Source organism: Chenopodium quinoa, unplaced genomic scaffold, assembly GCF_001683475.1.
Source record: "Chenopodium quinoa cultivar QQ74 unplaced genomic scaffold, ASM168347v1, whole genome shotgun sequence".
Lineage (NCBI taxonomy): Eukaryota > Viridiplantae > Streptophyta > Magnoliopsida > Caryophyllales > Amaranthaceae > Chenopodium > Chenopodium quinoa.
In genome coordinates this window covers 4,381,905-4,433,973 of record NW_018743850.1, presented here as the reverse complement: position 1 = coordinate 4,433,973, position 52,069 = coordinate 4,381,905, and the positions used below count along the sequence as shown (strand labels likewise).

The 52,069-nt window shown below is 35.7% G+C and overlaps 2 protein-coding genes, 2 long non-coding RNA genes and 1 pseudogene across 4 annotated transcripts in view; 2 read left to right on the top strand and 3 right to left on the bottom strand.

Annotated features, from left to right (window-relative positions):
- Positions 1 to 4,137: 4,137 nt before the first annotated feature.
- Positions 4,138 to 5,927, top strand: LOC110685634 (annotated as a pseudogene).
- A 10,315-nt stretch (positions 5,928 to 16,242) lies between these two features.
- LOC110686020 lies at positions 16,243 to 19,527 on the top strand. The gene is made up of 2 exons (XR_002504138.1): positions 16,243 to 17,964; positions 18,819 to 19,527. It is a non-coding gene; the product is annotated as an uncharacterized LOC110686020 (long non-coding RNA).
- A 3,086-nt stretch (positions 19,528 to 22,613) lies between these two features.
- Positions 22,614 to 24,614, bottom strand: LOC110686019. Its single transcript, XR_002504137.1, has 2 exons — positions 24,066 to 24,614; positions 22,614 to 23,795 (listed from the first exon to the last, which is right to left on the bottom strand). It is a non-coding gene; the product is annotated as an uncharacterized LOC110686019 (long non-coding RNA).
- Positions 24,615 to 24,829: 215 nt separating this feature from the next.
- Positions 24,830 to 32,655, bottom strand: LOC110686018 (cytochrome P450 CYP736A12-like). Its single transcript, XM_021862590.1, has 3 exons — positions 32,453 to 32,655; positions 26,243 to 26,558; positions 24,830 to 25,671 (listed from the first exon to the last, which is right to left on the bottom strand). The coding sequence occupies exons 1-3, from the start codon at positions 32,518 to 32,520 to the stop codon at positions 24,856 to 24,858; spliced, it is 1,200 nt and encodes a 399-aa protein (XP_021718282.1). The 5' UTR covers positions 32,521 to 32,655; the 3' UTR covers positions 24,830 to 24,855.
- Positions 32,656 to 50,037: 17,382 nt separating this feature from the next.
- LOC110685685 overlaps positions 50,038 to 52,069 on the bottom strand; it is a 3,207-nt gene continuing 1,175 nt past the window's right edge. The window contains exons 2-5 of the mRNA XM_021862212.1: positions 51,843 to 52,069; positions 51,570 to 51,725; positions 50,455 to 51,046; positions 50,038 to 50,347 (exon numbers count right to left, since the gene is read on the bottom strand). The exon at positions 51,843 to 52,069 is cut by the window's right edge and continues 9 nt beyond it. Coding sequence (XP_021717904.1) covers positions 50,038 to 50,347; positions 50,455 to 51,046; positions 51,570 to 51,725; positions 51,843 to 52,069 — 1,285 coding nt within the window. The remainder of the gene's footprint in view (positions 50,348 to 50,454; positions 51,047 to 51,569; positions 51,726 to 51,842) is intronic.

Sequence of the window (52,069 nt, the reverse complement as noted above, 5' to 3'; positions counted from 1 at the left end):
TCTCCACCTCCGGCTGGCGACGCTAGCCTCCACCACCTCCGGCCGGTGACGCATCGCACCTCCTTTCCTTCCCATTTCCCATTTCCCCCACCGCTGCCCACCCCGCACCTCCTCTCTTTCCCATTTCCCCCACCGCCGCCCACCGGGCCCTAATCGCACCCCAAACCACCACCAAAACCAGCGCCCTTCCCCGACGAACCCCCTCCTCTATGAGCCGACCACGGAAACCCTAAAACCCACCCAAAACCACCAGAAAACCAAAACCCGTTTCATGGGTTTGGTTTCGAAACCCTAAACGGGTTTGGGTATTTTCTGGTATTTTGGGGTGGATTTAAGGGTGTTTGGGTTGGCGAACTAGGGAAGGGGGTCGACAAGGAGGTACGCCGGTTTTCGGGGTGGTTTGGGGTGGGGTCGAGGTCGGTAGTGGGGCGGTGAGGGAAATGGGCGGTGGTGGGGGTTCGAGATTGGGAGAAAGAGAGGAGGTGGAGGTAGGGGATCGAAGGCCGGCGCACCGGCGAAGGTGGAGCTGGGCGCTGGCGTCGGTGGGGGTGGGGGAGAGGTGGTTGGTGGACGCCGGAAGGGGAGGGGCTGCTAGGGCTGGGTTGGTGGTGGCTGAATTTTGGGTTTTTTTTTTCTTTCTTTTTTTTCAAAGGTTAACCATTTTAACTATAAAGGTTAGCCATAAACCTAAAAAAGGTCATTATGGTCAATTATTCTAAATCTTGGTGCCACTAAAGAGAGTCTAAAAAAAGTTCGTCTTCCATGTAGAATTTTTAAAACCACAAGGCCACCAAATAGAATATCCCATTATTTATTATATCATTCATTTGAATAACAAAATAATTGAATTGAAATTTTGTTGATGCTTTTGGTTGTTCATTGTTGTGTCGAATTGAATTTTATTTGGTTTGGTAGTGTTGGTTATTTGGTTATTGTTTGATACTTTGATTTGTTTCAGATTTAATTGCTACTTGATTGTATTAATGTGCTCAATTGAATTGTTGCATTTGCATGAATGTGTTCAATTGAATTGCTGATTTTTTTGTTATTTCTTAAAAAATTCAGAATGAAGCGAAAACGTACTCCAAATAAAATGCAGAATATCGCTAGTTTCTTCACTAAAAGTTATCCTCCAAGTCAACAAAATTCTTCTCCAAATGAACAAATTTCCCCTCTACATCATGCTAGTCAACAACATTCCTCTCCCACACACAATTCACCTAAAAATTCCCCTCTTAGCTCACCTCAAAATTCCACTCGTAACTCCCCTGAAAATGAAGTGGAACAATCTTGTCCTCTTAATGCTAGGTCTGTTCACGGATCGGATATCCGATTCATCGGATATCTAAAATTAATATTCGAATTCGATCCGAAATTTTCAAATATCCGAAATCATTCGGATCGAATATTTCGGATATCCATTATCCAATAATTTTGAAAACTCAAAATTGATTATGCCTATCTTATAAATCTCATTAATTTTATCGATTTATTATCGTTTCGCCTGTAGTCCTGTACAATATATTTGAGCATTGTAGTAGTCTTCTTTTGCAAATTAAATTATCAAAAGACCATTAAATATTAATTGACATACAACTCCTCAAATATGAAACAGTAGCATTAGTGTCTTAGTGCATTACAATACAACTCCTCAAATTAAAAATACAAAGCTTAATAGAGTCTCAATATTACAAAGTTTAATAAAGTCTCAATATTACAAAGTTTACTAAAAAAAAAAAAAAACCAGTAGCAATAAAAAAAAACAGTAGCAATAAAGATTCAATATTCAACAACGGAAACCTGCTCAAATGTAGTCATTAACAACGGAAACCTGCTCAACCAAGTGGACAATTCTACACCAAAAAAAAAAAAAAAAAAAAAAAAATCAGTTAATAGTTATCATTTAACTCAAGGCTAAAATAAAGAAAATAAATAATACTTGAAATCATATAAAGAAAAAATATATTACCTTCTTCAATCTTCTGAAGATCTTCAATACGCTCTTCCACCACAAGTGGTTCATTTGTCATTCGCAACCAATCTTGTGCACATATTAAAGCTTCTACCATTGTTGGTGAAAGAGAACTACGAAATGGATCAAGTACGCGACCACAGGTGCTAAATGCAGATTCGGAAGCTACGGTGGACACGGGAATGGCCAATACATCTTTAGCCATAAGAGAGACTATGGGATAGCTTTCCTCACGTTTTTTCCACCACTCTAAAGCATTAAAACTCTTTCCAATGACATATGGTTCTCTCTCATCTTCTAAGTACTTGTCTAAATCACTTTTTTTTTTTACCAACATTTTGTGCACCAACATCTCTCTCAAAATCAAAATATGCCATATCATGCTCATCATAATTTTCCAACTCCTGTGAAGACAAATCAACTAACTCAGAAGGGTTGGACTCATTTTCAGATTGTTGTGTGGCATAATGCTCAAATAAAAGAAGTCAAAGTTTCCTTAATCCTACCATACAACTCCGTAGCTTAATCCTACCATATGAGAATTATGAGCATTATGCCACACAACAATCTGAAAATGGTACAACAATATGGTTAGTTGATTTGTTTTCACAGGATTTGGAAAATTATGCCACACAACAGTTTGAAAATGAGTCCAACCCTTCTGTCTTCACAGGATTTGGAAAATTATGATGAGCATGATATAGCAGATTTTGATTTTGAGAGAGATGTTGGTGCACAAAATGTTGTTCAAAAGAAGAGTGATTTAGACATTTACTTAGAAGATGAGAGAGAACCATGTCATTGGAAAGAGTTTTAATGCATTAGAGTGGTGGAAAAAACGCGAGGAAAGCTATCCCATAGTCTCTCTTATGGCTAAAGATGTATTGGCCATTCCCGTGTCCACCGTAGCTTCCGAATTTGCATTTAGCACCGGTGGTCGCGTACTTGATCCATTTCGTAGTTCTCTTTCACCAACAATGGTAGAAGCTATAATATGTGCACAAGATTGGTTGCGAATGAAAAATGAACCACTTGTGGTGGAAGAGGGTATTGAAGATCTTGAGAAGATTGAAGAAGGTAATATATTTATTTAGTAAACTTTGTGATATTGAGACTTTATTAAACTTTGTAATATTGAGACTTTATTAAGCTTTGTATTTTTAGTTTGAGGAGTTGTATTGTAATGCCCTATGACACTAATGCTACTGTTTCATATTTAAGGAGTTGTATGTCAATTAATATTTAATGGTCTTTTGATGATTTAATTTGCAAAAAAAGACTACTACAATGCTCAAATATATTGTACAGGCCTACAGGCTAAACGATAATAAATCGATAAAATTAATGAGATTTATAAGATAGGCATAATCAATTTTGAGTTTTCAATAATATTGGATAATGGACATCCGAAATATCCGATCCGAATGATTTCGGATATCGGATATTCGAAAATTTCGGATCGGATTCGGATATCAATTTTAGATATCCGATCCGTAAACAAGCTTAGTGTCAAGTGGTTTGAAACTTGGAGTTCTTGGCTTGAATATAGTGTGGAAAAGGATGCTGCCTATTGTTTCATTTGTTACTTATTCAAGGATGAAAATGCATTTGGAGGTGATGCATTGTCACCGATGGTTTTCGATCTTGGAATAGATTAGACATAATAAAAAAATCACGTTGGTAAGCACATGAGTGCTCACAACAATGCCGTGTTAGCTATGGATTTGTTCAAGAAACAAAAGTCAAGCATCACTACACATACTGCATTATCAAAACAAAGAGTATTTTATGGTATGACGATCGTGAAAGATAAATTTTGTAATAACATGGGAGATCAAATGTTGAATGATTGATTACTTTTTCAGAAACTAATTTGTTTTCTAATGTTAAAATGAATGACATTATAGATTGATATCAAAACATGAAAACTCGCCGTGAACAATTGTAATAGTTTTATAGTACTATGTGTTTGTAATATGTTATTTGTAGTAATTTCGGCTCATTATGACTGTAAGTTTCCAAGATTATTAACAACTGCTAGGAAACACCAATTCGTGGTTCAATCTTTATTCTAAACCATATATTAAAGCAGAGTATGCATCCAAATATGAGCATGCAAACAAATATGCTGACTTTTGGTGTGACATAAGCATAAGAATGTACGTACATGCTTTCTTCCGTTTTATATATAGCTCTGTAACATATTAACATAATCTAAGCAACATAATCCCTAGCTTAATAGTAAAATAAAAATGGTTGTTGCTGAAGAACCACAAAGGCTTCATGTAGTCTTCTTTCCTCTTATGGCGGCTGGCCATATGATCCCAATCTTAGACATGGCGAAAATTTTCGCAACACATCATGTCAAAACTACCATAGTCACAACACCTCTGAATGCACCAACCTTCACTAAACCACTAGAAAGTTACAAAAATGTCGGTCCTTCAATCGACATTGAAATCATCCCATTTGATTCTAAAGAAGCTGGCCTTCCCGAGGGAGTCGAAAATTTTGAGCAATTCACTTCAGATGAAATGGCTATGAGGTTGGTGAAAGCCACTGAGATGCTACAAGAATCACTAGAGAAAGTCATAGAGAAACACTAGCCTAATTGCCTAGTTGCTGGTATGCTCTTGCCTTTTGCTACTGATGTTGCAGCCAAATTTAATATACCGAGGTTAGTATTCCATGGTACTAGTTGCTTCGCACAATGTTTGATGCAAGCACTTAGGTAAGTATGAGCCTTACAAACAAGTTTCATCCGATAAGGAGGAATTCGTTGTCCCTCACTTTCCTCATGAAATAAAACTTACAACATCTCAATTACCTACATTTTTGAAAGGGATAGGAGAAAAACAGATCAATGATGAATGGATGAAAATATTCGGTCATGCTACGGAGGCTGAGGAGAGGAGCTACGGCGTTATTATAAATAGCTTTTATGAGCTAGAGCCTGATTACGCCGAGTATTATAAAAAGGTAATGGGTAGGAGGGCATGGCATATAGGTCCTGTTTCACTATGCAACCACGGAAAAGAAACTAAGTTTCAAAGGGGAAGGATTCCTCTATTAATGAGTTTGAGTGCCTCGAGTGGCTCAATTCAAAGAAGCCTAGCTCAGTTGTTTAGATTAGCTTTGGTAGCTTAGCAGAAGTCTCAACCTTGCAACTCCAAGAGATTGCAATGGGCCTAGAAGCTTCCAATCAAGGTTTTATCTGGGTGGTGAGGAGAAACAATAATGTAAATGGTGGTGAGGAGGAGAAAAATGAGTGGTTACCACATGAATTTGGAAAGAGGATGGAAGGAAAAGGACTAATTATAAGGGGTTGGGCACCGCAAGTGTTAATTTTGGACCACGAAGCTATAGGAGCATTTGTGATACATTGTGGATGGAACTCAACTTTAGAAGGTGTGTCATGTGGAGTTCCTATGGTAACTTGGCCAGTATTTGCCGAACAATTTTTTAATGAAAAATTGGTGATAGAGATATTAAAGATCGGGGTTAGTGTGGGAGCTAAGGAATGTAACAGAGTGGTGGAGCGGATCGTGAAACGTGAAGATATAAAGGAGGCTATAAGAAAAGTTATGGTGGGAGAAGGGGCTTTGGAGATAAGAAATAGAGCAAAGAAGATAAAAGAATTGGCAACAATGGCTTTTGAAGTCGATGGGTCATCATATTGTAACATGCAATCCTTAATACATGAATTGATCTCCTATAATGCCTAAGTATATTCACTCGCACTAAAGATAAGTCACTACGATCTATATATTTTCGCTTTTGCTATGCATTCAAAATCTTAACAACTTTGTTGTTTAAAACAGCTACAAATCTTTGTAAGATGTTAATTTATTGTGGGTTGGATATGATATTGTGACATAGTACTAATTTGAATCTTGGTGGCTTGCCTATTTTTTTTACTAATTTCTAATACTTCAAAGTTTTGTCATGCTTTTTATCGTTTAAGTATAATCTTTTCAAATAACACATGTAAATGTTTCACATTGATAAAAGATGAGAAAGTTATACACTTTATGAGAAATTATTCCTACAATTTTCCTTATGTTTTGGGATGGAAGCTTCTAAGATTTGTGAAATAGACTCTATCTTATTAACGAATGCATGAAATTTACATTGTACATCAGGGTGTACCATGCTAATGGTAAACCTGGATGAAAATTGTCATTCAAAAAAAAAAAAAAGTCAGCTTCCTAAATTTATCCTACTTAATTGAAGGATTTTTGTTATTTCCTTTCCATAATTTTAGCTTCTCATATCCATAATTGTTCATTATCAGTTTTTGAAAAAATAGAGAATTTTTGGAGAGAAAATAAAATTTCAAGAGAAAGAATTAATTTTTTTAGAGAGAAAATGATGGCTCATGGTGAATTTCGTCACAATCTATGATTGTCGAATTGCACTTGATGAAAGAAAGAAATAATTTTTTTTATTATTATTTTAGGTTTTTTTTAATTTTTTTTTTATTTATAAATTTGTGTTATTTTCGGAGGTTGAAGATGAAGTTCTTTTGGATTAAGATAAATGTCCTTTTATCAGTATTTTTGATCCATATTTAGAGGAATGAATATGTTCATTGAGTTTAATTAATATGCTCTTTGGGTCTAAACTATATGTTCTTTATAGTCACAAACTATGTTCCTTTGGATTTGAACTATATATGTGTTCTTTACGTTACAAACTATGTTCATCTAATTGCGTATTTTTTTCAAAAAAAAAAAAAAAAAAAAAAACCACTAATTGTATATATGTATATTTTTTGAAATCAGGAACATAAAGGTTGATGAAAACGACATGCTTTTTTTTTTTTTTTTTTTTTTTTGAGGAAAGACTACTTTTGGGACCCCTTCTATGGATGATTGATTTTCCGATAGATTCTAAAGAACATTCTCTATATTAATAAAGAATATGATAATATTATTTAAAAAATATTATTTACCCAACATGTTAAAACATAATTCAAAAAAAAATTTCACAATAAATAATGAACATCGTGTGACAATAAAGATACATTAAAATTACAATCAAATAATATAGACATTTAAAAATCATATAATGAACATCATAATAGATACACATGACCAAGATGAATATTATAACAAAATATAAAAATATATAATTGGTTATTTATTTAGACAATTTTTTTAAAAAAAGAAAGAGAACGGAATAAAAAAAATTGGAATTTCAAATTTTAAAATTTGATATTTAAGAATGAAATCTTGTTACAAAAAATTAATTTTAGAGAGAGAAATTATAGAAAATTGAATATTTTGAAATGATTTGACATCTTTTACCTTTTTTAAAAGTTGTTTTACCAAAATTATCACATTCTTTATATTTCGATGTTGTGTTCTTTTATAAAGTCATGATGTTCATTACAAATATAAGTTATGTTCTTTCTGCTTTTTTTTTTAAAACTAGTTTTGATCTGGGTGTACCATGCGTATGGTACACTTGGGTGTACCAACCAACGATTATGGATGGAGCCCAAGTCCAAATAAGCTTTTTTTCTTTGTACAAAAGTCACATATTTTGGTTCAAAAATTTTTTAGCCAATAATCACTTATTTTGGTACAAATTATTTGATTTTGATACAAATATGTGCTTACTGTGATAGTTAGGCGTCAACATACAGTTCCCCACCATGTACTCCAGTTTCACGAGTTGTGTCATCAAGAAAAGGCTCGAGCTATGTACTATTTGAAAGTGATTGAATGCTTGCCTTTTCATTCATTAAACGTGGAGTATATAAACAATGTAAAGGAGGGTCAATAGCCTAAGATTAAGGAACTAATTTAATTAACTAGCTATAATTATGCAAAAGATACATAACTAATTTAAGATATAGGAAAATTTGTTAGAGAGGTCCTTTTACGTAGACCATTTTGTGGTAAAGGTCCTTTTATAAAAAAAAAAAGGTGGCACCAAAGGTCCATTTATCACACTTAGGTTGTGATAAAGGTCTTTTGACCGAATTTCGACCATTGATTTTTTTTTTTTCGGCCAAAAAAAATCACGTGAATTGCATGTGACTAATTAAAATCGTTTCCCCCCACCCCCTTTCCAGCAAATAGCTCCGGCCAAAATCTCCTTCATGGGTCCACGGAGTTCTCTTGGCAACTGGAATCCCACAATACTCCTCTTCATCAGTGTGTGTTGGGATGACATGCTACAATAAAAATGAAACAATTTAAATCCCAAAATTGAAATCTCGGAAAATGGAAATGCAATAAAACCAACAATAACAAATAAATTCATATAATTAACAAAGGGGTTTTAACTTGATGACTTGGTTCGAATTGCCTTTAATTGCCTTCAATTTTGATGGGAGGGACAAGAATCGAAGTTTGATGAATTTTAGAGAGAAATAGGGTTTGAATAGAGGGGTTGAAAAAAAAGAAATTAGGGGAAATTAGGGCTTAATAAAGAAAAAGTGAAAAAAATGATTTTAAGTAGTCACGTACAACTCACGTGACTTTTTTTGCCCTAAAAAAAGGTTAATGGCCGGAATTCGATCAAAGGACCCTCGCTACAACCTAAATATGATAAAAGGACCTTTGTTGTCATCTTTACCACAAAGTGGCCTATACTTAAAAGGACTTTTTTGACAAATTTTCCTAAAATATGTACAATAAAAACATAATATATTTGCTATACATAATCTAACAGTATTAAATCTAACTTATGTTACATGTAACATACAACGAATAAAGACTTCTAGTGCTTGTTATGCCAAAATTATCACTACAGGTTCAAATATCTGCAGGTTGCTAGATTGCAGGTTATAGGTTGCTATGAAGTCAACGACCTGGTTACCAGGTGTCAAGGGAAATTAAATGAAGATCTTTCCAATGAATATTCTAAAATAATCCAAGTTTCAATAAGTCAAGATACGTGCCATAAGAATAGGAACCATAAACTACAACTAAATAATGGCAAAGAACAAGTCAAACCATAACAGATAAGTAAAAGAAGAGTATGGCATGAATCTCGGAGCTAAACCTGGCAACTAACCCCGATTTTCAAGTGATCAACAAAGGAGCCATTGCAAAGCTTCAAAAGGCTTTTCTATTATAAATATAAGGAAAACATTGAAAAAAGACTTGATATGAGCCCTAAGCCTTACATTCCATAGAATTAGAAATTAGCAACTATATTATTACAGATTCATTCTTGATAAAATTACAACCTACACTGTACTTGTATTTCATTCTCAAGTAGATTGGTGGGCTTAACGCCACCCGTAGTTTTTACCCTTATTATTGGGGTTTTCTACGTCATCATATCGTCTCTCTCTCCTCCTTTCCCTTTCTTCTTTTCCTTTAAATCATTTATCTTTATTCCTTGAACATGTATCAGCATTTGCATATTTATTAATCTAGTTGTTGTCCTACAGAACCTGATCTAATAAAAAACCTAAACAGTTTGGCGCCGTCTGTGGGGATACAGTTAGATTACCACTCATTTCGATTTATCATTCTCGTTTCTATTTTCATTTCCATTCTCATTCGCTATACCACTCATTTCGATTTATCATTCTCGTTTCTATTTTTATTTCCATTCTCATTCGCTATGGCTGGTTCATCCCAAGATCCTACCATGGATGAGATCCTCGAGCAATTACAGGAGACCAGAGATGAGTTGAATGCTACCCGAGAGCAGAACCAAAAGCTCCCGAATGAATCCCAGTCCCGCCAAGAAACTTTGGAAAAATTGAACAGGGAACTTGAATCTGTCAAGAGCACCAGGAGAAGAAGGGTCAAAACCGATGACACCCCCCCCCCCATTTCTCCCTAGTCTCATCCAACGAATCTGATGAAGAGGGGGAAAAGTATAAAAAAAACCTAAGAAGAAGACTAATGAAGAAGACGCTGACCCATAGCCAAAAAGGTGGTTGTAATTGAGGCCTCGAACCAGAAAGATGAAGCTCTTGACTCGGCTACCAAGTGCGCCGAAACCTTTGGCCTATGAATCTCCTGATGGATTTAATGAGTCTCCCTTCATGGAGGAGATTGCGCGAGTTCGGATTCCCAAAAAGCTGAATATTCTAGTATTCCCAAGCTGTACGATGGGACCACTGACCCTCAAGTTCATGTGGCCCAATACAAGCAAAGGATGTGGCAGCTATCAATTCCGTGGGAGCTTATTGAGCCTACCATCTACAAGTCCTTTGGTGCTACTCTATCTGGACCTACACTCCAATGGCTAATCAATCTGAAGCCAGGATCTATGAACAGCTTCTCTAGCTTAGCGAATAAGTTCTATCAACAGTTTGCAACCAGCAGGGAGTTGGAGAAGAATAGCAACGACATGTACCGCGTTGTCCAGAAGTAGAATGAGACAACCAAAGAATATTGGTGCAGGTTCAACAGAGAGATGGTCAACATCAAGAACTGCGATCATTCAACTGCCACAGTAGCATTCCGCCAAGGTCTCAATTGTCAATCCAGATTGTATTATGAGTTGGCCAGATATCCTTGTGCCACTTTTGAAGAAGTCAGGACCAGAGCAATGGCCGAAGTTCGTGCTGAGGAAGCTGAATCCATTTAAGTGCTCATTTGGAGTATTCGCTGGTAAGCTTGGGGCAACTTGGGAAGGTCCATACCAGATTGACAAGGTAATTGGCAAAAGAGCCTACAGGTGAATAACGCCAGAAGGTAATCTAGTACTTAATTAGAAGATGGAATGCAGCACACCTGAAAGCTTACCATTTCTTAGAACTTTCTAAGTTGTCTCTAAGTTTCTTCTAAGTTTTTTTTAAGTTATTTCTAAGCTGTTTCCATATGGCTAGCATGTTTTAATTATTATTGTTAGGATGATCATGTTAGTGTGCTAGTTTTATAGGTGCATATGTACTCAGCTTTTGCTGGTTCATATTTTGTTGTTTTATGTTTGACTTTACTTTGGATTGGCCCTATTATGACTCATTTTTTATGGCAAGTAGTGAGGTTGAGATAAAGAGAAAGTGACAGGTACTTGAAGCATGAAGAGTATGATAGGACGAGTGTTGAGAGTTACTTATTATGCTTTCTTAGACTTTACTTTATTTTTAATTATTGATGATTTATTATTGAACTAACGTTGTTTGATTTCTTACGTTTAAGTATTGGTTTTTGAAGAGCCATATGTTGCTTCCAACTTGTGAGTGGTTTTATTTTAATTACTTTGGTTTTGAGGTTGTGAACTCAAGTCATTTATTTTAAATGTCTTATTTGGTTTAAGGCTTCCGTTGTGTGACTTTGAAAATCCTTAGCCATTTTCACGGTGGTGGTAATATTTTTGTTATTTCCTAAATTGAGTTTTATTAAGGGTAAAAAGGGTATTCTTATAAAAGGAGGAAATTTCTAAGATATTACACAGCCGTATCCTAGGTATTAAATTTAGTTGGGTTGTATTTAATGGGATGTGATTACAGTGGCAGATCTAGCAATTGTTATGGGTGGTTTCAAATTAATATGAAACAAATTATATTAAAATTATTTATAAATTAACAAATCAAGTGAAAAAATCTTAGATAAATTGTTAAGATTGTATATTGTATCGTAGACTTTGAGTATATTTTCCAAAAAAGATGCATTATTAATGGGTAAAAAATAAGTGCAACTTCATATACGTTGTATTTACTTTTCAATAAAGTTATTGGTGATGGGTTTATGAAGAAAAAAATTACAAAATATGCACATACATGAGAGGATTTTTTTTAAAAAAATCATATAATATGGCAAATTCATGACAAGATGTTAATAGTATTCTAAAGTTTTGTAAGTTGAAAATAAATTAAAGAGAAATTTGTGTATCAAGTGTATGTGTTAAATATGACTTTATATATGAATACTGTATCGTTTATTAGAAAAATCATTTTATTATTTCAAAATTAATAAATCGATAAATTAAACTATGGGCTAAGATAATAAATAACGTGTCATATGATAAAATTGATTGGAAATAATACTTGTCCCAAAATATATGATACAGTCAACTTTGCACACATGTCAATGCACTAGTTTGACTTTATTTTTATATGATTAAATGTTAATGAAAATTATTTTTAAAATTATATATGAAACTTTATATTAATACCTATCTCACAACATAATTTATGATAAAATATATTTTTATTATGTTATTAAAAAATTATAGTCAAAGTTAATACATGAATAGTGAAAAAAGTCCAACTTCCCAGATATTTTGGGACGGAGGGAATAATATTTTGATATATTTCCCTATTTAAATTCATCATTCTTTATATCTTCTTAATAATGATGTAAAAGTTTATATCTTCTTAAGAATGTACCTAAAAGTAATATGTTGGTTATTTAGGTTATAAAATAGTTTATAGGAAGATTTGGCAAAAAAAAAAAAAAAAAAAAAAAAAAAAAAGGAAATAGTTTGGCGGAAAAAAATTTTAACCAAGAAGTTTAGAGAATAGTTATTAATTTAATAATAAATCATTTATTAATTATTAAGCTTTTAAATATTTGTAAAATAAGTGAGGTCAATTGACCCATTACTTTGAAATTGGATCCACCCCTGTGTGATTAGCATTATTAAACATAGATAAGTTAAAGTCCAAAGTCACTCTTGTTTGTCTAAATATTGTGGGAAAGGTGTTGTGTTTATTGATTCTATTGTATGGTACAAAAACATAACAGTAAGATAAGAGCAAGATGTGTCAATATCGTCACCATGATTAGGATTATCGGGTTATAATATAACAATGGTGGGCGGGTACTGAAAGCGTTTCCTAGGAGGATCCGTGGGGGTCTTCTTTGATTGGGCACAGTATTAAAAGCATAGTTATTCGGACTCGACAGATTTCCGGCCATACCCGTGTCAACACGACACGACACGGACAGGGGAGTGAATCCGTGTTTCAGATCTGGCATATTGCTCTCGGATACGGTGGTTGTCAATGTGTAGACACCTGATTGTGTCTCCCCAAAAACCAAACTCAGTGATGAGTACCTTTCACGTCTTTGATTATCGAGTTTGTTGAAGAGTTGAAGAGTCTCGTGAATTTCCCTTTAGCCTTAACCATTTCTAACATTTTCTAAAATGTTTTAAGCCAAAATCATTTATTTCGTGCCTTTAAACCCCAAATCATTCATTTCGTGTCTTTGAAAATCATTCATTTTGTGTCCAAACCTTAAAAATTTCCAAATCAGTTTATTTTTGTCCATAATCCTGGTCCAATTATTTTGTAGTTGCATGAGATTTGAAAAGAGCTTTCCAACGATATATTATAAGCCCAAATCCGACTTATAACGAAGAAGTTATGGCCAAAATACTAAACCGAGCCCAAACCGAACCTTACCTGTGACCCAATGACCATGTGAAGGGTCCATTAACCTTAAACATCATTCCTAAATCCCTTAGGATTTATTATTAGCTTTTAGTATCCTATAGAAGGTTCTAATTTATCCTGTTTTTGAAAAGATAAAGATTAAAAAATTTTACTTCGGATAAAACACTTGTTTTTCAATGATTTTAATTCTGATAAAATTAGAATAAGTACGAATATTCGATTAACCCAATTTGATTGAAAGTCGGATTCCATACGGATTCTATCTTCTAGAAATACCGTGTCGCGATAGCGCCTGTTTTACTTTGAGTTAAATTCCGACTCTTTTCTAATCCTTAGACCCACTTTTTGCCTTATAAATAAAGGTCGTTTCACCCCGTTTTCAATCAACAACAAGCTTGATCACCAACAATCATCATCTAATCCTCTCTAAGCTAAAAGCTTCTCTCTCTCTCTTTCTTATTTTCTTAGCTTAGCCTAAACACATCCCAACACCTTCTTGATATCACACATCATACCTCCTTCACGAGCTTCGAATACTCCAAGCCCTTCTTGAAGTTGCCTTCGACCTCGACGTGAAAGGTTGATAGTTCTGAGGGTTTGATCCCAAATCTATATTTCAATTCTTATTTGATTTAATCTTTCTTGAAATTACTAACGTGTGTATTGTTTTGATAGAAAGAGATACGAGGCATCAAAGTAAGTAATTTGATTACTTATTTATTCCTTTGATATAGAAATCATGCTTAGAATATTATTTTAATTTCCTAATATCATGTTAGGAGGCTTTTGTGATTTCTAGTATCATGTTAGCATGTTGATTTTGGTTCCTAGTATCATGTTTAGGGTGTTAATTAATATTTCTAATATCATGTTCCTAGTATCATGTTTAGGGTAAGATTTGATCTTTATTGTTAGTGACATGCTAGGATTTGTTATTAATCCGTTTAGTATCATGCCTAGGATCTTGCTAGTTATGATATTATTATGATGATAATTGTTGTGTCAATTATACATTGCTTGATTATTTCATCATTAATTGTCATTGCTTGACCACGCCTCCTTTCTGCAGGTTTAAAGGGAATTTGTATTTGAAATCACGCCTAATAAGATAATTACTAATTTGATTTAGGTAAATTTGATTTTAATTCAAGTGATTGCCAATAATAGATTTATTTGTGCATTAATAATCAACCAATGTAGATTAAACAGGTTTAGGGCTAATTTGTTGTATGTTTGTTGATCGCAAAGCGCACATGAATATCATAAGAATTAAGTAGAGGCCGATTTAGGGCGGGTTCAATCTCTTTTAGGTTAGATTCGTTCCATCATCCCCGAATATCCAGTCATGGTTCCGGACCACTATGGAGTTAGCGATCTTCGTGATCGTGAATGGGGTGTAACCTTCACACCCGTGAATGGTTTACAAGTTCCTAGCTTCTTTCCCTTTGGACGCCACCATGCTTAAGTGCATGATTACAGTGGGGCTCAAAGTTGATGTTTGAAATATTCCCTACACAATGGTTGCCTAAGAAATTAAAGAGTAGCAGAGAGGAGATCACGTGAGGATGAGGAGAGAGAACATGTGTATAATAATGAGGGTTGAAAAGTCAAAGTTATGTTAAAGGAAGATTTTTTTATTTTTTTTTTTTGAATAAAGATTGATTTATAAATAAAAAGTTATACAACATTTACAAAGAGATTTAAACCTAACAAATACTTGACAATTGAATCAAATAAAAACATCATTTCAGCAGAGCTACGATTGTTGTTGCAAATCGTACATTGTTCATATGCCCTCTTTCATATCGCTGTGAATTACAGCCTTCTTTGACAAGTGGGTCTATCGATCTATTGTAGTCGTGAAGAAAATTTTCGTCTGATTCATCTGACTGTAATCGAAGGATTAACCTCTTTCTCGATCTCGCACAAATCTTTACTCGTGAAACAACTTGTACCATATTAAACTCAAAAACCAAAAACAAAACTAGAACAAAGCCCACCATAGAGACACTTACTACACTCAAACCCACTAAAGGGTACTTAATACCTTCAAAGAGTGTAGATTTATTGAATTCATCAATAACAAAAATACAAAGAAACTAATGGGAAAGGGTCGGAAATAGCCAAATTTTTGAAGAAATTTGACTATGTTCGGTGTATGAAACAGGTTTTTTAAAGAACCCTAGAGAGAGAAAAAAATAGAGAGGAGACAGCTAGGGTTTTATTTTTACATAGATTCTTCTAGATGTAAGTTGTTTCCCCCCCCCCCCCCTTAGTGTGGTCATTTTAGGTGTTTTTGTATTTCTTTTTTTATTTATTTTTTATTGAAGTGAAATAGAGAGTATGAGTTGTCTCTTGTCAGTCCTATCTTTATTTATACATCTGTTTTCTTTTATCTTTATCTTTTTACCTTTTAAAATTACTCCTATCATTTCTACTTTTTGGTCCATCCTTCTCTAAAAAAAGACGTTTTATATGGCTCACAAGTAAAGGTAATAAAAAAATCGGGTCGGGTCGGGCCTTAACATTATATATCGTGCCCAAACTCGCAAAAAAGTAGAGGGCTTATCTGGCCAAAGCGGGCTTATTGGGTTTTATTCGGGCTAGGTTCGGGTTTTTAACTAATAATGCATATTTAGGCTTGTCCAAATCCGCCCTACTTTTGAACTATATCGGGCCGGACCAGTGTTGATCACCTCTACTCAAAAGTCACAAATCTATACCAACTTGGTCTTAGCATCTAAGCGTAAAGGTATGTAAACTATTACTCCACAATACTAAATTAATAATACCAATATCAATATAATAGCTTATAAAAATAATTAGTAACAATACTAAGTATATTACAATTATAATATAGTATGGAGTAATATTTATTTAATATTTATTTAATTGTCGTGTCCCCGCACTTGTGTCCAAATATTAGACAGTCCCGGTAGACACCTTAAAATGTCTCCCCAAAACCAAACCCGATGATGAACAACCTTTCCCCGCCATTATTGGACGGGTCGCGTATTTAATCTCGGGAGTGCTTAAAACCCATATTCAGTCAAACATATTCAATCTACAAATCAGTCCAAACATTTACTCAAACTCAGTTAAACCCATATTTCAACCCAAACCATTTTAATTCATTTCGTTTTATGTATTAATTAAGCCCGATTAGTAAATAATATAACCCTAAGCCTGAAATAAGTTCGGAACAGCTGAAACGACGCCTAATTATCACGTGCTTAATGCTTAAGAAAAAGATAAAATGAATTTAAACCGAATTCAGGAAAACTGATTTGCCGTGCCACGGCAAAAATGCCGCCTCACGGCATGTTTTGCCGCGTCACGGCACTACTACATTTTTAATCAAATGCAACGGCTAAAAACGAGCTATTGCAACGGCTCATTTTATTTCCGTTGCATTAGATAAGCCTAATACAACGACATAAACTTTGTACATCAATAGGTGGAGCTAACGCAACGGCTTTAAGAAGCCGTTGCATTAGGTGTACTAATACAAACCTGAAAGGCTATTGCCACGGCAGACCGGTGTGAATACTATGAAAAAAAAACGGAAATATCTTCTTTCTCTTTCCGCGAAATCTCCTCCTCTCTCACAGTCTCACTTACCTTAGCTTCTATCTCCTCTTCATTCTCCTTCATCTTCTATGAGGGCTGCGATTTTGAGCCGATTTTGAGCAGCCGCGACTTTCCCAGTCACCGTCATCCTCACCGAAGCTGCTTCGAGGTTCTCATGATCCACTATCACCCTCACGCTTCACCTGCTCTCCACGGCTCCACCACTATCGTCTCTCTTCGCCGTCGCATTCTTCTCCGCTCCTCGAAATCTTTCCTTTATCAATGTCTTCTGCATAGATCTGGTCTAAGTAATCTCTCTTTCTTTATTTTAAAGATTCAATTTGAATTGAACAAGTTTGAAATTCTAGGGTTAATTTGATGAAGACAATTGTGTTATTTATAGTTATTACATTTTAATGTTGATTATTGTTCATAACAATCGTGCTATCTAAGTACGGAGTAGTCAATTTGTAGCATTTTTCTCCGTTCTTTCTCAAATACCAACTTCGCTTTTCAGTCTGAATGGCGAAATTACTCCCTCGAAGAAGCTATTTCGTTTGTTGGGCGAAATGTGACTGTCATTGTTTGTATAGTTAGTGAACCTTACTTTGATTTTTTGAACAATTGGTTAATTAGTGTACATCAAGATAAAATTTTGGTGATTACTGAAGATTATAACACTTCGTATCGGGTTAATCAAAGGTGGTCTGGTCATGCTGTGCTAATTCCTCCAGTTCTTGAATCTAATTCTGCCCATAAATTTGGTTCCTTGGTATGATTTTTCTTGCCATATTTTTTTCAATTTAATTTATCATATTGCTGTTGATTACTATTGCTATTGGTTTTTTTTTGTTTTTTAAGGTTTTGATATGATTTAGGTGTTTGATCTTATGTGAACTTGTTATTTATAAGGGCTAGTGTGTTAGTAAATAGTTTGTGAGATTGTGATGTTAGTTGTCGTCATGCGTGTTTTTTTATTGTGAAAATGTTGTTATAATTTCATCTTCCGGACTACCATGAGATTATTGAGAATCCCATGGATTTTGAAACAGTGAGAAAGAAACTCTTGGGTGGCTTATATGTGATTTTGCAGCAGCTTGAGGTTAGTTGAATGGTTTTAAGGTTCTTTTGAGACTTTGTACTACAAGAATTCTTCTTATCATAGCTAATAACTACGCCTTAGATGGTTCATTTTCAGCATATTATTTTGGCCGGGTTGAACTTTCTGAATTGTTTATCTGTCTCCTGATAAGGAATTTGAAAATGAATTAGTCTTACTGTATTTAGAGGTTTTAATTGGCATACAATTTAACACCGTCTTATTGAAGCAAGAAGCATTAAAGTGAACATCTGTTATTGCATGTGTTGTTTATGGGAAGAATATGCTGCATTTAGTTGGTGTTTAGTGTTGTTCTGAGATGTTCGCCTTAAATTGATCAACCTTTTCACATTTGTTTATGGGTAGAAGAAGAAGCCCACATTTAGGCCCAATCTACTTTGGACCCTTTCTAATCCATCACTGTTATTCTAATTGCATCCCTTTCTGCTAAAACTGCAATCCTTGCCTTCTGACTCCTGATATGTAGTTGCTGTACAGGGGAGGGCATCTGTATCGTTTAATTTAATTTTCTCTATCTTCTTTCAAGTTAAATCTTAGTGGGGGCAGGGTGAGCAGGGATCCTTTTTTCTGTACTACATATGCACAACCTGAGGCATGATGTTTTATCATATTAGCTTCTAGATGAGTTAATCTCTGTTCCTTGTGCCTTGCTGAGTTTGATGCTGATGCTTTGGCATGATATACGATGTGTTTGCCTGATTTATAATAGTCTGATAGAGTAAGAAAATATTGCTTTTTTTTTTTTGTTCTATTGATCATGGCTGCATTGATTTGTATTCAAGGATTTATTGCCAGCCACTGGTTAGTGGTTACTAAGCTCTTGAATTTCTATACAGGACGACATAAATTTAATATGTTCATAAATTTCTTTACTGGTTACCTGTCTTAGTGCACATAATTTTTCTTAAGAAATGCAAATGAGCATTTTTACTATCGCTTTATGAACAATGTGCTAAGTGGGGAGTTTATGCAGAGCTACTAAATACTGAATAACGTGGCTTTTAGTTCATTTCATTGTCTGGGTTATATTTTCTTAATCTTTTTAGTTCTTACGTTTCCGTGCATTTTCTTTTACGTGAGCTCCCATGCAGCTAAAAGGTAAATTCTTGAACATTTGAGTAAACGTGGTTGAACCAATTTCATGTGGAATTTGATGTAATAATATCTGTTTGTGTTTTCTGTTTTCAATGCGGTTATTTAAAAAAACTAATGATTGTTTTTTATAGGCTTTGGTCATTGCTCATCGACATGATACAATTGTGATGGCTGGGAGAGTACTGTTTGTAGAAGCTGGTAGGCTGCACGACATTGAGTAGACGACTAAGGATAAAAGGGGCCAATTACAGAATTTCAACAAATTATGAAGAAATACCTGCTTAAGTTTTTCATACTATTAGCTCTAAACTTATGTCAAAATTATGTTTTAAGGAATATACATGTAGTTATAGGTGTTATTTGAACTTGTAATTTTTTTAAGTGTGACATTATATTTATGTACTCTTAATTTTTAAATTCAATAAAATTTTCCTTTATTTTGTCATATCTAAATTGATTTATATACATATATACTGGTTCATGTATAATAATTATAAAAATAATAATAATTATAATATATAGTCTCTGTCTGGGAATTAGGTCTCAATATTATGTTGTTTTTAGGTATTAATCTAATGCGACGGATAAATGATGTCGTTACATTAGGTATTAAGCTAATGCGATGAATTAATGTTACCGTTGCATTAGGTGTCAAATGCCGTTGCATTAGGCCTATTGCAACGCCAGCAGATGCCACGGTACATGGCCGTTGCATTAGGTTTTATACAACGGATTTTGATACCTAATGCAATGGATTTAGGGGTTGCAATAGATCAAAAATGTAGTAGTGGCGCGTCAAACTGCGCCGCGTCACAGCAAGCTGTACCGTGTCACGACAATTTCGGTCGTGACACGGCAGATTTCTAGGGTTTCTCCGCGGCGCATATCATTTTCTAGGGTTTCGTACATCACCCTGCTCATTTCCTCTATAAATACGAGGCTGATTTCACCAGTTTTGGGGGACCAAAACATTCTCTCTTTCCCTCTTATACACCAAATCATTCTCTCTTCTCTCTCTTATGCTCTAACCTAAACACTAGCTTCCTTATTATTTCACAATATATCCCCTAAGCACTCCCCGGAGTCCATGCTTAACCCAAAGTTCCGCACTTAAACCAAGGCGTGAAAGGTAGAACTTTTTGAGGGTTTGGCCCAAATCAACTCTACTTTCATTTGAATTAATTTCCATTATTATTATTATTTTTCCTTGAAGTTACTAACGCGTTTATTATTTTGTAGTTGCAAGCAAATGCAATTAAAGTAAGGAACCATGTTCCTTTTGTTTCTCTTATATTTCTAACGATTTTTATTATGATTGTCATATATTAAATGTTGGATTAATGGTTGAATTGCTTCCAATATTGATGTTATTCCATTGTTTTATTGTTGATCACTATATTGCATGTTTAAAGGGAATATATAATTGAATATAACGCCTAATAAGATAATTTGGATAACCGGTTTAGGTTCCTTTTTAATCTTGTTGTTTAATCAAGTGATCACAATATTTTAGAATTATATGTTGCATTAACATTCAACCAATTTAGCCTAATTTAATTTGGAGCAAATTGAATCTTTGTTTGTGTGCCTTTGAGATTGCAGGAATACTTTTCACAATAAGAATCGAGCAGAGGCCAATACGGGCGAATGTAACTCCATGACTCACTTCGTACCATCATCCCCGATCCTCCTTTAGTGGTTCCGAACCATATGAAGTTAGTAATCTCATGGATTATGAATGGGTTGTAACCTTCACGGGTCAATCGTTGTTGCCTATCGTTGTCCCTTTTCATGGTTGTCTTAAATGATCCGTGAACGGTTTACAAGTTCCTTAAAAACTTATTGGCAGCTCCCTACTTTGCTTTTTCCCTAATCGTGTGTCAATTCCACATCCTAAGAGTACCAAGCATATTCACAGCATGCTTAACGTAGCGCGCTTCGAATGACGTCTGCAGTACAGTCCCCGTGTTCTAAATTTTTTAACTTGTCGTACCGAATACTCGGATACGTACCTGTATCTAATCCTTCTCGCCGAGTCCAGGTAACTATGATTTCCCTGCCCTTAAGCCTATGCCTGAGTGCACTTTGGTGCACTTCATTGAAGTGAAGCGCACTAGAAAAAAGTGAAATTATTTATTTAGTGGTTTTTTTCCTGTGCCTCATTTAGCTTTTGTTGCAGTTCATCAAAGTTACCTATAAAATATCTTGAATCAAAAGCAAGCGTGATGGATTCAAACAAAGCAACTAGAGTTAACCGAACTCAAACCAATTCAAACAAAGCATTTTGAATAAAAAAAACTAGTCAAACGAATTTAAACATTGATTTTGAATAAAAAGGAAGTAAAACGTATTTAAAAAAAGCTTCCTGATTCAAATAATGGAAGTAAAAATGATTCAAACAAATCATTTTGATTCAAGTATAATTCAAACGGATTCGATCAAAGCAACTCCAATTAAATGTAAGTGAAACATATTCAAACAAAGCTTCTTGATTCAAATGGAAGTAAAACGGATTCAAATAAATTATTTTGATTCAAGTAGAATTCAAACGGATTCGATCAAAGAAACTCCAATCAAACGTAAGTGAAACACATCAAACAACGCAATTGAATCAAAATGAAGTGAATAAAATTCAAACAAAGTATCTTGAATCAAAAGCAAGTGTGATAAATTCAAACAAAGCAACTAGAGTCAAACTAAAGTCAAACCTATTCAAACAAAACATTTTGAATCAAAAACTAGTCAAACGGATTCAAACAATCATTTTGAATGAAAAGGAAATGAAACGTATCCAAAAAAAAGCTTCTTGATTCAAATGGAAGTAAAATGGATTCAAACAAATCATTTTGATTCCAGTAGAAGTCAAACGGATTTGAACAAAGAAACTCCAATGAAACGGAAGTGAAACACATTCAAACAAAGCAATTAAATCAAAAGGAATTAAAACGAATTCAAGCAAAGTATCTTGAATCAAAAGCAAGTCTGATGGATTTAAACAAAGCAACTAGAGTCAAACGGAAGTCAAAGCATTTTATCCGGTTAATTTTGTTTATTTTATGATCGTAACATATATAGTATATAAGCATATAGTTTACAAAATAAGAATACAAACCAAAGATTAAACTCATTATAACTCTAGCACATACTATTGTACAATAGAAGATAGAGAAAACTTCGCTAACGGAATCACTTTATTACACGTACTTATTATTCACATTGCACTGCACACACATCTCTATTATATAAGCCAAAACATGAGGTCATGGTACCATATAAAAAGACAATTCTACCCCTTTTGCTTCAAATAATTACCAGTACATTTTCTAAATAAGCCAAACCTGAGATAAATAATGTAGTAAACAAAATCATCATATATAAAAACATTCCTAACGTAATTTACAAATAATCAATGCAAATGATAATTAAAAATCAATCTAAAATCACGTTTAGCTACAAACACGAAAATTTTCCAAAAAAAAAAAAAACCGACAATATTATACCAAGAGAACTAGAACTGTTCTTGCAATCTTACTACATAGCGAAAATTTAAGTTTCAATTATGCATCAAATACTATACATATACAGTTCATAGCACCAATGAAAAATTGGCGCTTTGTACATTTAACAATCGATACGCAGTTTATTTATCTTCCTCTATGATTAAACACATGCTTTCTATCCTTGTAAAGTAGCTTGCAACCCGTCCCAGTCACCATTTTCCTAGAATGAGCAGGTTCTACTTATTGGTTTTTTCATCGCATATATAAGACTAGAAGGATAATAACTAAGGGTTCGTTTGCCATCGTTTGACTTTCTGTTTTGGAAAATTTGTAATTATTAAGTCAACATTTTGGACGTCCGCTTTTATTACGTCAACCTTTTGATTATTTTTAAACACGTCAACCTTGTATTACCACTAATTTTTATTACGTTAAAATATAAAATGATTTGCAAAAGCAAGTTAATTGCTTACGTGGAGTATTAGGTGGAGGTAAAAAGGCTGATGTAATTTTCCAAAAAAGGAAAACATGTAAATAATAAGTCAACCTTTTGATTGTTCGCTTTTATTATGTCAATCTTTTGATTATTTTTTAACACGTTAATCTTATAATATCATTATTTTCTTACGTTTGAATTTTTTTTTTCAAAAAAAAAAAAGACGAATGTTGTTTGAATTTTTTTTTTTTTTTTTTTTGATACAACGTACGCATTTGTGTACCTGAACCTCACAAAGAATAATTATGAGCCTTAAAGTGGCACATATGTGCCTTCTTCAATCATGGATTTTTTTTTATTCAATCTCTTGCTAACCTTCATTGTATATAATATATTAATAATAATCTAAAACTATGATTTCTCACAAATCAAGGGTCATGATTTCTCACAAATTTAGTATCTTGATCAAACTTGACTTGATTGAGTGGTCAGAACCCTTCCGAAGCCTCTTCTACCACTTACCTGCAAATTTTTTTTTTCCTTAACCCATCATCCAATTTCAACCCAGGCACTAAGTATGAAATTTCATCTACATTGTTGTAACCACCACACTTCTTAGCCAAGTCAACCACATTAAAATAACTCATCTCATCAGGATCAAGGTCAAATGTTTTACGTTTTTCTCCAAAATACACCAACTGTCCATTATCCATCACTTTAAACTGACCACCATGCCAAAACCTTAATGCCACAATATCAAGTATTTGGTCCACCATTTTCACCTAAATTGATATTTATAATATTCAAAATTAGATTAATTAAATAAAAATTAACACACAATTAATATTACTTGGTTGAATTCCCTTAATTTCACATCACAAATTACAATCGTGTAGTAATAATCCCTAATTCCCAATTTCCCCCCAATTTCAAAAATCCCTAGCTACTCCCTATTTTTTGCAATTTAAATAACCAATCACCATAAAATACCAACAATTACACCAATTACACATCAAACGCACAAAATAGGAGATTTAATTTCGCAAACTAACCTTAAAATTTGCCCAATTATACTCGAAACATCTTCTACTGCATTCACCACCTGGAGTATGGAGTGGGTTTTAATTAATGGAGTTTAAAGAGAAAAGAAGAATATAAGGTGATTAAAGGAATGAAGATAAATTAAAGGAAGAATTGTATAGTATTGTGTTCAATGGAGTAGTAGTATGATGATGAAAGGAAGATGGTGAAAAAGGAGGAACCGTGAGTTTGCAAAATTGGAGTATAGTATTAGTCTTTTTTTTTTTTTAGTAAAATTGGATTATAGTCTTGATGAGTTGGCATCATAAAATGACAATTTTTATTTTTTTGTAGGGGTTAAAATGGCAAGTCAGATTTTCCATCCCACAAGTTCAAACAATATTAAGGGTTTATCAGGTAACCAGTAAAATACGTAATATAAATTAATGGTACTATAAGGTTGACGTGTTTAGAAATAATCAAAAGGATGACGTAATAAAAGCAGACGGCCAAAAGGTTGACTTAATGTTTACAAATTTTCCTTCTATTTTTTGATTTTTTGTTTGTCAAACTCATATGATATATGTCATATAATGAAAAAAAAATGAGTCAAACTTATTAAAATCATGATAATTTTGAAAACTGACAAAATAAAAGTAGAAACACCTTTTTCTTGTTTCCTATTATTGGTTTTTTGTTTTATTTTTTTTTTTTTAAAAAAAAAGTGCAAACATAAAACGATGTCAAACAAGCCATAAGAATAAGTGCCAAGTTCTTGAGCCAAAAAAAAAAAAAAAGGGTATAAAAGCTTTAAACAAAGACTCAAAAATTGAGGCGATATTTAGGAATAAGTGCCAAGTTCTTTGCCATGGACATGACAAGGCCAAACTTTTCTTGCATGACTAAATTGTTGAAAGAAGTATTATCAGGCATATGCCAATCAAAGGAATGCACCAATGTAGACAATATTAGCTTAACATTTAGTAGACCAAGTTGCGTACCAGGACACCTCCTTCGACCAAATCCAAACGGTGCAAGGCGAAAATCTTGTCCACTAATTATATCAACATCGTTAACCAAAAATCTTTTCGGATGAAATTCTTCACAATTATTTGACCATATAGTTGGGTCTCTACCAATAGCCCATGCATTCATGAAAATTCGTGAGCCTTTGGGAATATAATACCCATCGAATGTAATTTCTTGCATGGCTTCATGTGGAGCAAAAATGATTGGATATAGGCGAAAGATTTCTTTAATAACTAGGTCCAAGTATTTGAACTTTGGCACATCTTTCTCCTGCACCATTTTATTTTTCCCTACTACACTTTCTATCTCTTGTTGCAATTTCCTCATTTTCTCTGGATGCTTTAAAAGAGATGCAAGTGCCCACTTAACTATGTTGGTAGCACTATCAATTGCTGGCACAACTAGGTCTATTAATATGGCTTTTATACCATCCCTCTCAATGCCATATGATGCTTTGGTATCGTTGTTGTTCATCAATGACAACATTACATCTACCAAATCTCTGTGAGTTCGTTGCTCCTTTTTTGCTTCATCTTCATGGTTGCTGATGATTTTCTCCAAAACATCATCCACAGTCTTCATAATTTTTTTGATGCGCCTTTTCAGCCCCTGATAATTCCATTATAGTTAATATAGTTAATGCCCCAAGCTGTTCTTGATTTATTTAACTTGTATAGGAAAACATGGGCATCTACTTATTATAGTACTGGTAATAATTAAAATATAATTTGATTTATAATTAGCATTATTTACAAAAGCTCTACTATTTCTAATGCATTAATTAATTGTTTCCAAATGTGTAAGATTTCAATATAACAATTGTCGTGTTATCATAGTAGAATTATATTTTATCTTATATTATATGTAATTTTTTAGTTTTGACTTCTATTGTAGATGTATGATTTTGATTTAATAAATTAGTTAACTTTAATTAGTTTACAAAATATGAGGTGGATAAAATTTAACCATTTCTTAGTTTAGAGACTACATGTATATATTTTTAAATTAACCAGTAAAACATTGATTGCATATAGTGTTTGATCCTATGTAACAACAATTAGGAGCGGACTGAAACTTAACTACCAAGAACTAATCCCCGAATCCAGATTAGCCAAAAGAATGAACTGGATATGGAACACTAAAAAAAAAAAAACACACACACACAATGCTTGAAACAAACCTGGGGATCAAATGGTGCAAGGAAAGGCAAAAAGTCAGCAAAATTTAGGGTTCCTGATAGTCTCAAAGCCTCAAGGACAGTAGCTCTAAGAGCCAAATCGTTCTTCGGAGCTCCATACAACATTCTATATATCAACTCCTCAAGGACACCACCAACACTAGCGCCAATATCTACGGCTTGATTAGCTTCCGAAGCAGCCTTCAATGAAGTCATTAGTTTACCTAATTCCTCCTCCCTCAACCATGCGAATGACCTAATTTTTGAAGCACTCATAAGCTCCATGACACATAATTTTCTCGCTTTTTGCCAATATGAACTATATGGTGTGAAAATAATTCCCTTAGAATTATATGAAAGGTCATGAGAAACCTCGGACATAGGCCTTGTAAGGATTAAAGTGTTCAACTAACTTGCAATCAACCCACAATAGCAATGAACAAACAAGCATAACAATCAAGAACAACTTTGAAGGAATTAAAGCAAGTAAAAGGAAGACAATGTTACCGTGGGAAAACCCGAGAACCGGGAGAAAAAACCCACCCTTGCACTATGGAGTAATATTGATGATGAATGAATTCAAGAATTACAAGCATGAATTGTGTAGAATTCAAATGCTCCTCACAAACCCTCTCAAAACCTCTCTATGTGTTTAAATGTTTGTGAATACTCAACAAAGAGGCTTAGAAAAGGTATATATAGTCTAGGTAGAAAAATACAATCTAACGGCTAAGATTAAAACAAATCGCACAAGCCGAAAACGAAGCGACGAAATAGGGAGCAGGGAGGTTCGGCCGAACCTACCCAGAGTTCGGTCGAACCTGGGGTGGTTCGGTCGAACCTCCTTGGGTTTGGTCACTCCTCCTCTAGAAATGAAAACTGGTGCACCTACTGACTTAAAACCGGGTTCGACCGAACTTTTCACAAGTTTGGTCGAACCTTAACAATAAGGCAGCTTCTATGCAATCTCCTTATGTCTCCATGTATTTATCTATCTCCACACTAATCCTAACAATCTCCCACTTGGAGATAGGATCAAACATGCACCATAGACTACCACATACACACTCCTTCCTCAAGAACACTTAATACATTCATCAAAACAATTTCACCATAGCACAACACTCCTTCAAATTAATGATGGAGTCCAATTGAGGTCCTACACAACCTCAATTTGTCACTAGAAACAGCTTTAGTGAGCATATCCGCCGGATTCTTTGAACCGGCAATCTTCCTCAAACACATCGTGCCATCCTTCACCAAACTCCTAGTATAGTGATAACGCCTCTTGATGTGTTTAGTGCGATAATGAAACATAGGATTCTTATCCAATTGAACCGCACTTTGGCTATCACTATACAACGCACAAAAATCTTGTTTCATGCCCATTTCTTCAAGGAAACCATTCAACCATTCCATCTCCTTTCCCGCTTCCGACATAGCCACATACTCGGCTTCCGTCGTAGACATAGAGACACACTTTTGGAGCTTGCTCATCCAACTAATGGCCGTACCACCAATAGTATACACATACCCCGAAGTGCTTTTGCTTGAATCATAACATCCTCCAAAATCGGCATCAACAAAACCTTCCAAAACAACTCCATTTCTCCTAAAGCAAAGAGCCATACTTGAAGTACCCAACAAATACCTTAATAGCCACTTCACGGCTTCCCAATGTCTCTCACCCGGATTTGACATGAACCTACTCACAACTCCCACTGCGTGAGCAATGTCGGGCCTCGTGCAAATCATAGCATACATCATGCTACCAACGGCCGAAGCATAAGGAACAATGGCCATTTTGTCCTTCTCTTCCCTTGTCTTTGGGCAATCCTCCTTAGTCAACTTGAGCTCACTTGAAAAAGGTGAGCTTCGAGGCTTTGCATCAATCATGTTAAATCTTTTAAGCACCTTGTTGACATACTCCTCTTGAGATAACTTCAACACACCCGTTGAGCTATCCCTAGAAATTCTCATGCCAAGTATTTGCTTGGCCTCACCCAAGTCTTTCATCTCAAATCTTCTTGACAACTTCTTTTTCAAGTCATTGACAATTTCCATACTAGTTCCCGCAATCAACATATCATCAACATACAAAAGCAAGTAGATATAGCCATTGTCATACCTTTGAAAGTAGCAACAATGGTCACCTTCCGCTCTCACGAAACCATTGTCTAGCATGAAATTGTCAAACTTCTTGTACCATTGTCTAGGAGCTTGTTTCAACCCATATAGACTCCGTTTAAGCTTGCACACCAAGTTCTCTTGACCCGGAACTTGAAACCCTTCCGGTTGCTTCATGTAGATTTCCTCCTCCAAATCACCGTGTAAAAACGCGGTTTTTACATCCATTTGCTCAAGAAATAAGTCCTCCGAAACCACTATAGCCAACAAGATCCTTATAGTGGTTAGCTTCACAACCGGAGCAAAGATCTCATGATAATCAATGCCCTCCTTTTGTGAAAAACCTTTCACCACAAGTCTTGCCTTGTACCGAATTGTACCATCCGGTGCTTCTTTCTTTCGAAAGATCCACTTGCACAAAAGTGCTCTCTTTCCCTTAGGCAACTCAACCAGCACCCAAGTGTTGTTTTTTCTCCAATGAAGACATCTCATCTTCCATTGCTTGCTCCCACTTCAACGAGTCACCCATGCCCATTGCCTCTTTATAACATTCCGGCTCACCGGAATCCGTCAACAACAAATAATGCAAGGATGGAGAATATCGGTGTGGTGGCTTGATTGTTCTTGATGATCTCCTCACCGTTGGTGGTGTAGATGGCTCTCCATGAACCACAACGGGCTCACCCATAACTACTCGCTCATCCGTTTCCAAGTGATCATCATCATCCGAATCACTTGAATCCGAATCCACCGGAACATGAGCACCATGTTGAGGAGATGCTTGTTGAATTTGCACCTCAACTTCTACCTGTTCAACTTCCTTATCACTTCTAACCTTACCATCTAGCTCAACAAATTCCCGCTCATCTTCAATTGATTCTTTCTCAACGGATTTCCCACCAAAGTTGTCTTTGTACAAAGAGCTCTCATCAAAAGTGATGTCACAATGCCTAACAATCTTTTGATTCTTAGGATCCCACAATCTATAACCGTATTTCTCACATCCATACCCGATGAAGTAACATTTGATGGCTTTTGGGTCTAGCTTGTCTCTCTTTTCGGATTGCAAATAGGCCACACAACCAAAGGTCTTCAAGTGAGTGTAGGACACCTCCTTACCACTCCACTCCTCTTCCGGTATCTTGAATTCCAAAGGTACCGAAGGTCCACGGTTTATCAAGTAAGCCACGGTACTAACGGCATCCGCCCAAAAACATTTTGGGAGGCCCGCAAACAACCTCATACACCTCGCCCTCTCAAGTAAGGTCCTATTCATCCGTTCCGCTACCCCATTTTGGCGAGGTTTACCGGGAATGGTCCTCTCCAAAACAATACCATGCTCCTTAAAAATGTTTTTGTAAGCTTCCAACTCATACTCTCCTCCATTGTCAGACTTGATTGCCTTAATCTTCTTGCCCAAAACATTTTCAACCTCCGCCTTCCAAGTCTTGAACTTCTCATTCACTTCCGACTTGTGCTTCATGAAATATACCCATACTTTCCGGGTTGAATCATCAATGAAAGTGACAAAATAGTGAGAACCACCAAGGGACTTGATGAGGTATGGGCCCCAAACATCCGTGTGCACAAGTTCTAGCTTCTCCTTCTTCAAGGACCGTTTGGTTTTTGTGAAAGACACCTTCTTTTGTTTCCCAAAAACACATGTCTCACAAAATTTCATGTCGATTGATTTCAACCCCGACAACTTACCCTTTGAAGCTAGCAATTTCATCCCTTTCTCACTCATGTGACCAAGCCGAGTATGCCAAAGCTTAGTCTCATCATTTGCGGGGTTGTAGCAATCATGCTTTTACACCCTAAGGTAGTGTACAATGTGCCGGTCTTCGTGCCCCGAGCCACCACCATAGCTCCCTTTGACACCTTCCAAGTACCTTCACCAAACATGGTTCTAAAACCGCTTGAGTCTAGTTGACCCACCGAAATCAAATTTTTCCTTAGCTTAGGTATGTACCTAACATCTTCAAGCTTCCATGAGCTCCCACTTGAAGTCTTGATCATAACATCTCCCTTCCCCACAATATCCAACGGTTCATCATCCGCAAGGTACACCTTTCCAAACTTGCCACTCTTGAAGTTTTGGAAAATCTTCTTACATGGAGAAGAATGAAATGAAGCTCCCGAATCAAGGATCCAAGACTCAATGGGACTATCAACACTCAAGATCAATGCATCACCGATTTCATCGCTTGATGCCAAGCTAACCGATGAACTAGCATCATCGTGGTTCTTGTGGTTTGAACCACCCTTCTTCTTGGGATTAGGACATTCCCTCTTAGTATGCCCTTTCACACCACAACCCCAACACACAATGTTCACCTTCCCTTTCGACTTACTCCTCCCTCTAGACTTCGATCTTCCTCTTTGAGCACCTCTTTGTTGTCTTCCACGTCCCCTACCTTTACTAGAATAAGCACCACCCGATGAATCACCCGAGTTCTTCCTTCTCAAGCTCTCACTCAAGATTAAGTCCCTCACATCATCACACTTCAACTTCGACTTTCCGGAAGAGTTGCTAATGGAGGCTACAACGGTATCCCAACTTCTAGGCAACGATGACAACAAGATCAAGGCCCTCACTTCATCATCAAACTTAATCTCAACCGAAGCTAGTTGAGAGATTATTGAATTGAATTCATTTATATGTTCGGGGGCGGAACCACTATCATTCATCTCAATTTCAAACAAACGACGCATCAAGAACACCTTGTTCATAGCCGATGGCTTCTCATACATATTGGACAATGCTTTGATCACACCAACCGTCGTTGTCACATCTTTGACATTGTAAGCAACACTCTTAGCCAATGTCAATCTAATCACTCCAAGGGCTTGTCTATCCAATACTTTCCACTCCTCTTCCTTCATACCCGATGGTTTACTAGTAAGGGGCAAATATAGGTTCTTTTGATACAAATAGTCCTCTATTTGCATCTTCCAAAACCCAAAATCCTTCCCATCAAACTTCTCAATTCTCAACTTGCCTTCTTCCATTGCAAATCAAACACACAAAGTTCACAATAGGTTTTCAACAACAAAGAATGCAACTTGACACCCAAAACTCAAACTTTGAACACCTAAAGTTCCAAACTTTGAAACTCAATCACAATTTCAAGTTTAACACAAACCCTAAATCATCAAAACACCAAAGATTCAACCTTGGCTCTGATACCAATTGTAAGGATTAAAGTGTTCAACTAACTTGCAATCAACCCACAATAGCAATGAACAAGCAAGCATAACAATCAAGAACAACTTTGAAGGAATTAAAGCAAGTAAAAGGAAGACAATGTTACCGTGGGAAAACCCGAGAACCGGGAGAAAAAACCCACCCTTGCACTATGGAGTAATATTGATGATGAATGAACTCAAGAATTACAAGCATGAATTGTATAGAATTCAAATGCTCCTCACAAACCCTCTCAAAACCTCTCTATGTGTTTAAATGTTTGTGAATACTCAACAAAGAGACTTAGAAAAGGTATATATAGTCTAGGTAGAAAAATACAATCTAACGGCTAAGATTAAAGCAAATCGCACAAGCCGAAAACGAAGCGACGAAATAGGGAGCAGGGAGGTTCGGCCGAACCTACCCAGAGTTCGGTCGAACCTGGGGTGGTTCGGTCGAACCTCCTTGGGTTTGGTCACTCCTCCTCTAGAAATGAAAACTGGTGCACCTACTGACTTAAAACCGGGTTCGACCGAACTTTTCACAAGTTTGGTCGAACCTTAACAATAAGGCAGCTTCTATGCAATCTCCTTATGTCTCCATGTATTTATCTATCTCCACATTAATCCTAACAGGCCTCTTTGCACAAAGTACATCGTGATGCCTAAGAAGGCGCTCCGCCTTGTGGCGAGGAGATCACAATGACGTCCATGGAGCCAAGCTTTAAGTGCATGATAGGTCCATATTTTTTGGCTAAGTTTTGGAAGCTACGATGAGGGAGGCTCCCTACTAAGTGAAGATGTCCTATGATGGGTAATTTTGGTGGGCTAGGAGGTAATTTTGGTGTATTCAATGATTTTGATGAGGGCGTAATCGTAATTTTATGTTTAAGTAGTTGCAGAAGTGATCTCCATGAAGCCATTAGGCCAAGGAGAAATACAACGATGGTAATACCAAGGGACCACATTATTATTGCTGTTTATGTTATACTAACAAGAGTATCTTTTTTTTTTTGACAGTGAACAAGAGTATCTTAATCGTTTGATCTCTTGGATTATGAATCATATCCGTGATATTCTGGACCAAGGTATTTATAGTCAAAAAACCAATTACAAAACATGTGAACTGTTGATAAATAAATGGTATATAATATAATTTAAACACTAGTTATATAAAACAATGGTCCCAATATAAACACTAAGCTAGATGCAATCGATGTTTTATATAATTTAATCTGTAGTTATAAAAAACAATGGTCCCAACATAAACACTAGATAGATTAAATCAATTTACAATTAATAAAATACCCAAAATAAGGACAATTAACCAGATTAATAAATAAAAAAAGACCCCTTCAAATAAATAATACCCATGAAAAGTCTACAACATTGTATAACTATTTATGCACTTGCAATGAATTATACGAGTAGAATACGTAGTGGGGCCGCGGGACCTTACCAGCCTTGACATATGAACAAGGAATCCCGTCCTTAACGGGATGGCTGCATAAACGAAATTGTTGAGTTGACTCCCTTAGTATTACAAACAACATGTTCCGGAGTAGGAGCAAAGGGATTGAAAGTCTTGATGAATAAGCAAGCTTTCAAGAAAAAGATCAAAGTCCAGTCTTAGATTCCCTGTAAGCATTGGAGTATTAATATGTAGAGGAACTCAATAAAGAATCTTATGTTTCTTAAGGAACTTAATGTCTTAATCAGGAAAAGATTTTAACGTAAAGTTTAAATCAGTTTTAAAGTCCTTGAAATAAGGATAGAATAAAATCAGTTTTGAAAAGATATATTTTGCAAATAAATAAAAGATAAATATTCTTTAATTTAAAAGATAAGTTTATTATTTTTAAATTAAATAATTATTTAAATGTTTTATCTTTTTTTTTAAAAAAATAAATAAATATTTTTTAAGAATTATCCTTCTAACTGATTTTTGACCCAATAAATTTGGCTGCCTAATTTCAAGGAGTCACGTTGAAGTATGGAGAAGAAAGTCAGGGAGATCCACTTCCCACTTCCCACTTCCTATCCAACGTTCTTAACTTCCAAAGTTAAGGTAGAACATGGTTAATGGGAGGAGTTGGAGGAAAGATTGAGACTTTCCTTCTCTCTATAAAAAGCTATCAACGAATCTAATTTAAGTGTGGAAAAACAATTTTGTAATTGGGACTGGGGTTTGTGAGAGTTGTAATTGTGAGGCTTGAGTGAGTCTATCACAAAGTATAAGTGATTCAGAGTCGAATCACAGAGAGTGTAAAGCTACGGTTGAGGGATCGTAGTTGAGATACTTGAGTTCCTAGAGGATTTTAAGTGTAGGCTGAATATTCACAGTTGTAAATGAGTTTTTGCATAGTGAAATAATTCGAAAAGCCATCTCGTGTGTTCTCTCCTTTTATACTTAGTTTAATTTCCGCATAAAGTTCATAAATTTTTATAAACTACAATTCACCCCCCTTCTTGTAGTAGACATCATTCTAACAGAAATTATGTTAATAGAATATGTAAGGAATTAACCAATTATCATGCAATACAAGAGAGGGGAAGAGGGGGGAAGCATCCCACTTGGGAAATGACATTTGTGGACGTTATTTGGACCTTATCTTTATATTGTAGTAGCTAGTATGAACATTTAACACAATTACCCATTAGTCATCAATCACACGGTTGTCATTATATTTATAAAGTTGGTTAGGACCCTAAGGTTTTCCTCAAAAAAAAATAAGGACTAAGGAGTGTTCAATATAGGGATGTGTACATAAATCTAATATAAAGGGGAGTTTTTTCCGGAGTTTTTAGAGAACGGATAAAAATTTCTTAACGCGCCAAGTAAGATTCTAAATTTTAGTGACAACCAATCGAATAAGAGATTTGTAATTCTATAGAATTAAATAATTCAAATGCCACATAAACAAAATTGGCGAATGAGATTTTAATGTTTAAATTAATTAAATATAATATATTATCTTATGAAATTAGAAATATTATCTAAATATAAAACGAATGAGAGGAAATTCACAATTTATTTTAAAATAAAATTTTTTGTCACATAAATATATTAGATTTGTTTTTAAAAATGCAAATAAACCGTGCATTGCACGAGCTTCACCTATTATGATATTAGGTTAGATCCCGTGTCATGCACGGTTTTTCACTCTTTATTAAGGAGTATCAGTTAAAAACTATATTTAAATATAAAAATTAATTTGGCCTAAAATCTATTTATTATTTATCTCAATTTTTTTTTTGAGGAAATGTTATTTACCTCAAATCAAGCAACTAAAAATATTTTTATTTTTTATTTTTTATCTTTTATGACTATATACCATGTTTATTTTTTTATTTAAGCTTTCTTCTATTTTGAGCCCTAATGGCATTTTTTTTTAAATTTCACATTTGATAGTGTTTCAGTCACAAATTATATTAGGCTAAAAGATATATATTCATGATTTTTTTACCATAAATAATCATTATACATTAAAAAAGTAATTACTTATATTGGAATTTATATAAAGATATGGTCGGATATCTAAGTTGATAAATATATTATTTTATGATTTTTTCCAAAAGTTTGAAACAAAAAATATTTATTTTGCGTATATTCTCTATCAATTTTTTTAAAAGTTTTTTTTTATTAAAAAAAATATACTAAGGAAACATGAGAAGATGACATGTGTCATTGCTGGTGTGTCTTTTAGTATATAGTTATTAGATGCAAGCCCGTGCGATGCACGGTTTTTTCATCTAAGATTTTTAATTATTTGATTTATTGTATTTAATAATTTCAGACAAAATTACAAAAGTTTAATATTTATTTATTTTTACTATAATTCATAATGAATTTATTAAATATAAATAAATTGTAAATATGATATTTTTTCCGTTATATAAAATCTTTAATGTGAAATGATAAATTTATAATAATTTAAATCCTAAATCATTATTCATTGTTTTACCATATCTTTTATTTCGACAGAATCACCAACCTCGTCCACAACCAACGTACTACATCAATGGATAAATTGAACCGTGAAATGTTAGCCAAATTGAAATTGATATAAATTAAATATTTACATTTATATAAAATAAATCAATATATTTACCAATAAATGAAAAATTGTTGCTATATAAAATCAAATCTATGCATTGAAATTTTTTCATCATCTCCAAAAATAACCAAAGCCACCCATATATTAAGTATACAACACCTAATCGTATGTCATTACATAAGCAAATAATCATTAAGTATCCTAAATAAATACAATGTAACTAACAATTACAAATATAAATTTAAACATAAGATTTTAAAAATTACCCGAACGTTGATGACCCAAAACTAACACAAAATTCGCTTGATGGGGTTTTGTATTAACACGAAATCTTATTTGTGTCGTATGATGTGTTAGATCTGCATGTAAAAACACATTTAGTAAATAAAACATAAACATATAATCGTTGAGTATCCCAAATTAATACAATGTAAATAATAATTAGAAATACTAATTCAAACATAGGATTTTAAAAATTAAGCTAAAAATTACCCGACCATTGATGACTAAAATTAACACAAAATTACTAACACAAAATTCGCTTGATGGAGTTTTCTAATGATAGGAAATTTTGTTTGTGTCGTATGATGTGTCAATTTATAATGGTAGGTATCACAAATTTTAATTTAATTATAATTAACGAACAATTTGTATTTCTTATCATAAATACTATCAAAATTTATCTTATAATGATAGGTATCAAACGTTATTATAAATGTTTATCATTTAAATATTTTAAATATTTCTTAATTTATTTTTTTGGATTTCTTATACTCGTAGTATTGAATTAATAAAATTTATCTTTTCCTATATTTTTACTTTATTTTTTTCATTAAAATAATTTAATTCGTATCTACGTGGCATTAAAATTTTAGATATATCAAATCTAATTCGTTACTTTTATTTAGGTGGCGACATAATTTTTTAATTCAAAAATAAAATACAAATCTTTTTCTTATTGGTCGAAATAAGTATATTTCTTACGTGGCGCTCCGAATGCTCTCAAAAAATGCCTACTTTTTTTTATATATATTAGATTATTATTGATTGATGATTATGAGAATACTATCATACAATATATTAATTATTGTAATACTAGGAGTCTTATATTATGAAAAGAAATATAAAGATATTATTGTGATGTTATATTGTGATAATATTCAGGATAATATCTTGTGAAAAGATAAAATGTGAGCTATTTGTGATATATTTAGATTGTTAAGATATTTAGGAATATTAGGGTTAGATATTCCTATTGTCTATATTTTGCAATGTGGCTGCACATTATGAATGGGAAAAATACAATGGAAAAATAGAAAGAGAAATAATTTTCCCAAAATTTAACATGATACCAAAAGCCTAGGGAGATTTAGGATGAAAAACATCGAGAGTTTTGTGTGGGAGAATGAGAGAACCTTAAACACGAGAGTTCATGTGGGAGGAAAGAATGAAAAAAAAAAAAAAAACTTAATCACGAGAGTTCATGCGAGAGGAGATGATGAAAAACACGAGAGTTCGTGTGAGAGAATGTGAAAAACCTTAAACACTGGAGATCGTGTAAGAGAGGAGAAGAAAAAAATATGACGGATTCAATAAGAATAGTGTTCTCGTTGTATTGATATATTTGCAGGTTTGAAAAGATTTGAAAATTGCATAGTACACCCGACCCGGGTAAAATTGATGCTTTTGGTGTATTCAATGATTTTGATGAGGGCGTAATCGTAATTTTTTGTTTAAGTAGTTGCAGAAGTGATCTCCATGAAGCCATTAGGCCAAGGAGAAATACAACGATGGTAATACCAAGGGACAACATTATTATTGCTGTTTATGTTATACTAACAAGAGTATTTTTATTTTTTTTGACAGTGAACAAGAGTATCTTAATCGTTTGATTCTCTTGGATTATGAATCATATCCGTGATATGCTGGACCAAGGTTTTTATAGTAAAAAAAACCAATTACAAAACGTGTGAACTGTTGATAAATAAATGGTATATAATATAATTTAAACACTACTTATATAAAACAATGGTCCCAATATAAACAATAGATGCAATCAATGTTTTATATAATTTAATCTCTAGTTATAAAAAACAATGGTCCCAATATAAACACTAGATACATCAATTTATACTTTTAAATCAATTTATGATTGATATAACACCCAGGATAAGGACAATTAACCAAATTGATAAATAAAAAAGAACCCTTCAAATAAATAATACCTTTCATATCATACGGAAAATTCGAGTGGGATAATAAGTGTGAAGAAGCATTCCAACTCTTGAAACAAAAGTTGATCACAGTGCCAGTGCTTACTGCCAGACGATAGTGGTATTTTACTTCACCAGATAAGAATTAAAAAAAATAATAATAAAAAAAAAAATTCAAATCAATCTATTCTTTAATTCAAGGAATTTATCTTGATCATTTCCATTTTATTAGCTTCCAAAATTAAAAATCCTACATTCTTCCAGTATTTCAAAATATTTGGGTGAGAAAATAAGAGAGGGAAGTTTAGAGAGAGAGCATGCTAGCTGACTGAGAAAGAACATGTTATATCAATAACAAGAACATGCTAGTTAATTGAAAAGAACATGTCGTACAATTGAAAAAAGAACACGCTGATAATTAAGAAAGAACATGCTATATCAATAACAAGAACATGCTAGTTAATTGAAAAGAACATGTACAATTGAAAAAAGAACACGCTGATAATTGAGAAAGAACTAACATATTATATCAATAAAAAGAAATAAAAAAACATGCTAGCTAATTGAAAAGAACATGTCATACTATTGGAAAAAGAACACGCTGATAATTGAGAAAGAACCTATTATATCAATCAAACGATCATAATATCTTCATGTTTTTCTTCTCGAACCACAACATGGTCTTGAATTGTTCTTCACGCACCACAGTAGGTTCGTTATTTTGACTCAAAAAAACCCAAAAACAAACAAAATTAAAAAAAAAAAAAAACAAAAAAAACCAAAAGGAAAACAAAATTAGACGCTTTAATTACAAAATTATGGATTAAAAAAGCTTTGGATGTTAAAAATTTCTACTTACCTTTCATTAGAATCGGCCATATACTCATAGATTCAAGGTTGGATTAAACAAATTTCAAATTATACTAGGGTTCTTGGCTGCTGAATTTATTTAGAAACGAGAAAATAATTTGAATAGAGAGAGAAAATTACATTTTGGGGATCGATATTTACCAAATGAATTTTTTACAATTACTATGGGACACGGGGGGTTACTTTCCGAAATTCAGTAAATCCAACTCCTTATTACTCGCGTTCCTTTTTTAGACCTAATGTACATTACACACTTCATGTTCTTTACAAAGTCACCTAATGTTCTCTTCGCCTTTTAAGGTTTAATTGGGATTTGGTTTCAAGTTCTACGGCATGTCGTTTTGGGCCAGGTGCACCATGCACATAGAGCACCCGGGTCACACATTAGGCGTTAAAAATGAATGACATTTCTGTTTGTTGTTGATTGATGGGTTTAAAAATAATGACGTTCTTATCAAGGGAGAACGTCATTATTTAAAATGATTGTGAGAGGAGCGATCAATTACATGCATTATTCATGATTTGCGTCCAATACAAAGTGATTGTGAGAGTTCACAATACCAATTTTTTTTTTTTTTATTATTTTTTTAATCAACATGATCAACAGACTTGCGTGAGCTAGTTTTGTGAGGTACTTTGAGAGCAATTGTGCGATACTGTGGTACTGTGAGAGTTTAAAAATTTACAGTATTTCCGAGAGATTGTGAGTTCACAATTGTGAGGGATTTTGTGCATGAGATTATGAGAATTACTAGATGAAGCCCGTTCGATGCATAGTTTGTTTGTGTTATTTCAAATAAAATATTTTACCAAAAATATATTTATCCGATAAACTACGTGATTTTTGATTGCTTACTACTTGAATTTTTTATTATAAAATGAATTATTTTTTTTGTTCCTCATATTTAGATAAAATTCCTTATATAAAAAGATAATATTTTAGCGTGTGGTTTGGATTACTTGATCAGGGGTTACTCGGTTGGTCAAGGATTACACGATCGATTAATGGTTACTCGGATGGTCAAGGGTTACCCGGCGAATATTTTAGTGTCTCTCAGCCGGCCACGTGATATGACCAGCTCACCACCACACAGAAAATGCGCTGATTTTATTTTTATAATTAATATAAAATTTTAGATTTAAAATAAATTGCTATTCATTTTTTTCATTGGCTAAAATATATCATTTTCCTATGTGACGCTCTATCTCTAATTTGAAATTTCCTTGACAAAAAATTTGAAAATTTCTAATTTCCCATCGTATGTTTACAAACAACATAATTTTCCAGTCAACATTTTTCCCTTTCTATTTTCACTTTTGAGTGAAGGTTGAATACGCTAGCTCAATAATTGATATTTCTTACTTTGATCCTTTTACTTTTATCTAAATAGAAATATTCCTTTATCTAAATAATAATATTAATATTCATAATATTTGTAAATATTTATCATAATGTTGGTTCCATTAATCACCCAAATAAATCATTTAACTTTATTTATGATAATAAAATAATAATCTTATGTGTCACTCTAATAAATTTTTATCGTAATCCTATGTAGCGCTGTAAAAAACTAATCTTACGTGGCATAATCCTATTGTAACATTTTAAAAATATTTATCCTACGTGGCATTTTTTTTTATTATAATCTTATGTATCACTTTAAAAAAATTAATCTTACGTGGCATAATCCTATTGTAGCCTTTTAAAAATATTAATCCTACATGGCGCTCTAATAATTTTGTAAAAATTAGAATCCTACGTGGCGCTTTATAATCTCGGGAAAAAACCCCTTATATATATATATATTATGAGCGTTTATAAATTAATTATTTATTTGTTAAGAGGAATCAACTTTTTATGCAACTATGTTGATCATGGTGAACTTTGATGATTTTAATGAAGTGGAAGAACGTGGCATGATCAAGTTCAAGAGGATTATATTTATAATTTGAATTATATATTGGAGCTTGATGATGACATGATAGTAAATTTCCCTTCGACTTTAGGGAGGGTTTTGAGATAGGAAAGTGTATATAAATATGATATTATGAGAATTATATTTATATATATATATATATATATATATATATATAGCCATTCGTCACTTGCAATCATTCCTTAAGAGATCTAAATTCCCAATACAAGAATTAAACATCCCTAAACTAATGGCATCGCTTCTAAACTGCTCCTGAGTAATTTTAGATGTCTTTGCATCTTTCTTGATGGAGCTCTACTGATGTATAGTTGCAAAAGTGATAAAACTTGATAGGCCATCAAGATCTGCAAATTTGCAAAACGAATCTTTTAAATATGCACCCCTATACAAACAGACTCGAAATTTTACAAATTTGCAAGACAAATCTTCCAAATTTGTAATGTAATACTCCATATTTTTATACGTATTTTAACTTAAATAAGTATTTCTTAAAGTATTTAAATAATTCGAAATGAATTATTTATGGTGTTTCATTATTTTAAAAAGAATTATTTAATTAAAAGTTTATTATTAATTATTTAACAATCTTGAAAATATTATATTTCATGATTTGGAATCTTTGGGGCATATTATTTTATAAAAAGGAAATTTTAAAGTCAAAGAGTTTTTAAGGAAAGTCAAAGTACTAGTTTGAATAGAAAAGGGATCTTATGGGTAGTAAAGGAATTTTAAGTAGAAAGGTTATTGAGAGAGGGTATAAATACCCATCATATGAGGAAAATCAAACTTTGCCCAAGGTGCAGAATACCCAAAGGTAAACATTATCTCTATCCTCTTATTTTCTTTCCCCTTAATTTTTCCCCTTTAATTTCCCCTTTATTTTAATTTTAATTTCTTTTCCTCCACCACCACCACACACACCACGGTGGGCGGCTGCCACCACCACCACCACAGTCAGCCGCCGCCACTAGCACAGGGTCAGTAGTAGCAGCAACCGTGGGAGGTGGCGCCAGCCACCCTCCCCTTCCCCCTTTGCGTGCGTATGTTTTGTTAAAAAAAAAATTCTTTTGTTTTAATTCATTCTAGCCTTGATTTAATTATTGATTTTGGGTTTTGTGATGATTTTTATGATGTTTGATTTTAAGTATGATGTATATAAATTTTCAAATTTGGTTTGAATTAAAAAGCCCTAAATTACAAACCCTAGGTTTCTAAGTTTATGTATATTGATGGAATTTGTTTATGGGTGATTTAAATTATTGAAACAAGTATTTTAAAACACAATTACATCAATTTTAGATGATTTAATAAAGCTGAAATTTTTATATATAAGCTATAATTATGTTTCTTGAAAGGATTTTTAATTACCCATTAATTGGGAATACAAGTAAGGGTTTTAAATTAAATTCCAGCTTGTTTTAAAGGATTTATGAGTAATTTAAGGGGTGTATATATTGCTGGTAATTTGTGTGGAATAGGTATTAATGTCTCTTTGTAATTTTGGTTTGTAGAAGGTTTCCAAGTGAGTGATTTTATTTAGTCGTGGCGATTTTGAGATCGTACACTACAAGAAAACAACTCAATTTCGACGGAATTAATCCGTCGGAAACATTGAAAAATCCGTCGGAATTGGCCTTTCCGACGGAATTTCGTCGGAAGTAGTCTGCCGCAACGACCCTTGTCGGAAAATGAACGTTTTCCGATGAAAATTCCGTCGAAAGCCACCTTTCCGACGAACTTTTCGACGGAATTACGTCTGTCGGAGCTGACTTTGACTTTAACCGGAATTATGTCGCAAAGTTCCGACGGAATTTTCCGTCGGAGTTGAAGTGGATTCCGACGGAAAATTCCATCGGGAGAGGAATATTCCGACGGAAATTTCCGTCGAAAAATTCAATAAAAAAAATCAAAAAAAAAACGCCCTACCTGCCCAGAAAAACCCCCACCCACACCCACCCCAGACCACCCCCACCTTCCACCCCCACCTACACCCACCCCACCCTGCCCAGAACAGTACCAAAAAAAAAAATGAAACCCCTTCCTAGCCCCTCACGCCTCCCCCTAAAAACCTCCTGCCCAAAAAAAACACACCACCCCCACACCACCCACACCAAACCGAAACCACCCCAACCCATACCGAAACCACGAGCCCACCCCCTTCCCACCAAAAAAACCCACCACCCCCACACCAAACCACACCGAAACCAAAAATACCGAAAATTATCAAAACAAAAATACCGAAAATTATCTAACTAAAACAACAAAATTACCCAAAAGGCCAAAACAATTTAAAGAAATAAATAAATATACAATTACTAAAAAAAAAATTCATTATAAACTAACATTACAATAACATCAAAAATCAACTATTTTCAAAATTAAATAAAAAACCTAGATCTAGATCGTGGTGGTTGCGGCTGTGTTGCGGTTGTTGCGATGTGTTGTTGTTGTTGTTGTTGTTGCGCCCGTGTTGTTGCGCATATGTGGTGGTGGTGGCGGTTGGAAATCGGGGGGGAAAGACGAATGGTGAGGTGGTGGTGGTGGTTGGAGATCGGGGGGAAAGAAGAACGATGAGGTGGTGGTGGCGGTTGGAGATCAGAGGGGAAAGATAAGAGAGAAGGAAGAGGCCAAATTTATGGAGTAGAGGAGAGGAGAGAGAAACACAGAGTTATTTTGAAGGAGAAGAGGAGAGGAGAGAGAAAGAAAAGGAGAAATGGGAAAGAAAGAGGCGCATTTCATTCTTAAGTTAGGGTTTCCTTTTCTTTTTTTTTTTAAATTAAATTCCGACGGAATAAAAATCCGCCGGAATATATGGTGTTTCCGACGGAATATTCCGTCGGAAATTTCCGACGGATTTTAGTTCCATCGGAAAATTAACTGTCCGATGGAATATTCCGTCGGCAACACCATATATTCCGACGAATTTTTATTCCGTCGGAAAATTCAGACGAATTTTAAAATTCCGTCGAAAATCCGTTGAAAATTTCCGACGGAATAAAAATCCGTCGGATTTCCTGATTTTTTCCGACGGAAATACGTGTCCGCCGGAAACAGTCCGTCGGAATTAAGCTGTTTTCTTGTAGTGGTATTCAAGGTACATTTGCGTACTTAGTAATTATTTGAGTATGTAAAAGCATGCTAGACTTTGATTAATTAATTCCAAGGTAGTATCATGATAGGTATTGATTTGGAACATGAGTATTAAATTATATTTTGGTGCCTAAGTGCACTTAAGGTGTTCTAAACACCGAGGGATAGGATTTGTGGTGCTTTATGCGCTTAAGGTGTTATTTAACACCGAGGTAGTTTAAAAAGGATTCAACATTAAATTTATGTGGTCACTAAATCTTCAAGAAATAAATTGGTATGTTTGATTGCTTGAATGAATTATAATGATTGATTGTGTTATGGTTTGAGAGTTGTCACCAAGTCTAATAATATGTAAATAACGTAAAGTGAAAGATATTAAGCACCAAAACACTTGGAACGTATATATACCTTGAGTATGAACATATAGGGGGAGTAATGCGACTTTATATTTTACCATAACTTCTACTGGGAGTACAGGACGCTATATATTCCTTTTTATTATGCGCAGGAATTCCACCACTTACAAGTGGTTCTTTTATACTGGCACGGTTAGCTCCCGTGTTAGTATCTCTTTATTGGGGCAAGTTAGGGTGAAATCCGTTCGATGCGTAATCAAGCTAAATAAATAGACTAGTTATTTGTTGAGTGGTTATGTTGTACGTTGTATGCTTGTAAACTGGTGCAACAAGGTAAGTTTTGTGATGATAGGATGAAAGTAGGGTTAGTGTGTTTTAGTTACGCTTATGTACTCAGCATTGTTGATGTGTTTGTTTGTTTGTTTGGCCTGTAGGGTTTCGTAGTGACCCGACACTACGTGGAAGGAAACCCATCAAAACCCGCCCCTTAATTAAAGCAATTAAACAAGCATAATAAACTTAATCAAACAAGATTAAGAACAAGAATTATACCTTTGACGCGTGCTTCGCTCGCAAAGAGCTCTTACTTCAAAATCCCGAAAAGACGAGATCTCCGACGGATCGTACCCTTGACCCGACCCGAGCGTCCTAAGTCTTGACGGTTAGTCAAGACCCGGACAAAATAACTATGAGTTTTACGAATCAAAGGTTTACTCTTTTCTTAGAGTTGCCTTTTTAATTCCACTCAAGGTTGTTTATTTCCCAATACCCAAGCTTGGTATTTATAGGGAAATGAACCCTTGTATTTCTTTCCCAAACCAATGTGGGAGAATGTTTTATTTGCTAATTAATTTATTTCTAAAATAAACCAATAAATAAATGCAATCACAATTCGACAAGTGTCAAAGGGAGAGAGAGTATTAGGTGAGGACCATGGAGAGGTGGGGGGACCAATGCCTTGCTCCCCAAGGCTTTCACAAAGCCTTGGTCCCCACTCTCCTCACAAATCGCCTCAACCATGGCTGCTGGCCAGCTGCCAGCTGGCTGTGCCAGCTAGCACAAGCCCAGCAGCAGCGCTGGTGCTTGCTGGTGCGTGCTGGCGCTGGTGATGGCTGGTGCGTGTTGGCGCTAGTGCTGGCTGGTGCGTGCTGGCGCTGGTGCCAGCATCCCATGCATCATCGCTGCTCGCATGGCCCAGCATGCGTGCTGCTAGCGAGCCACGCATGCTGGCCTCTCGCTTCGCACCACACTCGCACATCATGCGCGCCACGCATCAGCCTCTCTCTCGCACGCAATGCCTAGCTTGCGTGCTGCTAGCAAGCCACGCATGATTGGCTTGACGTTGCTAGCTTGCTAGTCCCTCGCACACACTCGCACAACCACACGCATCAGCCTCGGCCATGCACCGTGCACCATGCACGTACATGCCTCGCCCAAGCACCACGCACCACGCATGCGTCAGTGCCTAGCACTAGCTGTGCTTGGTGTTTGTGGTCCTTCCATGCTCCCAACATTATGCTAGGGCTGCTACGGCATCAGGCCATCCTAGGGCACGCATGGTGCGCCTAGTGATGCTGCTTGGACTGCGATGGTGCCCAGCCATCCTAGGGCACGCATGGTGCGCCTAGTGATGCTGCTGGCTTGCAATGGGCTGCGATGGCGCCCAGCATCATGCTAGGGCTGCGATAGCGCCTAGGCATGATGCCAGGGCTGTGTTGGCGCGCCTGATGCTAGCGATAGCCAGCCATGGTGCCTAGCCATCACGCTAAGGCTGCGATAGCCCCTAGGCATGATGCTAGGGCTGCTATGGCTCGCCTAGTGCCTATGATGAGCTAGCCTAGCCTAGCTATGGCTACGCTCATACTTGTCGATTGTGATTTTGCGACGCTCTGTCTCGACGCCCTAGGCTCGATGTCCAACGTCTGTATTCGTAAAACTCTGTCGACTCATTAAATCCTTTCGGATTAATTCGTCGTCTCGGATCGGTGATTCGATTGGGTTCGACCCGAAGGGTTCAGTTAAGATTAAGCTGTAATATCAATTGCACCTCGATATTACTGATCGGAAGCGGCCTCCACCTAGGCATTCCGATCACTTGACTTTACTGAAGAATTAGCTCTGTAATAATTCTGAACCCTCTATCGGAAGAATACACTTGTTGGAAGGACACCATTCCTTTCAATCTCCCACTTGTCCTTCCAGACAAGTGTGCATACAGTGTATAGCTCATTTCCTATGTCACTTATTGTTTCTTCATGAACTATAAGGTAAGATTCTTTGTCATCCTTATTACGTTCAGAAGTGTTTCTCGATCTCTGAGTTCGACTATCAATAAGCAGATGATTTCTAAAATCCATCTGAGTACGGCCATGCATTTTCACAGTCTCGCTCTTCGAGCGGCCTTGTAAACAACAAAACATTTTCCCTATTGTTAGTAAGGGGACAATCCCAGTCTTGTATTGTAAGTTCTTCTTACTAAGAGGACATAGTCTCCCGAGTGTTCCCGTTATGATCCCCAGTTACGACAGACGTTTGGAAACATCAAAGAGTCTAGTACTCAAACAAGAAAACTTCACAGGACTCATGGTCGGAGGAAATAAGTTCCGATAGTCATAATGAGAAATGTACTTATGAAAAAATTTAAATTTTCTTAAAGTACTCTCATACGTCTTATCCAGTACAGTTCCAAACTGTACCTGTGCAAATGATTTATGATTGTCACGTCCTCGCAGCACAAGAAACGGTGCTGTAAATCATACTACACATTAATCTATGGCGGTCATCAATCGTCCATCTGTTAGATGACCTCGATTAGGGACACTTTTCGATTTAATATTCAATGTTCACTTAACAGGTGTTTCTTTATCCAAGACATGGTCTTGATACCCTGTTTGAATATTTCCGTAAATCGAATGGACTCATTATTTAATTCTAAACCACAATTAAATAGTAATGGAGTGAATGATAATTTTGCACAAAAATTAATTACTCCATTAATGAATGGTTTTAATACAGTGTTTTACATTAAATGTCCTATTTAATTAAAACACATGTACAAGGAATTTCAAAGTCAGTCTCCAACATGCTTGATTCCCATTGCCTCAATGTGCTTGTTGTGTTTCACTTGAGGCAAAGGTTTAGTCAAAGGATCGGCTACATTATCATCCGTGCCGATCTTACAAATTCTGATTTCACCTTCGGATTTCCATTCCCTTATCATGTGAAATCGCCTTTGCACGTGTTTGACCTTCTGGTGTTCTCTTGGCTCCCTGGCCTGAGCGATAGCTTCATTGTTATCACAATAGAGGTCTATCGGCCCCTTGATTGAGGGTAAAACACCAAGTTCGCTAATGAACTTGCGAATCCAAACAGCTTCCTTGGCAGCTTCTGAAGCGGCCAAGTACTCGGCTTCAGTTGTAGAGTCTGCAGTGGTGCTCTGCTTGGCACTCTTCCAGCTAAACGCTCCTCCATTCAGACAGAATATGTACCTCGACTGTGACTTGAAGTCGTCTCTGTCAGTCTGGAAGCTAGCGTCGGTGTAACCTTCAACAACCAGTTCTTTGTGGCCTCCATACACCAGGAATTTATCCTTGTTCCTTTTCAGGTACTTAAGGATGTTCTTGGCCGCAGTCCAATGCGCCTCTCCTGGGTTCGATTAGTATCGACTCGTTGCACTCAGGGCATATAATACATCTGGCCTTATACATATCATGGCATACATGATCGATCCGATTAGCGAAGCATATGGGATCCGATTCATTCTTTCTCGCTCAACAGGTGTCTGTGGACACTGTTTCTTGCTGAGAGTTACGCCATGGGACATGGGTAAATGCCCTCTTTTGGCATTTTCCATGTTGAATCGAGCCAGTACCTTATCAATGTAAGTACTCTGGCTTAATCCAATCATCCTCTTAGATTTATCTCTGTAGATCTTGATGCCCAATATGTACTGTGCCTCTCCTAAGTCCTTCATTGAAAAGCACTTTCCCAACCAGCCCTTTACGGACTCCAATAATTTTGTGCTGTTTCCAATGAGCAGTATGTCATCGACATACAGGACTAGGAATGCAATATCACTCCCACTGACCTTCTTGTATACACAAGACTCATCTGGATTCTTGATAAAACCAAACTTGTTAATGGCTTCATCAAATCGCAGATTCCAACTTCTGCTGGCTTGCTTTAGTCCATAAATGGACTTCTTTAGCTTGCAAACCTTTCCAACGTTGCCTGGATTAACAAAACCTTTTGGCTGTGTCATATACACAGTTTCTTCCAAAATTCCATTAAGGAAGGCGGTTTTGCTATCCATTTGCCATACAAGTGCAGTAGTAGTAGTTGATTTCGCCACAAACTTCTCCCAGTCCTTCATCGTTATTTGTGGATATACATCCCATTTCTTCTCAGGTTCCTCCTCTCCTGCATTACCCATCACAATTTTCTTCAATTTATGCCTTTGTTTCTTATGGATCCATCTTGTTCTCAACGAACTTTTTGAAGTTTTTGAATCTCTCTTGTACAAAACTTTCAAACGATTATCTCTTGTTTGGCTCATCAGGAATACTAAACACACTCTGTAAGAATGGCAAACGTCCATGTTAGTCAAGGGTATAAAAAGAACGAAAAAAAACATGCCCGGTACCTGCACAACAGCCCAGGCACCTGCACAACCATCCTAGGCAGCTGCACAGGCAGCCCAGGCAGGCTGCACGGCCAGGCCAGCCACCTGCACAGCAGCCCAGGCAGGCTGCACGGCCAGGCCAGCCACCTGCACAGCAGCCCAGGCAGCTGCACAGCAAGCCCAGGCAGCTGCCCAGGCAGCCCAGGCAGGCTGCCCAGCAAGCCCAGGAAGCCAAGGCAGGCTGCACAGCCAGGCCAGCCACCTGCACAGCAGCCCAGGCAAGTTGCACAGCAAGCCCAGGCAGCTGCACAGCAGGCCAGCCACCTGCACAGGCAGCCCAGGAAGGCTGCACAGCTAGGCCAGCCACCTGCACAGTAGCCCAGGCAGCTACACAGGTAGCCCAGTCAGCCTGCACAGCCAGCCTTTGGTCAATTTTGTTGACTTTGGTGAATTTTGGTGAATACGCATTGATATTTGGTACAAAGTTTTTGGACATAAACTCAAATAAAAAACACTTACCATCGTATCATCCTAAAACATTTGAAGCAACCCTTCAGGTATCTCGGGCCAGTCAAGTGTAATAGGTATTTTACGTGTCAGTATGCCAATGTGAGTGGAATATTTGCTGCGCCATTTCCCAGTAGGTTGACCCGACTCGTCAAACTCAAGAACCATGGCTTCCCCGGGTTTCTTAAAAGCTTTTGTTGCACCCCTAACCTTTCTCTTCACCGGTGCCTTTCACCCTTCTCTACCACCGGTGGTTTTCACTTGACGTTGCGTGTGCATCTGCCCTTGTGAATCTCGTACAAACTCAGAAACAACATTATCCGTAATAGGGGGGCATATTTAGCTGCTATCGCATAATCGTCAAGCCTACGCTGAAACTCATCATGAGCTTGGTCTTCTGGTTCACCCAAATCTGGCTCGTCATCAGATTGAGAACTACCACGGTCTTCATCATCCATATCGTCTTCGTGGTGAAGGTACTCAGCACCACCCATTTTATGTACACACCTACCACCATAAGCAACGCAAATAATTAGTCATCAGTAAATAAAAGAATATGCTTATAAGTCATTGATTTCATGCTAATACAAGGTTATAGGAGCGAATGAAGTTCAAAATGGCATAAATGAAGTCCTAACTTTCTCAACTTCTGTATTTTCATTACTAGTTCACATCTAATCCTTCTAACAGCTGATATTTGGTATACAAAACATGTTTACAAGTTAAAAATGCTTAAAAGTCATTGATTTCATGCTAATACAAGGTTATAGGAGCGAACGAAGTTCAAAATGGCGTAAATGAGGATTGTTATACGATGCATAAAAAAAAGTACCTCATTCGAGTATTCCCTCATTGTGGTCTGATCGAACATAATTTGCATCCTTGTCTACATCATTTGCTACATCAAGTCTAGGGGCAGTGAAAGGGGGCGAATCATCAAACGCATCATATTCTTCCTCGTCTTCAACATCTCCAACCCCTAAAATTCTTCTTTTGCTAGCAAGGACAATGGACCATTTTGGATCGGCTAGGTCGGTTACATAGAACACTTGCTTAGCTTGAGATGCAAGGATGAATAATTCCAAACTATCCCGCAAGTGGCCAAGGTCTACAAGAGTGAAGTCATCATGTCTGACGTTGCACCTATTATTATCAACCCATTTACACTTAAATAGACCTACCTTGAATTCACGGTAATCTAATTCCCATATTTCCTGAATTCGTCCGTAGTAGGATAATTGTGCGTCAACCGGTGTTGTATCCTTTGCACTTGCAAACTCTCTTGATGAAGCCACAAGAGTGACACCACTATTTTGAGTCGATGAGGACTTCTGATCACGATGCTCAGTCCAGAATGTATACCCATTATGTCATATCCCTCAAAAGAATAAACATCTTCCTTTGGACCATAAGCTAGCCATTTGATAGTATCAGAGACACTCTTATCCAATTGACGCATAACTCGATCATGGAACCACGTCACAAACATCTTATTATGCAACTGCATTAGTACCCTTTCCCTTTTTGATGGAAATTCGGCACGCAAACTATCCATGTGCTCATCTAAATATGGGTGAACCTCCGCAACATGATGAAGCACAAATAGGTGAGCTTGCAAGAACCGTTTCGACCCGAGTGTGTCATGACCATCAAGTCTCCCTTCATGCCGGGAAGTGGGAAGCCCAATTGGTTCGGCAACGGCAACATACTCTGCCACGAAATTACCAATCTCCTCCGCCACAATCCCTTGAATCATACTACCTTCTGGATGGGCTGGATTCCTGACTTTGTGTTGCAATGTGCCCATGTGTCTTTCAAAAGGATAGCACCACCTCATAAAGACTGGACCTCACATCTTAATCTCATGAACCAAATGAAGAATCAAATGCACCATTATGTCAAAAAATGACGGTGGAAAATACATCTCAAATTTGCACAAAGTTACAACTACATTCGCTTGGAGAGCATCAAGTGTAAAAGGATCAAACACTTTGCTGCATATGGTATTGAAAAACGAACAAAGGCTTGTAATAGCTTCTCTCACGTGCTTCGGTAGAATACCACGAATTGCAATTGGTAGGAATACTTGCATCATCATGTGACAATCATGGGATTTCATACTTGTCAACTTCAATTCCCCACTTAAGGAAACGAATCTTTTCATGTTTGACGAGAAACCAGATGGAACCTTAATGTCGTACAAACAAGCACAAAACTTTCGTTTTTCTTCCTTTGACAATGTGTAGCAAGCTGGAGGTAAATAAACCTTTTCATTCTTTCCTTTTCCGTCATCTTTCTTCTTTGATACACCGGTGCCCTTTCCTTTGCACTCCCCCTTACGGTTTTTGCCACCATCTTCGCTTACCTTTTCCATTACCTTTGCCTTCCCTACCTTTGACTGGACCCACAATTCCGGACGAACCCCCCCACGCTTCCAAATCTAATCGTGCGCTCTTTCCATCCATTGTTTTTCCATGAATACCCATAATTGTCCCAACAACTGCATCACAAACATTCTTCTCTATATGCATCACATCGAGACAATGTCTAACATCATGTTCTTTCCAGTACTCAACCTTCCAAAAGATCGATTCCTTTTTAAAGAGAGCATGTGGGTCTAAAGGTTTCGATGTTTTACCAAAAACAGTTGGTATACCCTTCACTCGACCATACACCTCCTGTCCACTCAATGGCCTAGGCGCAGCCCCCTCTTCCACTTTCCCATTGAAGGCCTTTTTCTGCCTACGATATGGGTGATCGCGCCTAAGCAATCTTCGGGTCCTCACGTACACATCTTTGCCGTAGTGTTCAAGGTACACGTTTGGTGTGTCATCGATACAAATAGGATATGCTTTATGCCCTTTA

Excerpts from the sequence above, each read along its gene's own strand:
- LOC110686018 (XM_021862590.1), bottom strand. The coding sequence starts at position 32,520 with ATGTGGTCCCTTGGTATTACCATCGTTGTATTTCTCCTTGGCCTAATG. Across the intron at positions 26,559-32,452 it reads GCTTCATGGAGATCACTTCT|TTCATATTGGCAAAAAGCGA; the intron begins GCAACTACTTAA and ends CACACCATATAG. Across the intron at positions 25,672-26,242 it reads TTGCACCATTTGATCCCCAG|GGGCTGAAAAGGCGCATCAA; the intron begins GTTTGTTTCAAG and ends TGGAATTATCAG.